Source organism: Vipera berus (assembly GCF_964194415.1).
Source record: "Vipera berus genome assembly, chromosome: 11".
NCBI lineage: Eukaryota > Metazoa > Chordata > Lepidosauria > Squamata > Viperidae > Vipera > Vipera berus.
Genome location: NC_138214.1, coordinates 20,241,167 through 20,313,255, shown reverse-complemented (window position 1 = coordinate 20,313,255; position 72,089 = coordinate 20,241,167). Strand labels below are relative to the sequence as shown.

General features: G+C 45.5%; 1 protein-coding gene across 1 annotated transcript; it reads right to left on the bottom strand.

The window, feature by feature from the left end:
• Positions 1-26,409: 26,409 nt before the first annotated feature.
• Positions 26,410-56,953, bottom strand: LOC308673132 (uncharacterized protein; the record flags this gene model as incomplete). Its single annotated transcript, XM_081336570.1, has 14 exons — positions 26,410-31,158; positions 32,087-32,204; positions 32,843-33,032; positions 33,780-33,889; positions 35,043-35,204; positions 36,051-36,226; positions 37,914-38,102; positions 40,146-40,212; positions 41,216-41,293; positions 42,413-42,497; positions 42,910-42,951; positions 49,201-49,350; positions 49,708-49,881; positions 56,874-56,953. 14 exons carry the CDS (start codon positions 56,951-56,953, stop codon positions 29,474-29,476), a joined length of 3,306 nt encoding a protein of 1,101 aa, XP_081192696.1. The 3' UTR covers positions 26,410-29,473.
• Between the last annotated feature and the right edge of the window lie 15,136 nt (positions 56,954-72,089).

Sequence of the window (72,089 nt, the reverse complement as noted above, 5' to 3'; positions counted from 1 at the left end):
CATCAATTATAGCGGAACGATTGAAACGATTTCTGAACGATTTCATACACGCAGACCAGAATGGTTTTCTCGCTAAGAGACACACTAAGCACAACATTAGAATAATATTAGATACGTTGGAGTACTATGAATTACATAGTGGACAACAGATGGCATTACTTTTTTTAGACACCCAAAAGGCATTTGATAATGTTAAATGGTCTTTTTTGCACCAACAACTTAGCTTCATGAATATGGGTGAAAAATTTATAAATATAATTAGGGCAATTTATGACAACCAGGAAGCAAAAATAATTATTAATGGGGAAGCATCTAGGAAGTTTCAAATTCAAAAGGGAACACGGCAAGGCTGCCCCTTATCACCATTGCTGTTTATATTGACACTTGAAGTATTAACGAGAATTATAAGAAACGACCCAAAGATAAAAGGATTAACCATTAAAAAGGAAACCTTTAAACTTCAAGCTTTCACGGACGATCTGGTTTTTATTATGGAGGATCCATGTCAGACGGGACCAAATCTATTGGAAGAACTATCTAAATATGGTGAGGTTGCCAGACTGCGAATAAATAGAAATAAGACCAAGATGATTGTTAAAAATATGACCAATAAACAAAAAGAAAATCTGGCTGGAATCATGGATATAGAAATAGTCAAGAAAATAAAATATCTAGGGATTAATATTACGGCTAGATGCACCTCACTCAAAAAAGATAATTATGATAATGTAGTGAATCAAATAAAAGGTCATCTGGAAAGATGGGGAAATCTAAAACTCTCATTATTGGGAAGAATCGCTGTCATTAAGATGAATATTCTGCCTAAAATCCTGTTTCTGTTTCAGAATATCCCAATACAACTCGATTCTAAATTTTTTCGAAATTTGAATAAATTATCATTAAATTTTGTTTGGCAGGGGAAAAAACCAAGAATTAAATTGAAATATTTACAGGACACGAAGGAAAATGGGGGTTTTGGATTGCCAGACTGGGAATTATATTACCATGCCGCGGCTCTGAGTTGGATTAGAGAATGGGTAATCTTGAGAAATAGAAGACTATTAACTTTAGAGGGTCACGATTTGCAATATGGCTGGCATGCTTTCCTATGGACGGAGAAACAAGGTCTTTTCTCACATTTTCAAAAACACCGGATCAGGCAAGCGTTACTTAATACCTGGAAAAAAATTAGATCTCACAACTACACTAAAGTACCGGTCTGGCTATCCACCCTTGAAGCGATTGTTTACCTAAATCTATTTGATTTGGGTAACATAATTTCATACAAGGATATTCTGAATGAGGAGGGGGAATTGAAACTTAGGAATGAACTAGAATTACAAGGTATAAAACTCGATTGGTGGGCCTACTTACAAATCCAATCAAGATTTAGGAAGGATAAAAATGAATGGGGGATATATACCTCTGAAACAGCATTGGATAAAATATTATTGGGACCAGACTCTAAACAAATAAGGAATTTATATAAATTGCTTTTGGGATATAAGCTGTTTGAAGAGCAAGTGAAGGATCCCATGTTGATCTGGGCTAACAATTTAGGACATAACATTGACTTAGGTACTTGGCAAACAATTTGGGACAGAAATAAAAGGATAACACTGGCCTCATCGTATAAAGAAAATTTATTTAAAATGTTTTATCGATGGCATCTTCCCCCAGCTCGTCTAGCAAAAATGTATACAACAGCATCTCCCAAATGTTGGAAGTGCTCTGAAGAGATAGGCACATACTTCCATACGTGGTGGTCTTGCAGTAAAACACAAAAATTTTGGAGAATGATTTGGATTTGGCTGAAAGAAATATTGAAACAAGATATTGAGTTTAGTCCAGAACTTTTCTTGTTGGGAATTACGAAAGAGAAATATCCTAAAGATGTGCTATATTTAACGATCCATATTATCACAGCAGCTAGAACAGGGGTGTCAAACTCAATTTCATTGAGGGCCGCATCAGCATTGCGGTTGCCCTCAGGGGGCCGGGTGGGTATGGCCTGGGTGGGCGTGGCCTACTGGGTGGGTGTGGCTAGAGTGCATATGGCCTACTGGGTGGGCATGGCCAGCTCTACATCATTCGCATCAAGGGTGCCTATGGGGGCCTGGGCAGGAGTGAGACAGATCTGAGGGTCTCTGGCAGAAGGAGGGTCTCTGGGCCAGGGCCAAGGCAGTGGGGGCCATTCCCTCACTGTTTCCAGGATGGCTTCGTGGGCCGCATGAAACCACTTCGCGGGCCGGATCTGGCCCCTGGGCCTTGTGTTTGACATGTCTGAGCTAGAATGTCATTTGCGCAAAAATGGAAAAAGAATGAGATCCCAGGAGAAAAAGAGGTTATTAGGAAAATTTGGGATTGCACAGAAATGGACAAACTAACTTTGGAACTAAAGAATAAAGATCAATCAGACTATTATAGAATTTGGAACAAATTGTATCTTTGGAGGGATAAAAAGAAAGGTCTTTAATAGGTTTTACAGACTAGCTCATTGTCTTAAATATTCTGTTATTTCACTGATTTGTAACTTAAGTGTATCTAAGTGTTTCTTTGATGTACATATATACATGTATATATATATATATTTGAACATTGTAGACAAAAAGGTTTGTCAGCCCGCTGGTACTGTGTCCAATGTTTTTAAATAATAAATTTAATTAAAAAAAAAAGAAGAGAACACAGTGGAGTGTTATCTTTTCTCTTATTATTCATAGATGATATTGCAATAATAACAAAAACTGAGTTAGAAGCACAAACTATCATTTCAAGATTGGAAAATAAATTCACAATTAGAAATCTTGGGAAAATTAGCCACTATTTGGGGTTAGATATTGTGAAAGAATGTGCATAAGATTGTAAGAGTTATATATTATTCTACCCAAAGGGGAGAATGTTAGGCATATGGTGTTAGCCTACAATGTTGGGTTGAAAATATATTAACCATAATGCTATGTCTTTAAGAAGTTAATTGGCCAATGGGTGTGTAAGTGTTCTCATGACCATAAGAGGAAGCTAGGAACGTAGCTTCTCTCTCTCTCTGAATTCACTGATCTCTACTATTACTGTTTTTGCTCTGCTGTTGGTTTACTACTGTTGTAAACCTGAACTGTGTATTGACCTCTGGACCGGTAAGAAGACTTTGTAGTTTGGATTACTCTTTGGACTGTTGCTATTGTTTATGACCTGGACTGTTTATTTTTGACTGTGCATTTTTGTTCTTACACCACCTCAAAGTAAAATACTTTTTGTTTTTAACAACTCAGTGTACTCTTACTGTGTGACTCTTGCTGCTCTCAGTACCCTTCCTTGTCTGTGCAACTCTTTGGTAGCACAAGGAGACCTCTGCACAACAAATTCCTTAACAGATGAGACCCCAATACTATATTTGTTTTTCTTCAATTTGAGGCCCGCATCGCGGAGCCTCTGCAAAACAGCTCTGAGCCTACTGGCCAACACTTCTGGGGATTCCTCGGCAATGAGAACATCATCAAAATAAGGGCAGACAATACCCTTAAGTGTGCGTTCCATAATCTCTTGGAAAATACCCAGTGCAACCTGACTCCAAACTGTAAGCATTTTTAATTTTAATTTTTTAATTTAATTTAATTTAATTTAATAATATTTATATACCGCCCTTCTCCCTGAGGACTCAGGGCGGTTCACAGGGCAAAAGTCAAATACAAAGTACAAACATTAAAAAAAGATTAAATAATTGCCCAAGTTAAAACAATTAATACAATAATAAAACCCCAAAAATAAAATTAAAAATACAAAAAAATAAAAACCCCACCAATCCCCATCAGGCTAGGCCGGCTTGTACAAACAAAAACGTCTTGAGATCGCGACGAAAGGAGCGAAGATCGGGCGCCATCCGGAGCTCTACCGGCAACTGATTCCACAGCTCCGGAGCGCCCACAGAGAAGGATCTCCCCCTGGGCGCCACCAATCGACATTCTCTGATCGGTGGCACCCTGAGGAGGCCCTCTCTGTGGGAACGCACAGGGCGCAGGGAGCTTGATGCCGGCAGCAGATGTTCCCTAAGGTACTCCGGCCCCATGCCATGAAGGGCTTTGAACACCATTACCAGTACCTTGAATCTCACCCGGAAGGCAACTGGCAACCAATGCAGCTCACGGAGCAAAGGTGTAACGTGGGAGTATCGGGAGACTCCCAGCACAACTCTCGCGGCTGCATTCTGTACCAGTTGGAGCTTCCGGGTGGTCCTCAAGGGCAGCCCCATGTAGAGAGCGTTGCAGTAGTCCAGACGAGAGGCCACGAGCGCATGAGTGACCGTGCATAAATCATCCCGGCTAAGATAGGGCCGCAACTGGCGCCTTTGACTTTGAATGCCCCTCTGTGAGTTACTATTGTTTTAGCCACAGCTGTGGCCTTGTCAACTGGCAATTGATGATATGCCTGAGCTAAATGAAGTTTAGCAAAAATGGTTCCCCCTTGCAAGGAGGCTAAAATATGGTTGACTACAGGAACCAGGTAAGCATGTTGATTAAGGGCCTTATTTAATGTGCATTTATAATCAGTGCAAATGCGAACTTCCCTGTTGGACTATAGGAGTTTCCCACTCCCCCCCATCAACAGGCTGTAATACGCCCTGTTCTACTAGCTTATCAATTTCGGAATTGATTTTGTGCTTTAGAGCAAAGGGGACCCTGCGAGGCTTAATCCTAATTGGCACAACGTTAGGATTTAACTTAAAAGAAATTGGCGGGCCAGTGTAAGTCCCCAGTGTTGAATCTAAAACATCCGCGAATTCTGCGCAAACAGTCATGAGGTCTGCAGTTTGTGTCCGGTTAATGCCTGTAATTTGAATGCCTAAAGCATCAAACCAATCAAGTCCAATAAGACTCGCTCTTTGGCTCTCTACTACTATTACAACCAGGTGCCCCAAAAACCCTTTAAATTTTACCAATAGTGTGGCTTCACCCTTAACTTTAACATGAACGTTCTGAAAATCCAATAAGATGATAATAATAATAACAATAATAATAACAACAACAATAATAATAATAATCATCATCATCATCATCATCATCATCATCATCATCATCATCATCATCATCATCATCATCATCATCTGGCCTGTCTCTCTGGGGGGCTCTGCAAACCACCACGATGTGGTCGGTCCTTCTGCAAGCTCTACACGTGGCCGAGCAAAATCTGCAATTGGCGCGAAGATGGTTGCCTCCGCACCCCTTACATCTAGGTAAGAGATCTGCCTTGTAATCGTTCTCTCGTTGGTGGTTGCTGCGGTTTTGCACGTTTGGTTGCCTTTGGAGCTTGTTGATTTCAGGTTCTTCATCTTCTGACAATTCTCCGATGCATTTGGTGACCTCAAGACCTCAACCTTTGAAGGTTTGGTAGGCTGAACTGACAGCACTGCATCCTTGGCAACTTCGTCGGACATGACCTTGTCCTGTGCCTTGAAGAATGTGAGATTGGGTTTAGCAAACAGTCTCTGCTGGAGGGTTCTGTCTCGAAGGCCACAGACGAGCCGGTCTCTTAGTCGTTCTTCTAAGTTCGAGAACTTGCAAAGGTGTGAGGTCTGCCTTAGGCCCACGATAAACTCTGAAGCTGTCTCTCTGGGTAGCTGCACTCTTTGGTCAAATTTAAAACGCCACACCATCTCTGACATCTTGGGCTGAAAATGCCTGGTCAGCTTCTTCTTAAGGTCTGCAAATGATACTGCTTTGATGGGTTTCAGTGCAAAAAGATTCTCTGCTAGGTCAAAAGTTGCTAGTCCACACACGCACAGCAACGTGGCGGCTTTTAGGCCTTCCTCTGCAATTTGGTTTGCTTGTAGATAGTTCTCCACTTGCGAGAGGTAAGATGGCCATTCTTCTGGATGCTTTACATTGAACTCTCTGAGTTTGCAGACCTTCGGCATCTTTTCTCAATTCCTGTGTTCTTGGATCCTGCTTCTTAGGCTCAGGGAATGCGTCCACTGAGCACGCGGCCGCTAGTGTGGCTTTACTAGCTGGCCAAGAGAGGGGGGGGAAATGCCTCTTCCCTCCAGCGTGGACTGCTGACCCCTTGTTGACTTCAGCCCTTTAAACAGCGAAGCAGGATCCCACCCTCGTCGCCACTGTTAAGTCATGGGCTCTGGTGAGCAGGAATGACGACACAAGACTGAGTACAGAGAAACTCATCCTTTTATTCTTGCTGGAACTGTACTTAAGCTTGGGCTGCACCAAGCCACAATATATAGCCTAGCCCTAAGGTGGCAGCCTATAGGTTTGAACCCGTGCTTGCCGCCTGGGGCTGACCAATTGCAGGACCGGAGACGGCCTGTCTGGGTTGCTGGAGAGCTCTCCAGCAACGCACGTGGTGTAATACCACAAGCCCAATACATAACAGTTGCCAAGACTGAACAACAATGCTTTAGCCAGCTGTAGCTGTAAGAGAACTTTGGCTCTAAGTGTCAGAGTTGACCTGGGTGACAATCCCCAGCCCAGAGACCTGTGGATGCCCTTTGAGGTGCTGGGAAAAGATGTTCAGTAGGCTTAAGGGATGAAGTGTGCTCCTTAAAATTTGTATTAAAAACATCAGATCATAGCCAACTGTCCTAAATGGCAAGCCAAAAGGGGAAAGAGTTAGGGTGAGATATGTTGCTCACATGCCAGAAGTGTCCATTATCTCAAAAAATTGTATGACTCTTTAAAGACCTTTGAGCAGGTTTAGACTTTGTGTAAGAATTAAAAATGAAATCAAGAGAGGTGGGAGTGTCCCTGATACCAAGAAAGGTCTCTAGGGATAGAGAACTTTGGTGCTTTGGATGCCAGAATCCCTATTCAGGTTGCTAGTCAAACTTCTGTGCTGATGAAAGAATCCATGAAGACATTGTCTGCCCTGGAAAATAAATTTTTGAATGGTATAATTTAGCCCTTATATAGAGTCATAGAATTATAGGGCTGGAAGGGGCCTTGGACTCCAACGCTACCCAAAGCAGGAGTCCTTATCCTTTTTTTAATAAACTAGATGTATCTAATGGCAGAAAGTGAAGAAGAACGAAAGAGCCTCTTGTTGCGGGTGAAGAAGGAGAGTGCAAAACTTGGGTTGAAACTAAACATCAAGAAAACCAAAATCATGGCATCTGGCCCTCTCAATTCCTGGCAAATAGATGGGGAAGAAATGGAGGTAGTGACAGATTTTATTTTCCTGGGCTCCAAGATCACTGCAGATGGGGACTGTAGCCAAGAAATTAAAAGACGCTTGCTCCTTGGGAGGAAAGCCATGGCAAATCTAGACAGCACACTAAAAAGCAGAGACATCACCCTGTCAACAAAAGTGCGTATAGTCAAGGCTATGGTTTTCCCAGTTGCAATGTATGGCAGTGAAAGCTGGACCATAAGAAAGGCTGAGCGCCAAAGAATTGAAGCCTTTGAACTATGGTGCTGGAGAAGACTCCTGCAAGTTCCTTGGACTGCAAGGCGATCAAACCGGTCAGTCCTAGAGGAGATCAACCCTGACTGCTCTTTAGAAGGCCAGATCCTGAAGCTAAAACTCAAATACTTTGGCCACCTAATGAGAAGGAAGGACTCACTGGAGAAGAGCCTAATGCTGGGAAAGATTGAGGGCAATAGAAGAAGGGGACGACAGAGAATGAGGTGGCTGGATGGAGTCACTGAAGCAGTAGGCGTGAGCTTAGATGGACTCCAGAAGATGGTAGAGGACAGGAAGGCCTGGAGGAACATTGTCCATAGGGTTGCAATGGGTCGGACACGACTTCGCAACTAACAACAACAACAACAGATGTATCTAGCTCCCATTCAATGTACAATTTAGCCTCTGGATCCCTTATCATCTTTGTTGCTCTTCTCTGCACTCTTTCTCAGTGTCTTTTTTGTATTGTGGTGAGCAGTACTGGACACAGTATTCCAAGTGTGGTCTTAAAGCAGTATAAAGCAGTGCTAACATTCCACATGATTTTGATTCTATTATACCTCTATTGATATAGCCCAGGACTACATTGACTTTTTTGGCAGCTGCAGCACAAGGCTGGATGAATTGCTGAATTACATGCTTCTTAGCCTTGCTGATTAAGGTTTCTGCTTTAAGGGATATGAATTGAGAAAAATGAGCCAGGATTTTGACAAATAAAACCATATTTCTTTTATTTAAATATTTACAACAATAGTTTAGAAATGTCATGAACGAAAGATGGCCTCTTTAAAGAGTTAATGTGCAAGAGGCTGTGGATGGTTTATAACTCGTCTTCCAATCACAACAGCTGACCAACTTGGGAAGAAGAAAAATGAATAAAAACAGATTTATAAGGATAAATAAGAGAAATGGAATGAGTTTTAATCAGCTTTTAAGAAAACAGAAGTTCTTCATATAACCCAAATTGCTACCTTCAAGGTTATTCAGCAGGGGTTTGGGGAGGGGCTGGTTGCTGAAAGCAACTTTTCCGCTTGAGAAGACAAGCTCTTGTGTTTTTGTTAACTGCGTAATTAAATCTTGGCAGAAGCCTTTTAGCCTTGGACGCTTTCCAGACTCTTCTTTTAATTAGGGGTTGCGAGAAGAGGGCTGGTTCAGAACAGTTTGCTTTCAGCCACCCACCCCTTAATACTACGATGGAGCAGCTTCTTGCCGAGAATGCCCAGCTCAACCAGCAACTCACCTTGCTGGCCACTCAGGTGGCACAACTGCAGGCTCAGGTACATGCTGCCCCCCCACCCAGGAGGAAATGTCAGTTAGCTATGCCGGATAAATTTGCTGGTAAACCAGAACTGTTTCCTGCCTTCCTGGGACAATGCCAGCTTTATATCAGCGTGAGAGCAGCTGATTTCCCCACTGACCGAGATAAGGTGGGATTCGTGTTGAGCCTTCTGTCGGGAGATGCAGCTCGTTGGGGCACGCCTCTGTTGGCACAGCCTAGCCCTTTGTTGGATAACTTTGGGGGGTTTTGTGACCATATGCGCCTCATGTACGAGGACCCGATTAAGGCGCAGACCGCCACCCGACGTCTGAAAGCTTTGAGGCAGGGTCAGCGCCCCCTACAGGCCTATATCAGCGATTTCCGGCTGCTTAGCCAGGATTCCGCCTGGAATGAGGCTGCGCTCGTGGATGCCTTTCAGGATGGCTTGTCAGAGGAGATGTTGGATGAGCTGGCCCGCGTGGACATTCCCTCAGATCTGAATGGGCTGATCCATCTTTGTCTGCGGATCGATGCCCGGCTGCAGCAGCGTAAGAGTCGCCGTGCCACCCCACAGACCCCTGCCGCCCCTGTTGTGCGTGAGCCCCCAGTCCAGAGGGAGGAGCCAATGGAGCTGGGTGCCGCCAGGTCCCGTCTATCGGTGTCGGAAATGGACAGACGACGATCGGAGGGGTTGTGTTTTTACTGTGGGGACCCTGGACATTTGGCTGCTTCTTGCCCAAAGAAGCGTCAGCGGGCGTCAGTGACCAAGCCTGCTCCGAGAAAGTCCCCTGCTTTGCTATCGGGAAACGGCCCGAGCCCGATCTAGACGGTGTGAAAGATCGGGCGACCCACAACGATCACGCCGAGCGACGCCGTTCCGACGGTGCCTGTGAACCTCCACGGCATTTGATTTTGGAGGCACGACTGATCCTTCCTGGCAAGCCAGAGGGGATTCCGGTCCATGCCTTAATTGACTCTGGGGCTACCACTAACTTTATGGATTCGGCCTTTGTGGCCAAATGGGCTGTTCCCCAGTGTCCGGTGGATCCGCCCATGCTTGTGGAGACCATCGATGGTCGAGTGCTCCTGTCCGGGCCTATCACGGCCGCCACGCAACCCGTGTGTATGGCCATCAGTACCCATGTGGAGGCCATTCAGTTTTACGTCACTTCGGATCTGCACTTCCCCGTGGTCTTGGGACTGGCGTGGCTCCGGGCGCATGATCCACAGATCTATTGGTCTCAGAACTTGGTCACCTTCCCAAGTTTGCAGTGCGTGGACCACACCCGCCATATCTGTGCCGGCCAGGTGGAGGGTTCCTCAGGGGTTTCCTTGCCTCCCGTACTGTCCGACTTTGCTGACGTGTTCAGCGAGTCAGAGGCGGACCAATTACCCCCGCACAGGCCCTACGACTGCTCCATTGACCTAGTCCCTGATGCGCCTCTCCCAGTGGGGCGTTTGTACTCCATGTCGGAGCCCGAGTTGGCCGCATTGCGGGACTTCCTGACAAAGAACTTGGCTCGTGGATTCATCCGGCCCTCGTCCTCGCCAGTGTCTGCGCCTGTGCTCTTCGTCAAAAAGAAGTCGGGCGAGTTACGGCTTTGCTGTGACTACCGGAAACTCAACGCTATCACGGTGCGTAACCGCTACCCGCTGCCCCTCATCCCCGAGCTCTTGGACCGACTCCGGGAGGCTAAGATCTTCACGAAACTGGACCTGCGTGGAGCTTACAACCTCGTCAGGGTTCGGCCGGGTGATGAGTGGAAGACAGCGTTTGGTACTCGCTATGGACATTTCGAGTACACGGTGATGCCGTTTGGCCTGACCAACGCCCCCGCTGTGTTTCAGCATTTTATGAATGACATCTTTCGGGATCTGTTGGACCAGTTTGTTGTGATTTACCTGGACGACATCCTGATTTACTCCCCGTCGCGTGAAGCGCATCATCAGCATCTCCGTCAGGTCCTGCAGCGCCTCCGGAAACATCGGCTGTTTGCCAAGTTGGAGAAGTGCCAGTTCTACCAGGTGACCATTGATTTCTTGGGCCACCGCATTTCTCCCGAGGGCATCGCCATGGATCCAAGTAAAGTTGAGTCGTTGCAGAGTTGGCAACCCCCGCGTCGCGTGAAGGATGTTCAGCGACTTCTTGGATTTGCCAACTACTATCGGACATTCATCCCTGGCTTTGCTGCCTTGACAGCCCCCCTCACCCGGCTCCTGCAGAAGAAGACTCGGTTCCAGTGGAACGCCCCCGAACAACAGGCGTTCCAAGCTTTGAAGGACGCCTTCATGAAGGAGCCCATCTTGAAGCATCCTGACCCGCAACGGCCGTTTGTCGTGGAGGCGGACGCCTCCGACATTGCCATTGGGGCCGTGTTACTCCAGGCAGCGACGCCCAACGGTACCCTTTTCCCTTGCGCGTATCACTCTCGGAAATTGAATCCCTCGGAGCGCAACTATACCATCTGGGAGAAGGAGCTGCTGGCCATCAAGGCGGCGTTCGAGGCTTGGAGGCATCATCTGGAGGGGGCGCGGCATCAAATCGAGGTCCGGACGGACCACAAGAATCTGGAAAGCCTGCAGACCGCTCGGAATTTGAACCAACGCCAGATCCGGTGGTCCCTCTTCTTTGCGAGGTTTGACTTTCGGGTGCGGTACATACCAAGCGGGCACAACCAGAGAGCGGATGCTCTGTCCAGGAAGCCCGAGTACACCCGAGTGGAAGACAAGCTTCCGCCCAGGACAGTGATCCCCGTCGAGTCTTTTGCTGCGGTACGGGAGCCGGTGGATATACGGGCTCGGATCCGGGAGGCGCAGCAGCAGGAGGCGTGGGTGGCTCAGCGGAAGGAAGAGGTGGGGCCAGATTCGCCTTGGTCGGTCACGGATGGACTCCTGTATTATCGTGACCGGCTCTATGTTCCAGGAGGGCCACTCAGGGGACTCGTCCTCAGCCAATGTCATGATAACCCGGCTGCGGGGCATTTTGGCCTGTTCAAGACTCTGAACCTGGTCTCCCGTACTTTCTGGTGGCCCCGAGTCCGACACGATGTCCAGTCTTATGTCACCTCCTGCGTCCCATGCAGGCAGGCCAAGTCAGCGACAGGGGCCCCGCCTGGTTTACTGCAGCCTTTGCCAACGTCCAAGAGACCCTGGGGGGCTGTGTCCATGGACTTTCTGACGGATCTACCCCCATCCTCCGGCTTCACGACAGTGTTTGTGGTGGTGGACATGTTGACCAAGATGGCGCACTTCATCCCCTGTCGCGGCTTACCGTCAGCTCGCGCCACTAGTCGCATGTTCATCCAACAGGTGTTCCGGCTGCACGGCCTTCCCGACAGGGTCGTCTCCGATAGGGGGGCCCAGTTTACAGCCCGCTTCTGGCAGGAGTTGATGCGGGCGTTGGACATTAAGGTTTGCCTCTCGTCCGCGCATCATCCTCAGACCGACGGGGGTACCGAGAAGGTCATCGGCATCTTAGAGCAGTATCTGCGCTGCTATGTTAACCTGCAGCAGGACAACTGGGTGGACTATTTGGCCATAGCCGAGTTTGCCTTTAATAACTCGCAACACACCTCCACGCAGATGACACCGTTCTTGGCCAACGTGGGTTATCACCCCAGGTTCTTCCCTCTTTCTCCCGTGGACTCACCGGAGCCAGCAGCGAACGAATTCATGGCGGAGTTACAGGCGATCCATCGGTTGGTGCGACGGCAGCTGGAGAAGGCCAAGGCCGACTACAAGAGGTTCGCCGATCGGTCGAGAAGGGATACGCCTCCACTATCGGTGGGGGATCGGGTCTGGCTGTCCACCAGGAACCTACCATCCACTCGGCCGGCGAGGAAGCTGGACCACCGTTACCTTGGACCGTTCCCAGTCGAGGCCGTCATCAACCCGGTCGCCTATCGTTTAACTCTGCCACGTTCCCTGCGCGTGCACCCCGTCTTCCATCGGTCCTTGTTGGTCCCCGAACAACCGGCCTGTCCACTTCGCCAAGCGGAACCTCCCCCATCAGGAACTCGTGATGGAGGCAGCACCCCCGAGTACGAGGTCGCCAGCATCAGGGATTCCCGCTGGCTGAAAGGTCGCTTCCAGTACCTGATCGAGTGGAAAGGGTACGGGCCGGAGGACTTCACATGGGAAGACGCGACCGCCGTTCATGCCCCTGCGTTGGTGACTGCTTTTCACGAACAGTTCCCATCCCGACCGCATCCGGATCGGCAGACCCGAGGGAAGGGCCCTGCGGTGCGGGATAGTGTTGTGACTCAGGGCCAGCCTGTGGGTCCGACAGCCGGGTCCGATGTATCGGAGGACTCAGATGTGGGGGAGGAGGGAAACGAACCGGCTGATGATGATTTGGAGGCTTTGCAGAGTCCTCAGCCGGGGACCTCTTCTCAGCTGTGTGAGCCCGAGAGTGCGGAGGATGATGACCCACAGCTGGCCCTGTTCAAGGACGCCCGACGCAGGAGGCAGATGAGCAGGGACAAACAAAGAAAGACTATGGGACTCCTCGGGAGGAGGCACAGGGAGACCACGCCCTGAGCTCTCTATAAAAGAAGTGTTTGGGGAGGGGCTGGTTGCTGAAAGCAACTTTTCCGCTTGAGAAGACAAGCTCTTGTGTTTTTGTTAACTGCGTAATTAAATCTTGGCAGAAGCCTTTTAGCCTTGGACGCTTTCCAGACTCTTCTTTTAATTAGGGGTTGCGAGAAGAGGGCTGGTTCAGAACAAAATGTTCAGCCCCTTATAGGCCTCAACATAATGCATTTGTTGAGAGACGTGGGCAAACGTTACAAGCCATGATTAGAACCATGTTAAAAGATTCTGGCTTAACAGATAGACTGTGGGGGGAGGCAGCAAAATGTGCAAACCATGTTCTGAATATAGTTGTTAATACTTCTACTGGTAAAATACCATACACAATATGGCATGGTAGAAGACCAAACCTTGATTACCTGCACACGTTTGGCACCCCAGCTTGGGTCCACATTCCTGCACAACTCAGGAGTAAAGGCCAACATAGGGCTAGGCAATTATACTTCGTAGGTTACGAAGCTAATCACAGATCCTATCGTTTCTGGGAACGAGGCACAACTAATGTATATAACAGTTCTAGTGCAAAATTCCTTGAGCATGTTGGTTGGGATAGGTTAGAGCAAGAAACTGTTAATACTGATCCTCTAGTGTTTGAGGACTCCCATGATAACGTAACTAGTAATGATAATACATCTCCTGTAAATATAAAAGATGAAAAGGAGATAGGGGAGATAAAAGATGAATCAGAGTCAGAGAAAGAAAAGGAGTCAGAAATTCAAAGCCCTGTAATTCCTTGGCGTTCAACGCGTATCAGACATCCACCTGATCACTATGAAGCTAGTATATGTCAAGTTAGTTCAGTACCTTCTAACTATGATGAAATCAGGATGTATCCTGAAAAGGAACAGGCATCATGGAAAGCTGCAATGAACAGGGAGTTGAAGTCTTTGCAGGATCTTAAGGTTTATGAGAAAGCAAAACTGCCACCTGGTGAGCAAGGTATAGGTTGCAAGTGGATATATAAAATAAAGAAGGGTGTAGATGGGACTGTAACCCATAAGGCACGTTTGGTTGCACAAGGTTTTGCCCAAACTACTGAGGATTATGACGAGGTGTTTGCACCCAGTCTGAGGGCAACTACTTTAAGAGCAGCTTTAGTATGGGCGGCTAAAAACCAATATATGGTTAACCATGTAGATGTTGAAACTGCATATCTACATACTCCATTGCAACATACTATTTATTTAAGAATACCACCAGGATTGACTAATGATAGAGACCATGATTGTTGGGAGTTAAAGAAAAGCCTCTATGGATTGAAACAATCAGGCTATGAGTGGAACAAATGTATAGTTAAAGAGTTGATTGCAATAGGTTTTGTAGCCAGTAATGCTGATCCTTGTTTGTTTAGAAGAGAACACAGTGGGGGGGGGCGGAGCCAGCTGTCAGAGCGGGCGGCTGTGTGAACGGAGTTCTCTCCACGCACAACCTCTCACCCAGTGTTCGCGGGGGCTTTTCGGAGCTTCAGGAGGTCCTGTAGGGACATCCGAAGTTGCAGGCAGCCCGGAGAACCTTCATGAGCGGCGGTTCGTGTTGGAGATCCGGAGAAAGTCTGATGCGAGCGAACCGGGGAGAAGGAGGCCAGTAATGGCCGACATGAAGATCTGACAGAGGGACGGAGCTAGCACGTAAGCAGCGGGACAACGGTAGAGCGGAGCTGACGGAGAGTATATCCGAATATCTAATAGGAAGCGCTTGAGAAAGAGGTACTGGTTTGAAGTGGGTGCCTCACGGAGAGGGAATAAGCGGCGATAGAAGTCTCGAGGGAGGCGTTTGGCAAAAACAGCAAGAAAAAGAAATTCGAAGATTATATGACTGCATACTAGCTGGAGATAAACTACAACAGGTCAAAGTCTGATCTTGGAGCCTTAGAGACTGAACTCTGGATTGTCGGGCGTAGAAAGCGATCAGCTTGGTTTATCCTGGTCTATCCTGGTAAATTTTGAACTTTTGAACTTTTGAAACTTTTGAAATTTTACTCTACTTGTCACGGGCGGCCATTTGACATAGCAATTTAGTAATTGGAGGTTTGTTTAGTGGGACACCTACTGGTCTTTGACAGTAGAGGAAGACGGAAAAGGTGTCAACTTCTGCGCCGGAAACGGGGCAAAAAAAAAAAAAAAGAACGTGACTTTGAATATATCCAGACATGTATATTATAGAATTCTATTATATAAATTGCTTAGTTGGTGGTAACTGTTTTATATACTTTTTGTCATAGAGTTAAAAGGTTTATATAAGACTCAGGGTATTACATATTGATAAAACGCGTGTTACAACCGGGAAAACATGACAAGTATTTCGGGAGCAACTAAGCCTAGCGCCAGCAAAAAGGCGGCAACACAGGGACAAGGGATGGCTTCAAGTCCCTCCAATCAGAAATCTATAGAGGATATGCTGCAAAGGGAAAGATCTAACTCAAATTCTTTTAAAGATCTACATGCCCTTTTGCAAAACTTACACGAGGTAATGGCCAAAAACCATGAGGAGATGAAGAGAGAAATAGGCCAAATAAGAAACGACACTGGTGAATTAAAGGGGAAAATCCAAGCGATAGATGATAAATTTGAAGGGATTCAACAACAATTAGTCAAAAATGAACAAAGACTTCAAGATATGGAAGCTAGAATGGAAAAAGAGGAAAAGAGAGTAGATGATTTAAATGAAACACTTCTTCAGGCTAATAAGGAGTTAGAGACAACAGTCATTTTTCTGGAAGCAGAAAAGGCTGCTCATTATCTACGCTTCCAAAATGTTCAAGAAAAAAGAGGGGAAGATTTGTTGGTCATGATGGCAGAACTGATGGCAAAGGCACTCGGTGTAGGGAAGGAGGAAATGCTGGCGGAAATTGATGAAACATACAGGGTTCAAACTAATTATGCGAGAAGGCACAACCTCCCAAAAGAAGTACATGTAAGGCTAGTTAAAAAATCAATTCGGGATGAGCTTCTGCATAGATCTAGAGAGGAACCATTAGAATTTCGGGGCCAACCAATTACCATCCTTAAACAGATACCTAAAAGGATGAGGGATCTGAGACGTGGCTATCAATTCTTAACATCTAAATTAATTAGGGAAAATGTAAACTTTAGATGGCTAACCCCAGAGGGTATCCTAGTTACGTGGCAGGACAGAAGGCATAGACTGGACACGATAGAGAAGGCAGAAGATTTTTACAAACTCCACTTCCATAGCCAAGAGGAAGTAGATTTAGAAGATCAAGATGGAAGGGAAGTAAGAGAAAGAGATACAATACAAGTGGCAATGGATGGGAAGGTCTTAGCAACAGAGGATAGAAGGAACAAATCTGGAGAGTTAACAGAGAAACATGGAGCCAGAGACAAGGAAGAGAGAGAGCCCCGAATCACGAGATCCACAAAAACCAGAAATAAGCAAGATGAAGGGAGGCGAGTGTAGTATTATGTCTGTGAATATTAATGGACTGAATTCGCCAGTGAAAAGGCGGAAATTTTTTAATAGGCTTATTCACCAACAATTGGATATCGTGGCAATACAAGAAGTCCATATAAAGGAACAACAAAAATATTTGTTAGTACAACCAAAAATAGGGAACCTATTCGTTTCCTTAGACCGACACAAGAAAAAGAGAGGAGTGGCATTATATGTAAACCCAAAATTGATAGCAAAACAAATCTATAACGATAAAGAGGGTAGAATACTGATAGTCGAGGTTGTAATAAATCACAGGAAGGTCATGATGGTAGTGATATATGCCCCAAATCATAACCAAGAACAATTTTTTAAAACACTTCACAATAAGATATGTAGCATTGATTATGAGGAGATCTGTTTAATAGGAGACTTTAACGCTATCCTAGATATAAATTTGGATTATATGGGTAAGACGCTTAGGAAAAAGAAGAGAAGAACCCTACCGAGATCTTTTCTCAACTTGGCTAATGACCTAAATATCCAAGATGTCTGGAGGGAAAGAAATTGTAAGGCTAGACAATATACATATTACTCCAATCGACATAACTCATGGTCTAGAATAGACATGGTATGGATGACGAAAGAAATTAGTTCTGAAATAGACGAGGTGCATATAGCGACAGGTACTTGGGCAGATCACAATCCTATTAAACTTAACTGGAAAGGTTCCAAAAAAATACCCAGATGGACGCTACAAAGAGCAATTTTAAAAGAAGACGAATTCAAATCTAAGATGGAGAGAGAACTAAGTTTTTTCTTTAAGGAAAATAAAGCTATAGACACCTCAGTACAAAACAATTGGGATACAGGCAAGGCAATGATGAGAGGGGTAGCGAGGGCATACATGGTATACAAAAACAAGGGGAAAAGACAACAACGGGAAAGATTAGAAGGGGAATATAAGAGTTTAGAAGTTATACTCCAACAAGATCCACAAAAAGAGAATATCAAGCAATCTATGGATCTGATTAAACACAAGCTTAATATTTTAGACAAAGAGAAATTAGCACAACAACTGAGAAACACGAAACAAAATTTTTTTGAAAATGCAAATAAACCGGGCCGTTGGCTTGCATATAAATTGAAAAAACAAAAGAAAAAAACTGGATTCGCGAACTACGAGATGAGGAAGGGAGAATATTCCACCAGGAAGAAAAAAAAATCATAGCCCAGGAATTTTATGAGCGTTTATACAAAGAAGATAGCCAGGCAAGTGTGGAGAAAATGGAGGAATATTTTCAAAAAGCCAAACTACCCAAGGTCACAGAAGATACCAGAAATATACTAAACGAGGAAATTCGGCTATCTGAGGTGATAAAAGCTATCAATGCACAAAAGAACAATAAAGCATCGGGCCCTGACGGTCTCCCGTCAGAAATATATAAAGAACTACAAAATATCTTAGCACAACCCCTAGTGGAGGTATTTAACGCAGTATTAAAAGGCGCAAGAACGCCTAAATCTTGGTCGGAGGCAAACATAACCCTTATCCCGAAAGATAATACGGACCATACATTAATCCAAAATTATAGACCCATATCACTTCTTAATTCGGACTATAAGATATTTACATCAATTATAGCGGAACGATTGAAACGATTTCTGAACGATTTCATACACGCAGACCAGAATGGTTTTCTCGCTAAGAGACACACTAAGCACAACATTAGAATAATATTAGATACGTTGGAGTACTATGAATTACATAGTGGACAACAGATGGCATTACTTTTTTTAGACACCCAAAAGGCATTTGATAATGTTAAATGGTCTTTTTTGCACCAACAACTTAGCTTCATGAATATGGGTGAAAAATTTATAAATATAATTAGGGCAATTTATGACAACCAGGAAGCAAAAATAATTATTAATGGGGAAGCATCTAGGAAGTTTCAAATTCAAAAGGGAACACGGCAAGGCTGCCCCTTATCACCATTGCTGTTTATATTGACACTTGAAGTATTAACGAGAATTATAAGAAACGACCCAAAGATAAAAGGATTAACCATTAAAAAGGAAACCTTTAAACTTCAAGCTTTCACGGACGATCTGGTTTTTATTATGGAGGATCCATGTCAGACGGGACCAAATCTATTGGAAGAACTATCTAAATATGGTGAGGTTGCCAGACTGCGAATAAATAGAAATAAGACCAAGATGATTGTTAAAAATATGACCAATAAACAAAAAGAAAATCTGGCTGGAATCATGGATATAGAAATAGTCAAGAAAATAAAATATCTAGGGATTAATATTACGGCTAGATGCACCTCACTCAAAAAAGATAATTATGATAATGTAGTGAATCAAATAAAAGGTCATCTGGAAAGATGGGGAAATCTAAAACTCTCATTATTGGGAAGAATCGCTGTCATTAAGATGAATATTCTGCCTAAAATCCTGTTTCTGTTTCAGAATATCCCAATACAACTCGATTCTAAATTTTTTCGAAATTTGAATAAATTATCATTAAATTTTGTTTGGCAGGGGAAAAAACCAAGAATTAAATTGAAATATTTACAGGACACGAAGGAAAATGGGGGTTTTGGATTGCCAGACTGGGAATTATATTACCATGCCGCGGCTCTGAGTTGGATTAGAGAATGGGTAATCTTGAGAAATAGAAGACTATTAACTTTAGAGGGTCACGATTTGCAATATGGCTGGCATGCTTTCCTATGGACGGAGAAACAAGGTCTTTTCTCACATTTTCAAAAACACCGGATCAGGCAAGCGTTACTTAATACCTGGAAAAAAATTAGATCTCACAACTACACTAAAGTACCGGTCTGGCTATCCACCCTTGAAGCGATTGTTTACCTAAATCTATTTGATTTGGGTAACATAATTTCATACAAGGATATTCTGAATGAGGAGGGGGAATTGAAACTTAGGAATGAACTAGAATTACAAGGTATAAAACTCGATTGGTGGGCCTACTTACAAATCCAATCAAGATTTAGGAAGGATAAAAATGAATGGGGGATATATACCTCTGAAACAGCATTGGATAAAATATTATTGGGACCAGACTCTAAACAAATAAGGAATTTATATAAATTGCTTTTGGGATATAAGCTGTTTGAAGAGCAAGTGAAGGATCCCATGTTGATCTGGGCTAACAATTTAGGACATAACATTGACTTAGGTACTTGGCAAACAATTTGGGACAGAAATAAAAGGATAACACTGGCCTCATCGTATAAAGAAAATTTATTTAAAATGTTTTATCGATGGCATCTTCCCCCAGCTCGTCTAGCAAAAATGTATACAACAGCATCTCCCAAATGTTGGAAGTGCTCTGAAGAGATAGGCACATACTTCCATACGTGGTGGTCTTGCAGTAAAACACAAAAATTTTGGAGAATGATTTGGATTTGGCTGAAAGAAATATTGAAACAAGATATTGAGTTTAGTCCAGAACTTTTCTTGTTGGGAATTACGAAAGAGAAATATCCTAAAGATGTGCTATATTTAACGATCCATATTATCACAGCAGCTAGAACAGGGGTGTCAAACTCAATTTCATTGAGGGCCGCATCAGCATTGCGGTTGCCCTCAGGGGGCCGGGTGGGTATGGCCTGGGTGGGCGTGGCCTACTGGGTGGGTGTGGCTAGAGTGCATATGGCCTACTGGGTGGGCATGGCCAGCTCTACATCATTCGCATCAAGGGTGCCTATGGGGGCCTGGGCAGGAGTGAGACAGATCTGAGGGTCTCTGGCAGAAGGAGGGTCTCTGGGCCAGGGCCAAGGCAGTGGGGGCCATTCCCTCACTGTTTCCAGGATGGCTTCGTGGGCCGCATGAAACCACTTCGCGGGCCGGATCTGGCCCCTGGGCCTTGTGTTTGACATGTCTGAGCTAGAATGTCATTTGCGCAAAAATGGAAAAAGAATGAGATCCCAGGAGAAAAAGAGGTTATTAGGAAAATTTGGGATTGCACAGAAATGGACAAACTAACTTTGGAACTAAAGAATAAAGATCAATCAGACTATTATAGAATTTGGAACAAATTGTATCTTTGGAGGGATAAAAAGAAAGGTCTTTAATAGGTTTTACAGACTAGCTCATTGTCTTAAATATTCTGTTATTTCACTGATTTGTAACTTAAGTGTATCTAAGTGTTTCTTTGATGTACATATATACATGTATATATATATATATTTGAACATTGTAGACAAAAAGGTTTGTCAGCCCGCTGGTACTGTGTCCAATGTTTTTAAATAATAAATTTAATTAAAAAAAAAAAAGAAGAGAACACAGTGGAGTGTTATCTTTTCTCTTATTATTCATAGATGATATTGCAATAATAACAAAAACTGAGTTAGAAGCACAAACTATCATTTCAAGATTGGAAAATAAATTCACAATTAGAAATCTTGGGAAAATTAGCCACTATTTGGGGTTAGATATTGTGAAAGAATGTGCATAAGATTGTAAGAGTTATATATTATTCTACCCAAAGGGGAGAATGTTAGGCATATGGTGTTAGCCTACAATGTTGGGTTGAAAATATATTAACCATAATGCTATGTCTTTAAGAAGTTAATTGGCCAATGGGTGTGTAAGTGTTCTCATGACCATAAGAGGAAGCTAGGAACGTAGCTTCTCTCTCTCTCTGAATTCACTGATCTCTACTATTACTGTTTTTGCTCTGCTGTTGGTTTACTACTGTTGTAAACCTGAACTGTGTATTGACCTCTGGACCGGTAAGAAGACTTTGTAGTTTGGATTACTCTTTGGACTGTTGCTATTGTTTATGACCTGGACTGTTTATTTTTGACTGTGCATTTTTGTTCTTACACCACCTCAAAGTAAAATACTTTTTGTTTTTAACAACTCAGTGTACTCTTACTGTGTGACTCTTGCTGCTCTCAGTACCCTTCCTTGTCTGTGCAACTCTTTGGTAGCACAAGGAGACCTCTGCACAACAAATTCCTTAACAGATGAGACCCCAATACTATATTTGTTTTTCTTCAATTTGAGGCCCGCATCGCGGAGCCTCTGCAAAACAGCTCTGAGCCTACTGGCCAACACTTCTGGGGATTCCTCGGCAATGAGAACATCATCAAAATAAGGGCAGACAATACCCTTAAGTGTGCGTTCCATAATCTCTTGGAAAATACCCAGTGCAACCTGACTCCAAACTGTAAGCATTTTTAATTTTAATTTTTTAATTTAATTTAATTTAATTTAATAATATTTATATACCGCCCTTCTCCCTGAGGACTCAGGGCGGTTCACAGGGCAAAAGTCAAATACAAAGTACAAACATTAAAAAAAGATTAAATAATTGCCCAAGTTAAAACAATTAATACAATAATAAAACCCCAAAAATAAAATTAAAAATACAAAAAAATAAAAACCCCACCAATCCCCATCAGGCTAGGCCGGCTTGTACAAACAAAAACGTCTTGAGATCGCGACGAAAGGAGCGAAGATCGGGCGCCATCCGGAGCTCTACCGGCAACTGATTCCACAGCTCCGGAGCGCCCACAGAGAAGGATCTCCCCCTGGGCGCCACCAATCGACATTCTCTGATCGGTGGCACCCTGAGGAGGCCCTCTCTGTGGGAACGCACAGGGCGCAGGGAGCTTGATGCCGGCAGCAGATGTTCCCTAAGGTACTCCGGCCCCATGCCATGAAGGGCTTTGAACACCATTACCAGTACCTTGAATCTCACCCGGAAGGCAACTGGCAACCAATGCAGCTCACGGAGCAAAGGTGTAACGTGGGAGTATCGGGAGACTCCCAGCACAACTCTCGCGGCTGCATTCTGTACCAGTTGGAGCTTCCGGGTGGTCCTCAAGGGCAGCCCCATGTAGAGAGCGTTGCAGTAGTCCAGACGAGAGGCCACGAGCGCATGAGTGACCGTGCATAAATCATCCCGGCTAAGATAGGGCCGCAACTGGCGCCTTTGACTTTGAATGCCCCTCTGTGAGTTACTATTGTTTTAGCCACAGCTGTGGCCTTGTCAACTGGCAATTGATGATATGCCTGAGCTAAATGAAGTTTAGCAAAAATGGTTCCCCCTTGCAAGGAGGCTAAAATATGGTTGACTACAGGAACCAGGTAAGCATGTTGATTAAGGGCCTTATTTAATGTGCATTTATAATCAGTGCAAATGCGAACTTCCCTGTTGGACTATAGGAGTTTCCCACTCCCCCCCATCAACAGGCTGTAATACGCCCTGTTCTACTAGCTTATCAATTTCGGAATTGATTTTGTGCTTTAGAGCAAAGGGGACCCTGCGAGGCTTAATCCTAATTGGCACAACGTTAGGATTTAACTTAAAAGAAATTGGCGGGCCAGTGTAAGTCCCCAGTGTTGAATCTAAAACATCCGCGAATTCTGCGCAAACAGTCATGAGGTCTGCAGTTTGTGTCCGGTTAATGCCTGTAATTTGAATGCCTAAAGCATCAAACCAATCAAGTCCAATAAGACTCGCTCTTTGGCTCTCTACTACTATTACAACCAGGTGCCCCAAAAACCCTTTAAATTTTACCAATAGTGTGGCTTCACCCTTAACTTTAACATGAACGTTCTGAAAATCCAATAAGATGATAATAATAATAACAATAATAATAACAACAACAATAATAATAATAATCATCATCATCATCATCATCATCATCATCATCATCATCATCATCATCATCATCTGGCCTGTCTCTCTGGGGGGCTCTGCAAACCACCACGATGTGGTCGGTCCTTCTGCAAGCTCTACACGTGGCCGAGCAAAATCTGCAATTGGCGCGAAGATGGTTGCCTCCGCACCCCTTACATCTAGGTAAGAGATCTGCCTTGTAATCGTTCTCTCGTTGGTGGTTGCTGCGGTTTTGCACGTTTGGTTGCCTTTGGAGCTTGTTGATTTCAGGTTCTTCATCTTCTGACAATTCTCCGATGCATTTGGTGACCTCAAGACCTCAACCTTTGAAGGTTTGGTAGGCTGAACTGACAGCACTGCATCCTTGGCAACTTCGTCGGACATGACCTTGTCCTGTGCCTTGAAGAATGTGAGATTGGGTTTAGCAAACAGTCTCTGCTGGAGGGTTCTGTCTCGAAGGCCACAGACGAGCCGGTCTCTTAGTCGTTCTTCTAAGTTCGAGAACTTGCAAAGGTGTGAGGTCTGCCTTAGGCCCACGATAAACTCTGAAGCTGTCTCTCTGGGTAGCTGCACTCTTTGGTCAAATTTAAAACGCCACACCATCTCTGACATCTTGGGCTGAAAATGCCTGGTCAGCTTCTTCTTAAGGTCTGCAAATGATACTGCTTTGATGGGTTTCAGTGCAAAAAGATTCTCTGCTAGGTCAAAAGTTGCTAGTCCACACACGCACAGCAACGTGGCGGCTTTTAGGCCTTCCTCTGCAATTTGGTTTGCTTGTAGATAGTTCTCCACTTGCGAGAGGTAAGATGGCCATTCTTCTGGATGCTTTACATTGAACTCTCTGAGTTTGCAGACCTTCGGCATCTTTTCTCAATTCCTGTGTTCTTGGATCCTGCTTCTTAGGCTCAGGGAATGCGTCCACTGAGCACACGGCCGCTAGTGTGGCTTTACTAGCTGGCCAAGAGAGGGGGGGGGAAATGCCTCTTCCCTCCAGCGTGAACTGCTGACCCCTTGTTGACTTCAGCCCTTTAAACAGCGAAGCAGGATCCCACCCTCGTCGCCACTGTTAAGTCATGGGCTCTGGTGAGCAGGAATGACGACACAAGACTGAGAAACTCATCCTTTTATTCTTGCTGGAACTGTACTTAAGCTTGGGCTGCACCAAGCCACAATATATAGCCTAGCCCTAAGGTGGCAGCCTATAGGTTTGAACCCGTGCTTGCCGCCTGGGGCTGACCAATTGCAGGACCGGAGACGGCCTGTCTGGGTTGCTGGAGAGCTCTCCAGCAACGCACGTGGTGTAATACCACAAGCCCAATACATAACAGTTGCCAAGACTGAACAACAATGCTTTAGCCAGCTGTAGCTGTAAGAGAACTTTGGCTCTAAGTGTCAGAGTTGACCTGGGTGACAATCCCCAGCCCAGAGACCTGTGGATGCCCTTTGAGGTGCTGGGAAAAGATGTTCAGTAGGCTTAAGGGATGAAGTGTGCTCCTTAAAATTTGTATTAAAAACATCAGATCATAGCCAACTGTCCTAAATGGCAAGCCAAAAGGGGAAAGAGTTAGGGTGAGATATGTTGCTCACATGCCAGAAGTGTCCATTATCTCAAAAAATTGTATGACTCTTTAAAGACCTTTGAGCAGGTTTAGACTTTGTGTAAGAATTAAAAATGAAATCAAGAGAGGTGGGAGTGTCCCTGATACCAAGAAAGGTCTCTAGGGATAGAGAACTTTGGTGCTTTGGATGCCAGAATCCCTATTCAGGTTGCTAGTCAAACTTCTGTGCTGATGAAAGAATCCATGAAGACATTGTCTGCCCTGGAAAATAAATTTTTGAATGGTATAATTTAGCCCTTATATAGAGTCATAGAATTATAGGGCTGGAAGGGGCCTTGGACTCCAACGCTACCCAAAGCAGGAGTCCTTATCCTTTTTTTAATAAACTAGATGTATCTAATGGCAGAAAGTGAAGAAGAACGAAAGAGCCTCTTGTTGCGGGTGAAGAAGGAGAGTGCAAAACTTGGGTTGAAACTAAACATCAAGAAAACCAAAATCATGGCATCTGGCCCTCTCAATTCCTGGCAAATAGATGGGGAAGAAATGGAGGTAGTGACAGATTTTATTTTCCTGGGCTCCAAGATCACTGCAGATGGGGACTGTAGCCAAGAAATTAAAAGACGCTTGCTCCTTGGGAGGAAAGCCATGGCAAATCTAGACAGCACACTAAAAAGCAGAGACATCACCCTGTCAACAAAAGTGCGTATAGTCAAGGCTATGGTTTTCCCAGTTGCAATGTATGGCAGTGAAAGCTGGACCATAAGAAAGGCTGAGCGCCAAAGAATTGAAGCCTTTGAACTATGGTGCTGGAGAAGACTCCTGCAAGTTCCTTGGACTGCAAGGCGATCAAACCGGTCAGTCCTAGAGGAGATCAACCCTGACTGCTCTTTAGAAGGCCAGATCCTGAAGCTAAAACTCAAATACTTTGGCCACCTAATGAGAAGGAAGGACTCACTGGAGAAGAGCCTAATGCTGGGAAAGATTGAGGGCAATAGAAGAAGGGGACGACAGAGAATGAGGTGGCTGGATGGAGTCACTGAAGCAGTAGGCGTGAGCTTAGATGGACTCCAGAAGATGGTAGAGGACAGGAAGGCCTGGAGGAACATTGTCCATAGGGTTGCAATGGGTCGGACACGACTTCGCAACTAACAACAACAACAACAGATGTATCTAGCTCCCATTCAATGTACAATTTAGCCTCTGGATCCCTTATCATCTTTGTTGCTCTTCTCTGCACTCTTTCTCAGTGTCTTTTTTGTATTGTGGTGAGCAGTACTGGACACAGTATTCCAAGTGTGGTCTTAAAGCAGTATAAAGCAGTGCTAACATTCCACATGATTTTGATTCTATTATACCTCTATTGATATAGCCCAGGACTACATTGACTTTTTTGGCAGCTGCAGCACAAGGCTGGATGAATTGCTGAATTACATGCTTCTTAGCCTTGCTGATTAAGGTTTCTGCTTTAAGGGATATGAATTGAGAAAAATGAGCCAGGATTTTGACAAATAAAACCATATTTCTTTTATTTAAATATTTACAACAATAGTTTAGAAATGTCATGAACGAAAGATGGCCTCTTTAAAGAGTTAATGTGCAAGAGGCTGTGGATGGTTTATAACTCGTCTTCCAATCACAACAGCTGACCAACTTGGGAAGAAGAAAAATGAATAAAAACAGATTTATAAGGATAAATAAGAGAAATGGAATGAGTTTTAATCAGCTTTTAAGAAAACAGAAGTTCTTCATATAACCCAAATTGCTACCTTCAAGGTTATTCAGCAGGGGTTAAAAAGAAAATCAAGATGGTGGTTGTGCCTGAATGATCAAAGCCTTTTTTACATGTGTTGCAGGTGTAACACACATAAAAAAGGAGTGAGGTTTGACTGTGTGATCGCAGCAGCCATCTCAACTTCTTTGGGGCACCTCATGCTGTGGAACATCTCCCCACCCAACCTGGCTTGCAAATGAAAGATATTTAAGATTGTTGTTGTTGTTGTCATTTAAGATTAGTCCACAACTATTAGGGGCAAATAAAACTGCCTTTATTTTTTTTTGAAATGAGAGTTTTGCCACAATCCAATTACTTTTGCTACATAATCTTTATTTGTGTGTGTGTGTGTATGTGTTGTGTGAATATCAAGACCATTGACTGCCTTGCATTTCTCTCAGCAACAGGACAGAAGCAGTTTGTTCCTGCTGGATGGATATATATATACACATACATAATGCCTTCCCCTCAATCTTAAATAATTCCCAGAAAATCTTAATCCACAATCTTTCCACTTTTCTCTGTTTCTGCAATCTCTACTTCCATCCTCTCCTTCTACCAACTTCAATGCTTTTTCTTTCTTTCTTTCGACCCACACTCTTTCCCACTGGCCAGAGGTATCTTTTCCTTTCCACAGATCATGGTCACCTTTCTGTAAACGGGCCCTCCACCCCCTGAATTCCTGCCTTTGGAATTCTAGGTCCCAACATCTCTGGATGGATGGACTGCCTGCAAATTAAGCTAACAGTAACCTGGAAATAGTAATGTGTGGAAAGTGAACTCCTTCGGGTGAGGAGCAACACAAATGCTCAGGCAATCTCTGCTGAATAGCTGAGGGCACCAAGGCATGCTGTTGGAGGAAGAAAAGCATGGGGCTCAAAGGAGGGGACTCCTTCTGATGCCAAGAGTATTGTGAGAAACGTGCTTCCTGTTTAATGAAGAACCACATTTCTTTGGAAGTAGTGCAGGAGAAGGGCAACAGAAGTCAATGAATGGTGTTTGAAAGGACTCATGAACTTCTGCTAACCTGGCATCTCCTGGGACACATGAGCAGATCTTCCAGTGTGGAAAATAGTCAGTTGTCCACTGCCTCAATTTTACTTGTCCAACATACCTCTTACCTTGTCACATACTCACACACTTGTCCAATATGTCACACTAGGGGGTCAAAAAGGTCAAGATGGTGGCCACAATGTGTGGTGAAAGCCCACCTTGCTTTTCCTCACAACAGGGCTTTGTTTGCATAGTCATGATTAACAGCTTGACTTTTTTGACCCCATTCCCGTAGCTATCCCAGTCTACATTGTGCAAAACTAAAACATTCTCAGTTTTAACAGTGTGATAAAGACTTCCATCTACATCTTCATTGCTGAATGACAACAACCCAGAATCTCAAAAATCCCACTGTGTCAACTGCTGACAACTGCACTTTTCTTCTGCCTTCATAAGGTTGTAGGAGAAGCAAAGATGCCTTACACCCCAAGGCAGGAAGAACAATTTCACATAACTCTTCAACAGGATGGGGAAGTTTGATAAGACTGCCAGAATGCATGGTGGGGAAACTGCCATTCTTTGCAAATGAAAGAAGAGTTTCCTGACATTTTTCTTACCCCCATCTTTGGTGGAGTTTGAGATTTTCCACACTTGGGCTGCATCTGGAGTCTGCCTTTCTTCATCTCAAGAGTTCATGCCAGGCTTTGCCAATGCTAGAACAGCAGACATAAGTCACACACACACAGGTATGTGCATGCACACACAGATCCAGGGACAAGGCTGAAACTTCAAGCAAAGGCAGAGGATGAAAACATAAACTGGGAAGAAGAAAAAGATTGGAATAGCAGCTAAAACTTTTGGATTTCCAAGTGATGCATCATGTTAGGTAGATGACTATGGCCTAATTGGTTGGGTTGGCAATATATATAAACTATGATTGTATTGTTGTAATAGAAACTGTATTGTATCACTTTAAATGTGTGATGATTGGCCAACGCTGTTTTTCCAATGGCCATAAGAGGGAGCTAGAGACATAGCTTCTTTCTCTGTGTTATTCTCTCTGTTACATTTGCTGTTACTTGCTGATTATTGTGGTTTGTGGGTTTGTTACTGTTTGCTGAACCTGAAGAATTGTGTTTTGACTTACAGACTGGTAAGAAGACTCTGTATTGGATAATCTTTGGACTATTGTTATTTGCTATCATCTCTTTACTCGTGTATGGCCTGGACTGATTTTTTTCAACTGTGCTATTGTATTATTCCACAAGTAAAACTTTTTTTACACACCTCAGTGTATCTGTGTGGTTGCTGCATAAACTTGACTACTCTTGGTAACCGCTTTTTCTATGCAAGCTCTCTTTAGCTCAAGAGGTACTCTGCACATCCTTATCACATTCAAAAAACAAACTATTGTTAATGAAGTATAACAGCTTTGTGGCATTTTTCAATGTGTTTTCAAAAATGCAAAACAAAATTGTGAAAACTTTAGAAGGGTAAAATTATTAGTTCATTATTAGGTTTGGTGTGACTTTTGAATCAAACTGAACAATTTTGTGTGTGTTTTTTTTTCCTTCTTCCTTCCTTCCTGCTCATCTCTCCATGATGTAAAGCTGGAAAATATTCAACTACTTCAGCTACAAGAAATACACTGGAAATTGTGCTAGACAAATGCTGCCTCAGATGAACATAATTCCTGTTCAGGAAAAAGACTAGCTTAGAAAAAAAGGTCCTGCTGTTTGAAGGTCCTGCATGTGGGCCAGCTGAGGCAGCTGTGAGATTCTTCCCATCCCTTATTTTACAGAAGACCTTCATGCTCCCTCCCTCCTGCCAGGTGTGGGCCCTTAAACGAAGGTCTCCTCTGCAAACATTAAACTGTTGTGCTCCTCAGTTGGGACACTGGGGCAGGACTGACTTCTAAGCCACTCAACTTTGCTCCGGATCAGTTCCTTCTCCACCATTTCTGTTCCTGATTGGGCAAAGTCTTTGGGATTGTCCTGGCTGAAGTATTCCCGGACTGTGTGGCAAATGGAAGCTGGGAGAAAGAAGTGGAAAGTGCCATTGCTCTCCTGGCTGAGCTTCCCTTCTGGATGTGTCGGCAGCTGCCCTGGGTCTTCTGCCAGAGGAGCCCCTTGCAAAATCTTCTCCTGTGATGACTGCCCCACAGATCCTTGGTGGTACCTCCTTGAAACAGAATGGAGTACCAAAGGAGTGTTTTGTCCATAAAAGACTGTCTGGGGTATGTGAACTTGTACAGTTTGTAGGCTCTTGGAAGTGGCTTCACTGCTACTATGTTTTCCATCCAAGCTGGTACCCTTCTTGCTCATAGTTGCAATTGCTTCCTCTGGCACCACTGGGGAATCATTTGGACTTCGCTCTTTGGCGGACATGTACACTGTTATCTTGGTGCGCTTCCAACTCTCTTGACTGTGAAGAGCAGATTCTGCACATTTGACCTCTAAATGCTTTGCAGATTTCTCCCTCTGTACATACTGGTTCACTGGAGCAGAGCCTTCAGGAAAATGGTGCCTGTGGTTAGGGTCTTCAGAACCGTGTCTTCCAAGAACCAGAGAGGGCATCTCAGTGAACTGAGACTCCTTCTGGTTTTTGTCCAAGCTGCCCTCATTTCCTAGATTCCCAGTCACATTAAGGGGCATGAAAACCTGCCCTGCACCTCTGCTGTGGTTTTTCTCTTTATCCTCCACTTGCCTATCAGTGCAAGAGTCCATATTGCTAGGGCCTAAGGGCAAAGGAGGAGTAAAGGGTTTGTGCCATTCTTTCAAAGACCTCTTAGGTATTTTGGGGGACAAAGCATGGAGCCTGGTGGAAGTACCAAACATGAATGGCAGGGTCGAGACATCCATGGGGCTGAAGGCAGAGGACTCAGAGCAGTAGGAGAATGCACTGTCTAGGGAGCTTAATGAGGAAGCTGAGGGAGAAGTGGTGATGGAAGACAGGCTGGAGAAGCTGGACCAGTTGGACAAGTTTGTCTGCTGAGTGCTGATCTTTTTTGCCATGTTGCTGCACAGAGGTGATTTGCAGAAGCTTTGCCTTGCTCTGCTCAGCCCAGGGCTCAAACCTTCATCAATAAGCTTCTGACTCTCCAGCTGCAACTGCTTGAGCCTATGGATGTAATCACCATGGGTATGCATGATGGTGGCATCACAACTGGATTGCCGGGCCACTGGCTCATGGTCCTGGGCAGGAAACTGAGAACTCAGGCAAACACTGGGCTCTGAGGAGCATCGGTTCCTTGCAGGGCTGAGTGAACTAATGGATCCAAGAGAGCAGAAGGAAGTTTCTTCTTCGAGGCGGTCATAACTGTCAGTACTTGCATTCTTCCTGGCTTTATTCTGGTAACAAGCTGTGATTTCACTGAACAAATCCCAGTCTTCTTGTTCCTCACTGAGAATCAGCCCTCCAGATGGGCTGAACAGGCCATCATCTCCTTCAAGCCCATAATGTTGTTGGGCTCTTTCTTGGTAAATGGTTGCATATTCCATCTCATCTGAGGAATCGTTGTGCTGAACTGCAGAGGGAAGAAAGAATATTGAAGGACAGAAGATAGAACCTATGGGAGCATTTGTTGCCTAAGCCTGAAAAATGCCCCTCCCCCACCACCCCAATTATCTTTGACATTGTGTGGAGAGTAAATTACTAAGAAGCGCATTTCTAGAAATTTATTTTAAAAGGAGTTTTCACAGGTAGGATGGCCTAAAAACATTTCCAATGGTGTGACTGCATCTTGTTCAGAAGCAGATACAAATTCAGCAATAAAAGATGCAACCCTGTCAGAAAGTGGCCATTTCCTCTTGGGTCCTTTTCTTGTCCTGGTCCTTGCAGAGTTACGGCCAGATGAGGAGGCCTTTAATGATATGATAATCTGATTTAATAAATCTTTCCCCCTGTTTCTGATTGGTTGATGCTTAATAAGAACAATTTCTGAGTCATCTCTTGATGGATTTAGAGTGCTGCTTATGGATATGCCTGATTTTAATTTTGAATACTATTTTTAGGGTCGGCCATCTGCAGTTTCTCTTCAACTAAAAAGCTTTTGATGAGGGTATGTAATAAGGAAGAACCAGGTTCTGAGAATCTGAGACATTTGAAAGACTCTTGTTTGGAGTTGTCCTTCTCTCTCTCTCTCTCTCTCTCTCTCTCTCTCTCTCTCTCTCTCTCTCTCTCTCTCTCTGTCTGTCTGTGTGTGTGTGTGGCAAATGTCAAGATGATAGCTGCAAGCTCATGGTTGAAGCCCCACCCTCTTTCCACATGTACTGAATATGCAGTGCACATGAAAAGAGGACAACGTTGCAATCATGCAGTTGTAGTGCCTTTCTTGATTTTTTTAAAATTCCCTCTGCAGTTGGCCCTGTCCTTGCTAATGCTGTTAAATGTGGCCCACATCTTTGTATCCCTGGAAAAGATAAAATAAATTAATACTCTAGCAACAATCTTACCTAGTAAGTCATCCACACTTTGGGACTTTTTCTTTTCTGGCCTTTGGAACAGGGAAGCAATGTCCCCTCCAAAAATTTCAGCGGAGTTTTCAATTAGGAATTGCACCAACATGGCCACCTACCAAAAGGAACAGTCCCAGGTCAGAATGGGAGAAACAGCCTTGGGTGTCATACTGGGAGCCCTGAAGAAGACAAAGGCCCGAGTTGCATAGCAGGCTAAGCCAGGATGTTTGGTCAATTTTTGCTTCTCTAACAATCCATGTTTATGCAGGTTGAATGTAAATGGGAAGCAGGACATAACAGAATAACAGACTTGGAGGGGAACTTGGAGGTCTTCTAGTCCAACCCACTGCTCAAGTATCAAGGCTAGACTGACTCCAGGCTTGCCCAGACTGCTGAGATCCAGATGAGCTGAACTCCCACTCCCTTTATTTCCAGCCGTTCCCACTGATGGCCAGGGGGGTCTGAAGTATGTGGGGGGGGGCGCAGAGCCCAGCCTGCCTGGGCTGCAGGTTGGGGAAGTCAGGTTTTCATCATGTGATTTTTCTATCTCGGGCTGTGTGGCAAAGAGCCAAAGCACATTGTCAGCTCTGAGATACACTGAAGTTGTTTAAATGCAGAGTGGCCTTCAATAAGCAGAGCTATGGATGAGGGAAGACATATTAGCAGAGAGGAAAAGCTGTTGTCCTTTGGGATTGAGTGACTCTTGGGAAGAGCAGATTTGGGAAAAGATGAGATCACCCCAAGAGAGGTCACCTTCTTGGTTGACTTGCTCTCCTCCTCAGGTCCAGTGGGACTGGGAAGCCACAGCATATTCGGGGCGATGCAAAGAGCCAGGTTGAAGGCATTCATCTGATTCTCCACCGCATTCCGCTCAATATGGTGCAAGACCCCAAACAGGTGTCTGAGCAAAAGGAGATTGGCCTCCGGAAGTTGCTTCACTAAGCTGTCCAAAGAAAAGAGACCAAGGTGAACCCTCTGGAAATCATGGGTGCTCAGTGTGCAGATCCCCACAGGCACAGAGACTCCTCAAGTGAACTGCTTTAGTGGTGGGACTTCAGCAGAGGTCCTCCCCTGCCTGGAAGTCTTCAGCAGAAACTGGACTTCTGGGTGAGAATTCCAAGAACTGGATGCCAAGAGGAGAACTCAGGAAGGCCTATCCCTCCTGCTGGTGGAGAGTAAAAGCCACCACTCTGTGAACAAGAAGAGAGTTCCTACACAGTGGCAGGTTCTTTTCTCCCTTCAGCAACTGATTATCTGAACTGACTGATGTTTGCAGCCTCCATGTGGAAATGTGTCAAGAACATTGAGCTATAGAAAAGTGAAATGCACAGACTATGGGGAGGCCTCGTTAGGTTCATGACTTCACAGGGAAGTGGAATCTCTGGTTGCTGAACCCCAGCTCTTAGCAGCCCTGGCCAGCCTGAAGATGCTGAGGGACACTGAAGTCATCATTCAGAGGCATTGCCAGCTCACAGGCTGCCAAAGGTTATGCATGATATGGCCTCCCTGACCACCTTGCCCAAGCAGTGGAATACACATGCTCTGAACAACTCCATGCACGTGATGCCCTGAGCATGTGAAAGTGGTAACAACCCAGCTTCATACAGGAGTCCATTCCCCATGATATGTGGCTGATTTGGGCCTGAGGTCATGGGCGAAGCCAAAGATGATGAGAGAAAGTGCCACCCACCTCTGGATAGCTTCAATCTTGTGTGCTCCACTTTCCTTCTCCATGGCTTCCATCCATAGATTATGCATGTCTGAGGATAGAACACTGTCAGGTATGTTTCGCAGAAAGTCCTAAATTTAAATACACACATGCAGAGTAGTTTAGTCAGTCACACAATCAGCAAGTTAGCTTTGAGTTTTCTTTGAAAGCACTTTTATCGATTCAGCCCTCAGGAATCAGCCATTTGGCCTCAGGATTCTGAGGTCACAATCTGAGGGTGGCAAAAATGGTCTTGAGAGTCACATGTGGATGATGAGTTTCCATCTTCTTCCCATCTTCCATAAGGCAGTTTGGTACAGCCACCAAACAGGACTCCAACAGAGAGTTAAGACTGCAAAAAAAAACCAATTGCAACCAGACCTGTATATTGTGTGGGTCAGGAGGAGGGCTGAGAAAATATCTACAGACCCACCCCCCCACATCCTGGACATCAACTGTTTCAGCTTCTACTCTCAGGATGCTGCTAAAGGGCATTGCATGCCAAAACTGCTGGACACAGGGACAGTTTCTTCCCTCATGCTATCATTCTGCTGAATACCTAATTCTTACAATGCTGTCTAATGTCTATGTGTATTTACCCATGTAGCATTATTTATCCTTCTTATTACCTTCTTTACTGTTCCCTCTTATTGGTATTACTACTACTACTACTACTACTACTACTACTACTATTACTATTATTATTATTATTATTATTATTATTATTATTATTATTATTATTATTATTATTATTATTATTATTATTATTATTATTATTATTATTATTATTATTGAGCTTCTGCACTGGAGATAAATTTCTTGTGTGTTTAATCAGCTTTGGCCAAATAAAGTATTTGACAAAGGTATCTCTCCCTCCCCATATTAGAGCAGAAACTGATTTTTTGAAGAATGGAGCTCTCATACCTCTAATTGCTCTGCCCATCATCTTCTGCTTCGCCCTTCTTTGCTGAGAGAAAATAATCTTTTTTGAGCTGTGCAAACTCATCAGCTCATGTGCCAGGTGGGTACCAACAAGGCAGCTGTTGGACCACTGTTCGTTTCTGCTGCAGGCAGCATCTTTCACATGGCCTTGGTTCCTGGAAGGCTGAAGCACAAGACCCTTGGGCTACATTGGACTTGGTACATCCAAACTTTGCTGAAATTCTTTCCCTAGGAATTATGGAAACCAGCTTTCCATGAACTCTGAATTCTCACATGACGGCCCACTATGGTGGCCCACTTTACCGTAATGATTGCTGCTGCCACGAAGACAGATTCACCATCCACTTGGACATCATCCCCTGAGTTGAGCTTGTCTTTCAGCTCCTTGCAATTCTTGGCATTGGCGGAGCGCCTGAAAATGCCCCGAGTGGAAGGACCTTCGTGGTAGAGCAGATACAAAATGTCCTGCAGGTGATGAAGGCAAAGATCACACCATCACTGTAATATTTCTCAAAAAAATTGGGCTGTGCTGGTGGGGGAATTCTTAAAGTGGTTGAGATTGAGAAACTCTGCTCTAAGGTTTTATCTAAGAAATCCAGTTAATGAAAACAGGCAAAAGCAAGAGCCATTTGCTTTTTCCAGAGGGTGGGAAGTAGATTAGATGCAACTCTTAGCATCCCCTCCCCTGGAGTGTCTTTGGTTGAGCTTTGGTCTACACTCATGTGAATCTCAGGAGTGAAGCCCCGTCCATGCTTGGACTTCAGGGAGAACACTGGTCTCCCCACACCCCAGGATTAGAGTGCCAACGTGTTTCCCTCCACAGTGGCAAATGGATAAAACTGTATGCCATTAAAGAGACAGATGAACTTGGTTGTGTTGGAGTTTTCATAAAAATATAGGTAAAGGTACAGGTTCCCCCGCACATGTGTGCTTGTCGTTTCCGACTCTAGGGGCCGGTGCTCATCTCCATTTCAAAGCCGAAGAGCCAGCGCTTGTCCGAGGACGTCTCCGTTGTCATGTGGCCGGCATGACTAGATGCCAAAGGCACACAGAATGCTGTTACCTTCCCACTGTAGTGGTCCCTATTTTTCTACTTGCATTTTTATGTGCTTTCGAACTGCTAAGTTGGCAGAAGCTGGGATGAGTAACAGGTGCTCACTCTGTTATGCGGCACTCGGGATTCAACCCGCCAAACTGCCGACCTTCTGATCGACAAGCTCAGCGTCCTAACCCACTGAGCCACCACATCCCATAAAAACATACCCCCTTCAAATTCAAACTCTGATAGATAAGCCAAGAAGAACATCTCACCATGATGGGCTTGGGAAGAGTTCCTTCAGTACAGACTGATGTTAACGACAAGCCAAAGAGTTTTCGGGGGTTGTTTGGGGACTGAGAGGCAAGACTGCCCATTGGCGTGCTGACACTTCGCCGAAGAGCCCAGTCGATCAGAGACTTCTTGCGCTTGAAATGTTTCTGCAAAGGGGCTGAGAGCACAAAGGGACATGGGTGCAAGTGGTCAAATGGCCCTTGCATTTCAGGACAGGTCCTGGTCAAGAAGACCGGTGGTCACAAAGGAACAACTGAAAGCAATTAAAAGTGGCTCACAAAGAGCTGAATGATGGACTTCTTGCCTGATGAATGTGATGTATTACTGAATTTCTATCCTATTTATTATCCCATTTTCATCTCTGCTAGGTCAAGGCAGTGTACATGGGGATTACCTCTCATTTTCTATCTACAGTAACAACCCTGCCTGCTGGGTTGAACTGAGAAAGAGCAACTGTTCAAAATTCTCCAGAAATGTCCATCTCAGATTTTCTATAGTCCCAGCTAGCATCTTCACCACAGGAGTATCCTGCAGTCTTTTATTTAATTGGATTTCATTCCATCCACCTTCCCAAGCATGCTTTTTAATCAAGATAAGGATAACAAAGAACTCACAATCAGATTCCAAGCCTAAGCCAACCCTAGCAGGACAGTAAGGGGGTTGAACTTGATTGGAAAAATGTCCCTGAGCCAAGAAATCCTCAGATTTCCCTATACCTGATTCCTTGATGATCATTTTGTTGTGCCCTCCCTGCTCCACCCCACCCCAGAGAAAGAAATGGGGTTTGCTGATTTGGCACTAGAAGAGGAGGATAATTGGAGGCTCAGTGCTGAAGCACTTGGATGGCCTTCACAAACAACAATCAGAACCTCAATTTTCCCCAGGATTTGGCCTACTGGAGAAGACCTACTTCTGCTTAATAGGGCAGGGGTGGTGACATCTTCCTCAGCCTGATTAGAACACAGTCACAGTAAATATTAAGTCAGCCTGTGTGGCCAAAGACGCTCACAAGTTGCCAAACATGGCACTAATGGCCAGGCAGCCTCTGCAAAGTGTTGGGGCAGTCCAGCTCTCCAGATCTATGGGGCTGCTTGGATGGCTTTCCCAGGTTGTCCTTGAGGACACAGCCATGGCTTCCAGTGGAATGCTGGCAAAAGGAAGAGAATCTTGCACCCATGTTGAGAAAATGGCCTTAAAGTGACAGTGGGAGTGTGCTGAGCAAGGGTGTTTCACCCTGTGGCTCTGAATCTTTACATAGCCCTGGGCAACATTATAACAAGAGACCTCAAGCTTCCTCCCAGCAAGTGACATTGTCAGAAACCATATTGTTTAAGGGGGCTCTTTCTCTTTCTTCTATTATTCTGGGTTCTGCCATACATCTGGAAGGGAGGGGGGAAGATACTTGTTTCTTTCTATTGCTACAATGTAACTCTTTCGCTGTCTCTGAATACTTGTTCTTTGAACTGTCTCCCCTTGATCTCAGCTTGAAACGGGGTGGGAGAAAGGAATGCACCTCCAGCCATCTGGCTTATCTCCTGTTTCAGAAGGGGAGGTACGAAGACCCAACAAACATTGCTACAAGCCTGAGGCAGATGGCATTATCAGCTCTTTCCCACAATGCACTTAACACCTGGGGATTGGCCCATTTGAATTGACCGGATGAATTATTGGGGTGGGGTTTGCCTGGGACTCTTTTAACCTATTGATCTGAGCAGGAAATCCTCAGATCCTGTCTATTATGCCTGCTATCAGCTTCTCCTAATAAAAGTTCCTTTTGGAAGAAACTTCTTCCATGAGTTCTGCTTTCTTAGGATGAGGTTTTCAAGTGGACTCTGACATTTTACCTCTCCGCAACTGCACCGGAGCCTGGGGTTTGGGCTTCAGGATGAACTGGCACTGCCGGTCATTGGGCAGCTGGTCCAGCAGTGAAGTTTCATACTCATCAGGAAGCAGCACGCCATTGCCAGGGCCTTGCAACTGGTCCACGGAGCCTCGGAGGCAACTCATGATAATGCTGAAGGGATGCTCATGTCCTATGGCAACAACAGACTGGTTGCATCATGTACTGAAGACAAAGAGGCCTGGCGAAGTTTAAGTTTGGGAAATAAAAAGCAGCAAAGAATTGACCGACTGGGATTCTAGTCTATATGAATAAAGGAGGCTGAGCCTAGACATTACCCTCCTCCCCTATGTCCAGTGCCCAGGGGAAGGATATCTAACCGATCATCCCAGGAAGGCCCACTGCAGTCACTGGTCAAATCAAGTCGGAATAACCCTTGGTCCTCAGAGGTCTGATTTTATCATTGGCTTGACCCCATTCACTTTAAACTGCTATCAGCTGAATTATCCCATCCTGAATTGCACAGGGGACTCTCTGACTTCTGCTGAGTATGTATATCTGCAGAATGTCAGGTGGCCCAAGCCAGTTGTGGTCCAGATGTTGAACAAGGAAATGAGATGAGGCTGAAGCTAAAGGGGAAAAAATAATAATAATCTTTCCTTGACAGCAGGACTTTCCTGATAAGGATGTGTGGCTGCAGAGCAAACAATTGTTTGCGTGACAACTAGATGAAGTCCCATCATTCCCTTGCAAAAAACCCTCCACCACTGATCCACTTCTGAGAAGCTTCCCCATATGTTCTGACTTTAAGAAAGGAGAAATATTCATGTACACAACTGTTGAAGGAAAGGGCAGTGCAAAGAGGGGCAATTGCTGCCAACCACCCAACAACTGGAATATACAAAACCACATTTTTTTTCTTGCCACAATCCTCTGGGCTTCAGTCCAGAGGAGAGCATAGAAATGCCAACGCAGCCCCTGGTGCCCATCCCATTCCCTACCACAGTAGTTCTCAACCAGTAGTCCATGGACCCCTAGGGGTCTGCAATGTCATCATAGGGGTCTGCGATGGGATGTGGAAATTGAAATGTAAGAGGGGTAAATATTAAAGAGCATGATATCCTCTAATGTTTTTGTTATACCTTTATTGGACTGTAATGGTCTCAGTGCTGGGCTTCTTCCACCCAACGGGAGAAAGGGCTCAGCAGGGGTAATGCATGTAAAAAAGGAGCAGGAGCTTGACTGTGCAGTCACGGCACCATCCTGAATTTCGTTTAACTCCCCATCTCTTTGAGGATACCCCTGGGGCTTAGTTCTTACTGTACAATATGGAACAGAATTTGCCTGTGACAATGAAGCGAATTCCTGGGAACCCCAGTCAGGCATTCTAAAGAAAGGCATAGGAGGCCACTGGACAGCTCATGGTGGCTGGGCATGACTGTGAAGGGCAGTTACCCACCAGAATAACCCTTCCTGTGTAGACCCCACCTCAAGGCTTCCACCCATCCCAAACCCTGCACTATTTGAGTTCCAGTTCATGAGATTCCTTTGGGTCCACAACAAGGGCTCCCACTGCAGGCAGCTGTGATGGGCTCATTGGTTGGCTGCACCACAGGGACTACTTCGAAGGGAAAGGCCCAAATTGGTCTGTAGAAACCACATTGCTTTTTTGACAATAAAGATCTTCTCACCTGTTTTGGCTCCAGAGGTCATAGTCCCAATTATAGTCCTTTGGCAGTTATGAAACAGTCTTTAGGAATTCTGAGAAAGAATCCTATGGAACAGGTCATTTCCCTCTTGGCCTGTCTTCCATTTCAAAAGGAAAAGTTTTTGGACTTCTTCTCACTTAGCTGTCAATCCAGACTAAGGCTCATGGTTGCATTAGATACATGAAGAAGTAACCCCAGGTGTTGTTATACCATCAGGATCATATGTCTGCCCTCCTGGCTTGGATTGATTGATTGATAGGAGGTGGTTCAAAAACATCTGAAGGGCCACATATTTTCTAACCCTTGTCTATAACCAATAGTACTCTGTGTGTGTTTGTGTGTGTGTGTGTGATTTTGATTGTACTAAGAAGTCTTTTTGGCTAGAAGAATACAGATAAGATCTTTTGAAAGCATTGTGGATTTAGGTAACTCTACCCCAGCTCAGCTAAGGTGAACCACCAATACCAGCTGAAGTTGCAAATATTCTCCACACTCCCATCTCCATTCAAGAAAGGAAGAGTTCTTACCAATCAGAGGGTATGCAGGATTGTCCCTTCCTGAAATAACCCACAGGTGATAGTCACTTGATCTACCCTGTGAATGGAAAGATAGAAGGCTAGTGAAGATCAAGCTGTAGAAGCAGTAGAGCAATTGAATGCAAAACAATATAAGAATAAACAGGCCAGGCTTGGAAGGAGGGAGGAAGGGAATCAGGAAACCCAGGGTTATAAATCGCATGGAAAACAGCCGAGTGCTGACCTTGGAAGGAAGGGAAAAATGCAGGAAAGGAAGAGACAAAGAGTCAGGAAGATACAAGTAAAAAAAAAAATCCACCAGTGTGTTGCACTACACCACCTCATTTATGCAAAGGGTTACAGAGCGAGCACAACTGGATCAGTGAACCATTCTTTAATTTTACACAAACATACACATACTCACACTCTTATAACCCAGCAAAAACATCAGTAAATATAGCTTGCAACTCCGTCCTCTCATAGTTGTGAAAAGGACAATTTGGAAAAGGCTTTTGGGACAGCAGCTCTGCCCTTTCTGATCCTCCTGGTAAAATTCATCTCAAGGGCTGTGTATCTAGGTCACGCTGATGTATGAGTAATCCATGAGTGCACTACTCATTCTAACATGCAAATAGTTCATCTGTTTGCATGACAAGAGACTTCCTTACAGTGGCCCTCTCAAGAATTTCCCAGCTGTCCTCAAAGAGAACATTTGACCCGTCACTGGCTCAACTGAGCCAGGCCAAAAATGGTCACATGGGACAATACGTGCATAATTGCTTGTGCACAGGTTACCTTAATATGATATGTTATGATTTATGTGGGACAACCATCTGTTTCTTTGTGAAGTATCCAGCCCCTAGGGATTTTGCAAAGTGCATTTTAATGAAGATACTTCAATACTTTCTCTACTTCAGCTGACTTTCTTTGTGGGGTAAATATGAACCCAAATGGACAGATCCAACTGGTCATCTGGATCTGTGGACGCTCTCTTTCTCTCTCTCTAAAGAAAAACGGGAGCAATTCCTCTCCTCACCAATATCACTGAACCATTTTTGACAGGAAGTTACACTTATACTTACAGGAACCCCCAACTGTTCTGTGGTTTTTTTGATAATATTGTCAGCAGTTTCCATGTTGGAGATGCTTAATGCGGTGTTCTGAACAAAACAAATAAACATTGTAATAATTCCTATTTCTTTCTGAAAAAGAATATTTTAATGAATTAATATTATCATATGAAACATATTTACAGCAATATTCTTTAACGTATAAGATCACTAATTTGTCACATTATGATATTCCAGTTCCAAATTCCAAAGGACTTGTAGATTAGCAATATCCATCTTGAAGAATCCCTTGGCTTTCTACAGCAATAAAAAGGAGCTTTAGACTCTGTAATCTGGAAGCTTCAGAAATGGCTAATACAGCATATGCATTTTTTTAAAAACAAGATTTTATTTGAATATATAGCCATTCTGAAATATCGATTGATTGATTAAATATTATGTGCCATCAAGCCAACACTGACTCTGGCAACCAACTCCAGGATGATCTATGCCCAATGTGGCTCCTCAGATCATCCAGCCATTGCCACTCGAATCAACTCTGTCCACCTTGATGTTGCATGTCCTCTTTTCTCTTTCCTTCCAACTTTCCCTGCATCAAAGCTTTCTCTAGAGAGCTAGATCTTTGCAGATGTGCTCAAAGTAGGATGACTTGAGCCTGGGCACTTGTGCCACAAGTGAGAACCCTGATAATCCATGTGCCTCTTTCTTGGCTATGCACAGTACTCTTGGGAGTCTTCTCCAACACCAACATTCAAAAATGTCAGTCCTCTTCTTCGAAGTTCGACTTTCGCTTCAATGGAGCACCACAGAGATTATCACTGCTTGCCAAAGTCTGAACCTTGTTGCTATGGCCATATTCAAACTCTTCCTGCAGTTGTAGAATGATTTTGAAGATGGCATTAACAAAAACTTGGTATTAACATTTTTCTTCTGCCCAAGTACTTAAACAAACAAACAAAAAAGGCCAACACATTTATCTGTGATTCTAAAGTCTCATTCTTGATATGGAAGCAGGGGTTGAATTTAAATTCCCTTATTTTTTAAAATATATTTAACACTTTAATGATGGAAAGACAATTACATTTTGGCTAAAGGAAGTTCTCCATCTATTGATATTATTTTGGAGGCTTGGATCCCCTCCCTCATTCATTAGTTTAAGCTGCAGTTTCTCTTTCAGCTTTTAACAACAACAATTTCTTTATTACTCACAGAAGAGCTTTTCTCCCTGTCCATCACCAAAATCTGCATGGGAAAACTTTTGGGGTACTCAGTCTGCTTCATTTCATAGATGTGCCTGTAATTCAAATATGGATGGTGAGTTCAGAAATGTGCTTCACAGAATAATTGTATTAAGTAAAATAGAAAAAAGCTATTTGAAGTCCTCTGAAGAATTCTACTATTCCTCTGCCTGGGAACTCCCACACAGATTCCATTGGGATGCCATTAGGTGAAGATGAGGATTGGCCCAGAATGGACTAAAATGGGGAAGGCCACTATGGGAGGTGGGTGGGATAGAAGGAGCAAGTATGTCATAAAATGAAGCTGGTGTTCCCCATTTTTTACAATCTAGGTATCCTTTTATCTCTAGGATGTTAAAATAGGGAGCACAAATAAAGGCAGGGCATCTCATTCTTGGTACACTGGCAGGGCCTTCCTTCAGGATGCAGTAACACAGAGCAGAAAAGAAGGAAGAACACATCTTATACCAGAGCAGCATGGACAGCCATCTTTCCTTCACTTCTGAAGAGCTGGAAAGAAAGAAAAAACATTGAGGCAGGACAATATCACATAGCTTTTGTGAACTTTACTATATTAACCTGCAAAGCCCCTAATCTTAGGTGTGAGATGGCTCTTGGTTCTACTTCTGTCAAGGAGGAAATACTTAGAATAGAATAGAGCTGGAAGGTGACGGATATGATCCCTGTTGCCCAAGAGGTGAGTGCCGTGGTAGGAAATGCCAAGAACTACCCATCTCTTATCCCCCCATTGCCAGAGTCCCAGCACGACCACTGGAGCCCATGCCACTTTACCCATCCCCCAACCAGCTGTGATACCAGCCCTGTGTCCCAGCCAAGTTTGTTGCCACGGCCTTGGGATGCCAGTTCCAGAGTCCAGCCAAGAGAAGTCCAGATAGTGGTTCGACCACATCCCCAGGACCAGCAAGTCACTCAAGCCCTGAAAGCTGCCCAAGCCCAGCAGAAGGTACAGGAGGCTCCACCGAGGTTCGAGCCGCCTCCCATCAAGCCCATCTTTGATGGGGATCCCAAGAAGCTGACCTTGTTCTTAAACCAGGTGTGGGATCATTTTGATTGCTACGCTTATGCCTATCTGGATGGGGCTATGATGGTGAATGCTGTGGTGGCAAATTTAGAAGGGTGAACGAGCTCCTGAATTGCATGACATTAATCTATTCATGGAGCAACTGAGGCAGTGGTGAGATTCAGCCAGTTCATACCACTTTGGCAGAATCGGTAGCTAATTTTTTGTTGCCCAGGCCCAGAATGGACTTTCGGAAGCGGCATCCACACAGAGAACTGGTTGTTGACATATTTGAATCCCATCACTGAACTGAGGAGTCAGTTTGAAGACAAATCCCGAGTCCTACTGGCTGAGAAAGAAATCCACCACCTGAAGCAAAGAGGTCGCCCCACAAGGGAGTACATCTGTGAGTTCAGGAGGGTTGCTAACCGGCTGAGGCAGTTGCCTGAGCGGTCACTGATCAACTACTTCAAATGGATTAGATTATGCTTGCTTCAAGCCTGCATCATTCGAGGTATTCCTAACCTATTGCATGAGTGGTACCGTATGGCAGTGATGCTGGACATCAAGCTGGACTGTCCCTGAAAATCAAGCACCACTGAACTCAAGCCGCCATGTGTCCAAGAAAAACACCTCTATGGCCCAAGCCTCTGCAGCCACTAACATCTCCCAAGCACCAGCCAGGGCTCCTATCAAATGCTACTGGTGTGATCAGGTGGGTCACCATGGTGTGGAATGCCCAGCTCCTCACCCTCAACCCAGGAGCATGCCAATTGCTGCCACGAAACCATGAAGAGCTCCTAGAGGGGGAAGAGAGAAAAACAACTGGGCACATCAAGACCTGGGTGTTGAAACCTCCCCTCCCACCAAGCTCAAAACCAACCCCCAATCTGAGCCACAGCAAATGCCAGCACCATACAACAATGGCAAGGAAGATGAGGAGGACCCCATGGTGAGTCAGCCCATTCCCTCTTTTGCCATTCCCGCCAGGCTGGTAGTGCCCCAAATAGGGGCTCACACGAATTTTAACATCTTAATAGACCCAGGATGCACCCAGTGCTTAACTTACCTACCATACTCAAACTGGGTATCTGAGCCAAGCTATCACCCCTGCCCATGAGGGTTGAGCAGGCACCTCATCGGAGGTGCCCCAGCCATGCATCTAACTGAATCTGTGCATTTGGAAATGGGTCGGCATTGGAAAATCATCTGTTTTGTGGTGGTTACGAATATGACCGAAGCAGTAATTTTGGGGCTAGCATGGCTCGATAAATGGTGCCCTAACATCTGGTGGGAGGAGGGAATGCAGAAGACTGGGGACAGGACTCCTCCCACCTGCCACTGACAATAAAACAAAGACACTGGCCATCAGCAAGATTCGAGGGGAGCCCCGCGAGACCCTAAAGACTGTAGCTGAAAAACTGCTGGGGATTCAACTGGTCCCCACAGAATACTGTGATTTGGCGGAAGCATTTAGTGAGAAGGAATGTGGCATCCTGCTCCCCCACACCAGGCCATGGACTCTGCTATTGAAATTCTGCCCAGTGCCAAGCTCCCAAAACCAAAAATGCACTCTATGACAGGGCTTCTCAACCAGTGGTATGGGTACCACCTGTGGTACATTGGTACCTGGCAGGTGGTATGCAACCATCCTAGAAAAGTGGTAATGGGGGAGGGGAATGAGCTGAACCGGCAGTAGCACAAGCCTGAGCGAGAGATGACTGGAGCTGCAGGGCTGTCAGGGCTCAGCGGAAGCGCCAGGATCAGTGCCAGGATCCAGCTGGAGCTCAGCACTGATCCCGGCACTTCTGCTGAGCCCAGAAGAAGCACCAATCAGCTGGAATGTTGCAGCATCTCCAGGGTGTTGTGATTTACATTCAGATGCTTGGCAACTGATTCATATTTATGACGGTCACAGTGTCCCAGGGTCATGTGCAGTGACCAAAACCTGCTGCATTCACCCAGCAGATGGGGGGAATAAAAACCAAACAACCCCCCCCACCCCACCCCCGCTGCCAATCCTCAACAGAAATCCTCACAACAATGAAAACCTCGGACAGGAGGAAGAGTGCCGCTGGGTGGGCAGGCTGGTGTCTTGCTCGGCTGTGGCTTGTGGGGCACTTTTTTCAGTGCCATTGTTACTTCGAACAGTCACTAAGCAACCTGTTGTAAGTCAAGGACTAACTGTACTTCAGCACTTTTTTCCTTTTTTTTATTGAAAAGTTTTACAGTACATTTTATTCATTAAAAAAAAACAAAAAAAAAACCCTCCCAACCCCCTCCCCTCTTCCCAACCCTCCCCAACACCTCCCTCCCTCCCCCTCCCCCCTCCCCGACTTCCCAGAGCTAAATACAAGGTATAAAAGTAGAAACAATCATAATCTACCATATGCAAACAACAATAAACTATTAAATCTATCGCACTTTAACTCTTATAAAATAACTACAAGCAATATAAATATCACCTCAATACTTATTCAAATGCTAAATGAAACTTTTTAGTCCCATATTTATTCTGGATGTAATCAATCCATTTTTTCCACTCCACAATATATCTCTGTTGCGAATGGTCTTTCAGATATTTCCTTTTTTTTTTTTGATCAAGTGTTTAACACCTTGCTAGGTGACTGGTGGTACTCGGATGTTGCCATATCCTAAAAGTGGTAGAATGGGTGGAAAGATTGAGAAGCCCTGAGCTGGATGACATGAGAGATGTGTGCAAATGAAGACAGGCCAGGAGAGCAGGCCAGAGGGAGGTAATGGGGTGGCTCCAAGGGAGGGGGAGAAGGCATTGAGAAGCCATGCCTTGAGGACTGAATTACAAAAAGGGAATGTGTGGGCAGTGCTGGTTGCTGAAGGCAACCATTGCAAAGTACTGCTATTGCCGGTGAATAATTCTCTGTTTTGCATTGTGTTTCATGTGGACAATTTTCTCAATTTGGTTTGTGTTTTGTTGCCTTTGTTTTTGGACCACTTGGCAGGTTTGTTACCAATATTGTTTTCTTCTGAGTCTCCAGCCTACTTCTCAAAAGGGATTTTGTCCTTGTGCATTTAACAAGGACGAACATAGGCTGGGACAGAACACTGTATTCAAAACTGTCAAAGTGTGAATTTCACAAAACATGCCTTGACTATCTGGGCTATCAGATTTCGAATGAGGAGGTAGAGATGCCAAAGTTAAAACAGTACTGGAATGGCAACCCCCACGAACCCACAAGCAGCTTCAAAGTTTTCTTGGGTTTGCTAACTTTTATTGTCAATTTATTCCCTATTTTGCAAAGATAGCCATGCCAATCACCAATTTACTCAAAACAGGAAAAGGAGGGGGGAAAACTCCAGGCTTGTCAGTCATTGCAGTGGTCATTAGAGTGCCCAGCAGTGTGTGAAAAACTAAAGAGACTCTTTGCAGCTGAATCAGTTCTTAAGTACCCTGACCCTGGACAACAATTCATCATTCAAGCTGATGCAAGCAGCGTGGCTGTGGAGGGCATTCTCTTACAAAAAAAATCACAAAGGGGAGCCTTTGACCTCAGAATCCAGAATCCAGGTATTGCAATGGAGTCATAATGCTAAGCAAGTGGGTCACTTTAGATTTTTAAAAACAATGTATCTGCTGTGGAGGCAATTCTGGTGGCCAAAAATTGAAAAAGGACATTGAGAGTTATGTTAAGAATTGTGCCACTTGTGCTACCACAAAGAGGCATCCTGGAAAACCACCAGGGTTATTGCAACAAGTTGCCAATCCCTCTCAACCTTGGGAGGAGATAGCAATGGATTTTATAGTGGAATTACCTGAGGAGATCTTCTAATCCAGCCCCCTGCTCAAGCAAGAGGTCCTATACCATCTCAGTCAGATCGATCGATTGATTGATTGATTATATTGTCTATATTGATGATTGTCTAGTCTCTTTAAAAACTTCCAACGATGCACTGCCCACGATTTCTGGGGGTAAGCTTTTCCATTGGTTAATTGTCCTCACTGTCAGGAAGTTGCTTCTCTCTTTGATCAGCTTCCAACCATTGTTTCTTGTCCTTCCCTTTGGTGCTCTGGTGAACAACCTGTCCCCCTCTGCATTTTGGCTTTAACTGTTACTTTCTTTCTCCCTCCTCCCTTTTTGGCAGGCAACTTCAGCAACGTCGGGGAAACGGTGCCCATTTCAAGCTTTGCATAAACCAATGTTGCCACAAAAGCAAGGCCAGAGCCTCAGTGTTTGGGTCCAGAGTCCTCCAAATCAGCAGTTGCAACACTGCAGACTCCCTTCTGTGATGGTCCTTGGCTGCCAAGTCAGTGCAACACCATGCTGGTTACAGCTGAGAACAGGAAGCTGCATGCCTGTTTTTCCAGCTCTGGAGTGGGAGCATCAGCCCAGGGCTTCTCTCAATCTGTGTATGTGGAGACACTCACACCACTCAATTAATGCGTGAAGGAATCTTTGCAGAGTACAAATTCCTTCTGCATTTATGTCATCGACTTGGACTGGATAAACACAATTAACTCATTGAAAAACCCACTTGCTTTGTCCGTCGTAAGGATTACGCGAGACAGCTGGCTCAAAGTAACACTTTATTCGTGAGGAACCGGGCAGGGAACAGAATCACAGCACCTCTATTTATACCCCAGCTGGCAGGCTGGCGACCAATCCGAGCCGTGCCGGTTTCCCGCTGTCAGCGCGGACCAATCGGCGGTGGTGAGCTCTGACAGCCTTGAGCTGTCAAGCTGTATCGCGCCTGTGCAGTTCCCTGCGTTTTTGACAGCTGAGAACTGTCAAGCGGTTGCGCTTGCACGGTGGCTACCGGCAGCTTTTGACAGCTGTCAAAAGCTGCCGTTGTGCTCGGTTGGTTTTACCTCATAACTATTTACATGTAATACCTAACCGTTAACCATAACATATTAATACACAACACCACTGGCTGAAGACATAATATCTACCAGAATCTTCAATAAAAATGCAGATAAAAATTGGATTTGGGAAAATCTGGTGTGATCAAAGATCTGAGAGATTTCAAAGGAAGTTACTCCATGATGTGGTTGTTTTATCTGAATATCAGTGCATCATAATTTTATAACTATAATCTTAATCAGGACTTTTAGTAGTTTTTGTTTACTGTCCTGATTCCTGATTGTAACTTGTTTTGTGAGACAATAGTGATATGTGATAAATAATCCATGATCTTATTGATTTGTGCCTTGACAGAAGGCACAAATGAAAAATCTCTGTGTTGTCCTAGGATCTGAGCAGGGTCTTCTCCAGTGGGCTGTGTTAGAAGTTTTAAGGAAAGATTTGTAGAGACAATCAAACACATTCTCATTCTGCCTCTCAAGGCAGCAGAAGCAACCATAGGAAAAGAGCAGCCACTGTTATGTCCAGCCTTGTGCTGTCCGGGGTGTTAGACCTCTCTTCTTGGCCAATAGGATGAGGGTGAAGTTTGGAAGCACCACCGTTAAGGGTGGCTGCCAGAGGGAGATGCCATGAATTTTACCCACAGTTATTTTTCTCAATTGCTCTTGAAACTGCTTCTGTTTACCTACATGGGTAAGCACCCCTCACTGTGATTGGAGTTGTTTGGGTGAGGATTGTGTGTATGGAATGCCCCCCTTCCCCTCACATCTCCTCAGTTGCAACTTTGCCCTTGTCACAACCTAGAAGGCACCACTTGTTGATGAGGGCAGAGCAGACTGGTTGAGTTCATCTCTTGCCATGGTGGTCCCTTCAAAGAAATGGGTTTATGGACATTACCTGAAAGTGATGACATAATTTACAGTTGGCCAGCCAATCACAAAAGATGTATCTGCGCTCATTTTCTTCTCTGACACTTCACTAAGGCAGGATCCAGTCCATACTTCACTCAGAGGAACTTTTTTCTTCAGTTTCAAGCTGGAAGAGGACCTGCATGTCAAGCCAGAGACACCCCTCTTAAGCATATTTGCAGAATTCAGAAATCCCAGCTAGGGTCCCTGATTTGTCTCCTCCTACACATAACCAAGAACTCTTCCACAGAGTCACAGACACACTCACTCACCTAAAGTGACATGCTTATTAAACAGCTCACACTCAAGACCCTGGGTTCAGAGTTCCATGCCATGATTTCCTTTCTGAAATAAAACCTAATTGGCTTGATTTGCCTTAACTCATGGTTACAAATCAGAAGGCAGGGTTCACACCAAGGTTTAATGTTGTATGAACCCAATGTTAGCTAATAGTAAAGAGCATTAGCTGGTGCATCAAATGGGCATTCACACTTACTTGGATTTGGCAACAATTAGCATGTTGCTGAAGAGGAACAAATGCCTCTCTTGGGTTTGCAAGCCCAGAGAAAGCTGGACACGCTCATCCAAGATGAAGATGGAATTTGGGTTGCTAAACGCTCCAGCTGGTAATCCACTATCTCTGTGTGAGGATGACAAAATAATTTCCCTGCTGGAAAAGAGAGCAGAAAATGAATTGGGATGATAGTAATACTTTTGCAGTTTTGCAGTCCAGTTTTATCTTCAGCGAGTACTATTATTTTCAAGGAAATATTAAGATCTTTCTCTTGACTACAATTGCATGATGAAGCCCCATTGAACCAAGTAGACCTTTTTATTCTTCCTCCAAACCTGCCCTTCACTGCTCTTAAATTCATTTGCCCATTTCTCCTCTTGTTGTAGGGGAAGTTACATCGTGTGTATAACAACCTCATGTCTTCTTCTGGATAGGCATGTCATGTCATCCACTATTTCTTTATTTCTTTATCTATTTATCTATTTATACTTATAATTCAGATTGCTATGGCTGCCCAACTCACAGTGACACGGGGTGGGGGGTGGGCAGCTTGCTGTCTAAAAACAAACACCATGTAATCTACATGAAGCCAACAATTACATATTTTCACAGGGCAAAGAGCTTCAGTGTATAAAACAATTTGGAGAGATATTTTTAAAGTAAAATATTTATTTCTTTAAGAAATTAAACTAAAATATGATGTTCAAATGATTGGACATTTAATACAGTTGTTACTTCATTTATCCTCATTTGCTAGAAAAATGCTTTGCTTTCATCTGGCATTCTGTTACCAGATCATGGCAAATGAGAGGCCCACAGCTTTCTTTTTCTCTTTCCCCTTCTCTGTCCCCCAATCCTTTCCACAAATCACAGGTGTTTCCAGGGAATCTTGAGACTGGCCTAATTTGCCTCATTGATTGAGAATTATGGAGGCTGAAGGATTGTAGGTATGTGGAGTGAAATAAAGCTGCCTGAATCTGCTTGGTCCTTCATGGCCCCTGCTTGTCTCTCCCTTCCCCCTTGGTCAAATCTCCATCAAGTTCCAAAGCTAAGATCTGCCTCTCTTTGACCCCATGAAGACGATGTGCCTCTCCAGAAGAGAGGAGAGGAGGCCAAAATACAGTGCCAGAAGGGGCAGTTCACCATCACCACTGCAGTTCTCTACTTCAGTATGGAAGTTTGGAGGCAAATATATTCAATATCGCAGTTCTGTTTTCTCCAGGATGGGCCCCAGTTACACAGAATATAAACCCTGAAGTCCTTAGCCTTCCCCATCTCGGTTGGGGAACCTGGGGAGCTGAAGAGTGAAGGTTAGGCAGAGCTGCCACCACCACTGTTTTCCCCTGTTTGTGTGTGTGTGTGCGTGTGTGTGTGTGTGTGTGTGCATGTCTGTGTATGGGAGGGGGACTAACTGCAAGAAATGACAAACTTGAGGACAGGGAAGGAATGAGCTAGGGGGCTTGAAGTCTTCTGAAAGAGGACAGTATAAAAAAGAGATTCAAAGGAACCCCACCTTGATTTTGATTAAGGTCAGAAGGGGCAGAGAGAAACCGACAAGCAGTCAGGATTGTGCTACAATGCCCCACAATAAGAGAGAGAATTGCTGGGATCTGTGCTGTGCCTGTTTCTTGCCTTGCCTTGCCCAGAAGGGCTGAAGGGAAGTTTAAGTATGAGGCTTCATCAGTTGCCTTTTGCTTCCTGGCGCCTTTGAAGGGCCTCCAAATAACGCCAAGGATTTGGGTCTCCTGCTTGAGAAATTAGGGGAAAGCCTGAAAGCATAACACCTTTTTTCACATAATTGGCAATTCAGGTATTTCTTTAAGTTACCTGAAATCTGTGCAAGCTGTTTCCCCAAACCAGGGTGCTAAGCGTAGCCTTAAATGAAAAGTGCTCTTAAAGATTGTTTGGTTCTAAATGAACATCATCTGAATTTTTAACTTGGCTTAAAGCAATATTTATTTCAGTAAAATACTGTCAGAAAAGATTATTTATGAGGGCATTTTTGGAAACAGACACAATAAGTGTATGTTCTTTGTTTATCCATCATCTTTTTGTGGCTAGAAGGGAAATCTCTGGATGATGTGATGGTCATTCGTCATTGGAAGAGGAAATGAGTTGGGCATGTAGAGTTGAAATGCAAAAGGCAGCAGTGACTGAGTGGTCTTTGTGCCAAGCTCAAAGAAACCAAGAAAGCCTCCAGGGATCAGTACAAATCCAAGTTTAAACTAGCAAAGAAATGTCACAAATAAGCATGAACTGACAATCAGGCAATAGTGGGAGGATTTCAGCTTTTCTCTTTGCCAAATATTTTTAATGCTCGATGATTCTACTGAGCCAGCCCTGCCTGACACTTTAACCATTCAAGCTGCATAATTAACATTAAGGTGCAATCTTGTGATAATTTTTATGCTACTGGGGTATCTTCAATTTGGATACCCATAATGGCTCAGTGCCAGTGTAACATCTGAAGTAGACTGCATATTCTGACAGTGAAGGTTGTCAGATGTCTTGAGAGGCTTGCAAGATTGCAGGAATGCAAAATATGCATCCCAGTTGTGGAGACAAAAATGTTTTTGCATTGCCCTCCACAGTTCTTCAAATACAACTACAGGATAAAATCAGATTGTCTTCACTTCTACAGACCTTGAAGTGTTAAAAGGTTGCCTGGATATATACTTCAGGCTGAAATTGGGCTGGGAAAAATAAAAGTTGCCTTAAGCTCTATTACTGGGAAGCAGAATGAGGCAAACCTTCCTGTCAATGGGAAAGAGAGTTCACTAAGCATTGTGGAATCATAGGGTTGGAAGGGACCTTGGAGGTCTTCTAGTTCACCCCCCTACCCTTCTTATACCATCCTAGACAAATGATTTCCAATCTTTTCTTGAAAACCTCCAGTGATAGAGCATCCACAACTTCAGAAGGCAAATATTTCCACTGATTAATTGCTCCCACCACTAGGAAATTTCTCCTTACTTCTAAGTTGGATTTCTCTTTAATGAGTTTCTACTCATTACTTCTTGCACTGACCTCAAGTGCTTTGGAGAATCGGTCTACCCCCTCTTCTCTGTGATAGCCTTTCAAATATGGGAAGATGGTTATTGTGTCACTGCTAATGCTTATTTTCATTAGGTTAGGCACACCTAGTTCCCTGGTTCATCATACAGTTTAGCTGCCAGTCTCCTAATCATGTTTCTTGCTCTTCTCTGCACTTTTTCTAGAACCTCAACTTCTTTTTTTTCTATCATGTTGATCAGAATTGGATGCAATATGTCAACTGTGGCCTCACTAGTGCAGTATAGAGCAATACTATTACAACTTCTTGTGATCTTAAAACTATCTTTCTGTTAATGCAGCCTAGGACCGTGTTGGCTTTTTTGACAGTTGCAGAACACTGTAGCTCCTAATAGTGGTCCACTAGGACATTTAGATCCCTTACACAGTTACTGCTGTTGAGCCAGGTATCCACTCTTCTGTACGTGTGCATTTGGTTTTTCATGCCTAAGTGCAGGACTTTACTTTTCTCACCACTGAACTGCATGTTGTTGGATAGGACCCAATGCTCAGGTCTGTTGAGATCCTTTTGAACTTTGAGTCTGTCTTCCAAAATGTTAGAAAATCCCCTCAGCTTGGTGTCATCTGTTTCCACCAATTTTGAATGCACATGTCAAAATGGCTAAAGGCCTTGACGTTCCACCACATCTTACCCACTATGGAAACATCTAAAGAATTTCAGAGGAAGAAGCACACCCCAAACAGTGGGGGTACGCCTCTTCCTTCAGAGCTCTTCTAGCAACCTTTGTAGGACTTTACAGTAATAAATTTGGAGTGGACTGTAATTTCTGAGGCTGCTTCAGATGTCAACAGAAACAGTGATTCATACTCCTAGGAGTCATTTGAATAGGATCAATGCACCTTCTGAGCCAGAGAGGAAATGCCTGTGGCTCTTTTTTCTAAGTTGCGTAGACCTGGGGCTCCGCAGGAGGAAGGGCAGCTCATTTCTACTTCCTCTCTCTGTGTGGATTCTATGGATGGCACCTTCCCACTGGCTCTATTTCATCGAAATGGATTCTATTTTCAACATGACTTGGAAGATGACCTGATTTTACTAGGAATCTGAGAGGTTGGTGGAGTAAAGGTCACTGTGGCCCGTTCAATGGACTGCTACAAGGAACAAGGCATTTCAAGGCAGTTCAATCTGCTGGCTAAATCAGTCGAATTAATTCTTCTCAGGCCTCACAATGAAGTTATTTCTTTTTATTTCTTAATGAGGACTGGAAATATTGGAAAACCTGATCTGTACTTCATTCAGTAGCTCCTTTTTAAAATATACCCTTTTCTAAAATTGTGCCACTTTTCTTGAAGACCAAAAGTTGCAAAGTTTAGTCCTCTCCTGCTGGTAACAAGTTGTTTTCTAAACTGATCTCATTTGGCCAAATACCTGTCTTTGTTTTAATGAAATGCCCTGATTCTCTTTGATGTAAAATGTAAGACCCACGAGAATGAAGTTTCCAAGTATACAGAGACTGCCCTAAAATATTGGCCAGTGCTATTGATTGAAGGAGGGGAGTGGGGTTAGTTTGCAGCGGTCCAAAATCAGGAGTCAACTGCACTTTTCCCAACTAACAAATAGTATTATGAGGCAAATGTTTTGTGAGCTGCAACTTCATAACATTGTGGTGTTATGAAGCACATAAACTTTCCATGAGCATTAAGAGTTTTAAGAACTACTTTACTGAAAGGCAGAAACTTTTGTGGGTTAATGACAGGGGACTGAAAAAGGAGGAGAAGCAGGTGTGAGTGATTCTCTCTATTCAGTTTTTATAACTCAGTCCAGTTGACTTTAACCTCTCTGCAGACAAAGGATTTTTTCCCATCTGGGAGAATTTTCTGTGTGCTGAGAGGAGAGCTGTTTTTCTTGGCAAACTCACTGAAGTGCTTTGCTACTGCTTTTCTCTGGAGTGAGCTGCTTTTTTTTTACTTCTTAATGCAGGATTTCCTGGTGGTACCCCATTTAAATATTAATATGATCCAAATTTGCTGATCCTTTTTTGATATCTGTCAGGTTCAGCTACATGTTGTAGATATTATGCAGACATAAAGTTCTGGAACCTATGCAGGGTACAGATGCATAGGTGAGGATCCCTCACTGGCTCAGAACTACAGCAGGAAGAATGTTTGCCCCTCAATGATTCACCCGGCCTTCAATTTCTATTCTGTTGAAAATATAGATGTTGCAATGTTATCAACATTGGTTGGGAGGGAAATTTTTTATTTATTTATTTATTTAGTGGATTTATATGGCTGCCCACCTCACAAAACATAGCTCTGGGCAACATTCAAACATAAATGAAACAGAAAACAGAAAAGCAGAGAAACCCAAGATTGTACCAGGTCAACCATGACTTGATATCCCATCCCCTCCATGGATCACAATTTGCTATTTATGAAGCCACCACTTTCTAGGCCCAGTATTGAAAGCCCAAGATTATATAGGACAACCCCAAATATTGTGAGTAGTCCAACACTATTTAGTTTTTAAGAAGAGACTGGACAACTATTTGTCTGAAATGGTATAGGGTTTCCTGTCTGAGCAGGGGTTTGGACTAGAACAGGGCTTTTCAACCAGTGGTACGGGTACCACCTGTGGTACATTGGCACCTGGCAGGTGGTACGCAACCATCCTACAGAAGTGGTAATGGGGGAGGGGAATGAACTGAACCAGTGGCAGCACCGCACAAGCATGAGCGAAAGATGGCTGTCAGGGCTCAGGGAAAGCGCCAGGATCAGTGCTTCTTCGGGGATGTCAGGGTTCAGTGGAAGCACCAGGATCAGCGCTGGGCTCCAGCTGGAGCTCGGTACTGATCCTGGAGCCCAGAAGAAGCACCAATCAGCTGGAATGTTGCAGCATCTCCAGGGTCTTGTGATTTACGTTCAGATGCTTGGCAACTGATTCATATTTATGACAGTCAGTGTCCCAGGGTCATGTGAAGTGACCAAAACCTGCTGCAACCACCCAGCAGATGGTGGGAATAAAAACCAAACACTCCCCACCCCACCCCCCGCTGCCAATCCTCAACAGAAATGCTCACAACAATGAATACCTCGGACAGGAGGAAGAGCACTGCCGGGCAGGCAGGCAGGTGTCTTGCTCGGCTGTGGTGTGGGGGGCACTTTTTCAGTGCTATTGTAACTTCAAACAGTCACTAAGCGAACTGTTGTAAGTCGAGGACTACCTGTACTTCATCACTATTTTCCTTTTTTTTTTTGGTCATCAAGTTTTTGACACCTTGCTAGGCGACTGGTGGTACTCGGATGTTGCCTGAAGTGGCTGACAGACCACTCAGAGACAGCAGGCTAACATTAACTGGTTTATTAGGGAATCGGACAAACAGGTGTTCGGGGTTCGTACTTTTATAGCCGGCTGCCGGCCGGCTAGTCCAATCAGCGGCCGTTCTTCTCCCGCCAGGATTCCGGGGCCAATCCGCTGTCAGCTGTGTTTGACAGCTCCTTTGTCCGCGTGGCTGGGCGGTTCCGCGTTGTGTTGACAGCCGAGAGCTGTCAACTGGCTGCGCCTGCGCTTTCGCTGGGGAGGGTTTGACAGCTATCAAAACTCCCGCGTGTTCGGCTGTCATGGTGTTTACCTCACAACTAAATATAACTGTTTAACTCATAACGATAACGATCTTACATATAATACATTGCCATATCCTAAAAGTGGTACAATGGGTGAAAAGGTTGAAAAGCCCTGGACTAGAAGATCTCCAAGGTCCCTTCCAACTATTATTATTATTATTATTATTATTATTATTATTATTATTATTATTATTATTATTATTATTATTATTATTATTATTATTATTATTATTATTATTATTATTATTACCCCTGACTTCTGTTCCCCCAGACCTCGGGTGGGCTGGCTGAAACAGCCTTGACAGAGTTCAAAACCCACCCCTCCAAACTCCTCTTTCCCCCAATTGCAATCAATAAATCTTTATTATGGCCATCAACCAGCCCAACTGCAAGATTAAGGGAAGAACCCCCTACCTATGACAGACCTCCACCCTTCTGTTTCCCTTGCCACCCCCCAGATGTCATAGGACAATAAAGCCATGTTCTAGGAAAAGGTTTGCATCCATGTCTCTTACCTGGAACAATATTTTGATTTGCTAAGTGCTTTGCTGAAGACAGCTGAAGTTGAACGTCTTCTTTGAACGATGGGTTTCATTTTCTGTGGGAGAAAAGGACAGGGTGGGTGAGTAAGCTGTCATGGTGCAGGATAAGCTACATCAATGTTTCTCAACCTTGGCAACTTTAAGATATGTGGACTTAAACTCCCAGAATTCCTCAGCCAGCTTTTGGAGCTATGCTAAAAGGAAAAGAATATGACAGAGAGTAATTCCAAGTGGGTGGTGAAGAGGAGATGGCTCAATTTAAAAACTTAATGCTTGGAATGCTGTGTTGCTAGAGAGAAGATCCAACTTCAGGTGGAGGTGCTACTTGTTGTATGTGCAGTGACTTTGTTCCTGTTGGGGAAAGTGATCAAGCCAAAGAACCATCACTACAGGCTACACAAAGACAAGTGAATAAAGAGTAGATAGCATACAATGAAAGACTGAGGGAAGGAACCAGGTCAGATTGCATGAGGGTGGGCTTGGTGGACACCAAACTGTTCCCTGGGTAGGGTCCTTGAGAGGGTCCAGGAAACAAACCTGTGAAGAAGACCAAATAGGTCTTCTTGGAACAGCAAAGCACCATTTCACTGACAAGCCACAAACTGGCACCTCTCTTCCCCACCCTGGTGCCCTCTGACTGAACTTCAGCTCCCCTGTATGTAGGTGGTTCAGCTCATGTACTCACAGAAACAGGGCATCCTGGTTTGACTAGAATCAGAATAACAGAGTTGGAAGGGCCCTTGTAGGCCATCTAATACACACACACACACACACACACACACACACCACTCAAGCAGGAGAACCTACACCATTTCTGAGAGATGGCAATCCAGTCACTTTGTTGAGGGAAAAGTCTTCATCATGGTTCATTCCAAGCCAGGAATAAACAACATGGTGATTGCTTTAGAAAGAAAGTTGCAGTTTATTAAAGAGGAGAGCCAGACAGGAAGATGGCTCTGGAAGAAAAGAGAGAGAAAGCATCTGTAGGGAGTGAGTTTTTATACCCTCTGGGGCTTTTGTTTGGAGTTGTTTCCTGTTCCTATTTGAGGCTTTGTATTTCCTGTGTCATGTATTCTGACCTGAGTCTGGGTGTGCCCTTTTGCATCTGTTAGTTAATCCTATTATGTTCTGTCTTAGAGTTTGGGTGGGGTATGTAGATTTTAGGTGTTTTTGTCTTTTTAAGCTTCTAGCTGGGGGCCTCCAACCTTCCTGGATTATTTACATCTGCATTTCTACAGAGCTGGTTTCTGTTTGGGGGAGGGAGATTTGGGGCTATTAAAAAAACTGGGCATGCTTTTCTGCCTCTTTAAGATCCTTTGAGGAAATATATTTTTCTGCCCTTTTAATATTTCCTTTTCTGAGGGGCTGACTTCCCACATCTTGAAAGCTTCCATTGATGAAGCTCCCACAACTTCTGAAGGCAGCCTGTTCCATTGGTTGATTGTTCTCACTGACAGAAAATTTCTCCTTGTCTCTAGGTTGAATCTCTCCTTGATCAGCTTCCATTCATTATTCCTCATCTGGCCTTCAGGTGCTTTGGAAAATAGGTTGACCTCCTCCTCTCTGTGACAGCCCCTCAATATTGGAACACTGCTATCATGTCTCCCCTGGTCCTTCTCTTCACTAGTCTAGCCATGCCCAGTTCCTGTAGCCGTTCTTCATATTTTTTAGCCTCCTGATCGCCAGCTCACCTCTTTGTTCTCCGCTAGTTGGTTTTGCTGCCCACAGTTGGTTCGCCTCTCTGCTCGCCTCATTCACTTCGATGAGCCTCCACTCTCTTGGGTAGGCCTCTCTGGTGCATCTGGGCCTCTCTCAGCAGGCAAGTTTGCTGTAGGCCGCTTCTCTTGCTGGTGTTTCCCTCCTAATTTCTCCAGTCTTTTTTCTTTTTCTATGACTTATCTTTCCCTCTCCACTTCTCGTACCATTTTGTCTTAGTTTAATAGCAACTTTGCTCCCTGCGATGTAACCATGCTTCATCTGTGGCCACCATTTCGAATCATAAGACTAGCATCTTACAAAACCAGAGGCAGAAAAAAAAATCTGCAGAAACCCACATCCTCACTTAAAGTGGAAATGCCATCCATGGGAATCAGAAAACATAGATAATCATGGGCAGAAACATTTGGAAAGGATCCAAACAGAAAAAACAGAATAACAGAGTTGGAAAGGACTTTGGAGGTCTTCTACTCAATCCCCCTGCTCAAGCAGGAAACCCTAACCATTTCAGACAAATGGTTATTCTTAAAAGCCTCCAGTGTTGGAACAGAACAGAACAGAATAATAGAAAAGAACCTTGGAAGTCTTCTAGTCCAGCCCCCTGCTTAAGCAGGAGAACCTATACCATGTCAGACAGGTGAATGTCCAGTCTCCTCTTGAAAATCTCCAGTGATGGAGTGCCCACGATCTCTGGGGGTAAGCTGTTCCACTGTCCTCACTGTCAGGAAGTTTCTCCTTAATTCCAGGTTGCTTCTGTCCTTGATTAGCTTCCATCCATTGTTTCTTGTCCTGCTTTGGTGCTTTGGAAAATAGGTTCACTCCTTCTTTGTGGCAGCCCCTCAAATATTGGAACACTGTTATCATTTCACCACTATTCCTTCTTTTCACTAATCTAAACATACCCAATTCCTGCAACCGATCTTCATATCTTTTAGCCTCCAGTCCCCTAATCATCTTTGCTGCTTTTCTCTGCACTCTTTCCAGAGTCTCAACATCTTTTTTATATTGTGAGGACCAAAACTGGATGTAGTATTCTAAGTGTGGTCTTACTAAGGCTTTATAAAGCGGTACTAACTTTTCACATGATTGAATCCCTTTGATAATCCAGCCTAGGATTGCATTGGTTTTTTTGGGCTGCAGAACCACACTGCTGGCTCATATTTAAATGATTGTCCACTAGGACTCCAAGATCCTTCTTGCAGTTGCTGCTATTGAGCCAAGTTTCACCCAAGTTTCACATTTGGTTTTTCTTGTCTAAGTGTAAAACCTTATGTAGGAAGAAAAGTCTTCATCATCCAAGCAGGGAATAAACATGGCAACTGCTTTGGGAAGAAGGTTGTAGTTTATTGCAGAGGAAAGCCAGACAGAAAGATGGATCCAACAGAAAAAAGGGACTGACCACATGTGGGTAGTGAGTTTTTATACCCCCTGGACTCTATTGTTTGGAGTTATTTCCTGTTTCAAGCTTTGTATTTCCTTTGTCACGTATTCTGTCCTGAGACTAGGTGTGCCTCTCTAGGATTCTTGATGGTTGTGGGTATGTCCTATTATGTCCCATGGGGCTGTGGCTGATGTTGACTCTAGAGATCTTTCTTCCTAATCCCAGTTTCCTGACAAGATTATCACCTCTGCATTCCTGCAGACTTGGTTTCTGCTTGGGACAGAGAGACCTGGGGGCAGGGTTGGTTTCTGCTTTTAAAATCCTTTAGGGAAATATATTCTGCCCTTTTAATATTTCCTTCTCTGGGGAGCTGACTTCCCACACTTACTTTTCTCTACATTGAATTTTATTTTGTTAGATAGGGCCCAGTGTTCAAGTCTGTCTAGATCCATCTGGATGTTGGCTATTTCTGCCAACTTAGCATCATCTGTGTCAGAAACCACTTCAATCCACATCTTAAGAAAGAAGAACTCTTGACGACAAGGTTGTCCAAGCAGGAACTTTTACTAAGACATAGATGATAGACAGGATCTGAGGAATCCCCTCACAGATCGATATTTTTAAAGTGTCCCCAAGCAAACTCCACACCTCAGTTCATTCGGTCAATTCTGGATAGGCCAAGTTCCTCGTGGGAAGAGGAGAAACATCAGTCCATTCGTAGCAGAATCATTCCCACCCCCTCACATTCCATCTGGAGAAACCAGAGGGTTTCATTCCACCCCCCTTTCTTAGTTGCCTGTAAGATGAGGGGGAAAATGCCTCTCATTGAACTAATTGTGATGGATAGCAGGCAGGTGAAATAAACAAAAGATTACATTTGAGGAAGGAAGCAAAAGCAATAAAAACCCATGCTTGTTCCCTCTCCTCCTTGGGAATGGCAGAATCCAGGGGTGTGTGTGTTGAGATTTGGGTTTGCACAGAAAAGACAGTTAGAAATGAAATATAAATGGATTTTGACATCCTGCAAATTTGATAAGTTCTCCTTTCCCCTCATCTAAATTATTGATGAAGAAATGGAAGAGTCCTGGGCCTAAAACAGAACCTTGGGGTACCCTGCTGCTTACTTCCCTCCATGTAGATGTGGTTTCATTGAGGACTATGTGTTGAGTGCGGTTGGCCAGAGACAGAGAAAGGAGGCACACTATGGGAAAACGGGGCAGGGAGACAGGAAACCAAATGCCATGAAGGGCTAGGCCAGGATGATGCCAAAGAGAGCTACAACTTGAATTTAGAACCTGTGATCGTTTTCTCTGGTGCTAGAAAGACCCTGGCTGTGAGGAAGATCTGATGGAATGAAGAGAATCTTTGGCTCCCAGACAAGTGATTCCATGTGACCCTTTGGGTGAGCAGCTGCACGTAGGAGCTGCCTGCTCGTGGCTCTCCACCATTAATTAAGGCCCCTTCATTCAGCTCAGTGTCAAAATATCCATTTCCATCTGTAATTCCCACCTCACTTCAGCACCAGTTTCAATGGGGGTCATAAGCAGAAAGGGAAAGAGCAGAATAGCTGTGCCAACAGTTTGCAGGCCTGGACAAGGGTGTGGGAGGAAGGCCTGCTGTGAAGTGTGGATGGCAACTGACCACACTTTCTTTTCTTCCTTACTTGACATTTCCATGCACAGAATCATTTTGGGTTGACATCTGTGATGCTTCCCCCTAATTTACAAGTTCTCAGCTTTCTGTAATTGCTTTCTGGTAAGCTGATTCCTCAACTACCACATTCAGTGATTTAATTAGTAGACCACAATGAAAACTGCAGTGTTTACATTCCCAGACAGAAGAATACACATCTTGTATTCTTTATTTATTTATTGTATTCTTTATTTCTGCATTGAGGGCACTATATAAAGCCCTCTCATTTTTTCTATTTTCAAATTGTGCTATGGTAATAAAACCCATCCAGCAAGCTGGGGGAAAAAAGTCAATTTTTCTATCCAGTTGTGCAGCTTAGTCCCAGTGATACGCTACCCAGCTGGAATTATCAACTGGACATTGGCTGAATTGGAACACCTAGACCGGAAAACACGTAAACTTTTGAACATGCACCATGCTCTACATCCACGAAGTGACATCGACAGATTGTACCTGCCAAGAAGAATAAGGGGCAGAGGGCTACTGCAAATCCACCAAACTGTAGAAGAAGAAAAACAAAGTTTGAATGACTATGTGAATCAAAGAACAGAAAAATTGCTGCAGGCTGTGAAAACAGAGAGCATTATCAAAATAACAGAAACAAAGGCAGAATATAAGGAAAAACGGCTGGATGATAGATTAAATAGATGGAAAACCAAAGCTTTGCATGGACAACATTTGAAAAACATTGAAGGAAAATGTGATAACAACTTGACATGGGCATAGCTTAAGATGGGAACCACCAAGAAAGAAACAGAAGGCTTAATACTGGCTGCTCAAGAACAAGCACTACAAACTAATGCCATGAAAGCAAAGATACAAAAATCTACTGACAATCCAAATTGCCAACTTTGCAACAACAAAGCTGAAACTGTTTCACATTTAATATGTGAGTGCAGCAAAATCGCGCAAACTTTTTACTTTTACTTTACTTTTATTAAATTTGTATACTGCCCTTCTCCCGAAGGACTCAGGGCGGTGAACAGGGCATATATAAATAACAAATACAAAATTAAAAAGGAATTAAACAAGTGCCCAGTTAAAAAATACAATAACAATAAAAGACCCATTGAAAACCCTAACGTTCCCCATCAGGCCAGACCAGCTAGTTCAAATAAGTGGGTCTTCAGACCGCGCCGGAAGGAGCAAAGGTCCGATGCCATCCGGAGCTCAACCGGCAGTTGGTTCCATAGCGCCGGAGCGCCCACAGAGAAGGCCCTCCCCCTGGGGGCCGCCAGTCGACATTCCCTGACCGGAGGCACCCTGAGGAGGCCCTCTCTGTGGGAACGCACAGGGCGGAGGGGAGTTGACGCCGGCAGCAGGTGGTCCTTGAGGTACCCCGGACCCATGCCATGTAAGGACTTGAAGATCATAACCAAAACCTCGAATCTCACCCGGAAGACAACCGGTAACCAATGTAGCTCGCGGAGCAAAGGTGTAACATGGGAGTACCGGGAAACTCCCAAGACAACTCTCGCGGCCGCATTCTGTACCAGTTGAAGCCTCCGGGTGGTCTTCAAGGGAAGCCCCATGTAAAGAGCATTGCAGTAGTCCAGGCGAGAGGTCACGAGCGCATGAGTGACCGTACACAGGGCATCCCGGTCCAGATAGGGCCGCAACTGCTGCACCAGGCGAACCTGGGCGAAAGCCCCCCTAGTCACGGCTACTATATGGTCTTCCAGAGTAAGCCGTGAATCTAGGAGGACTCCCAGGTTGCGAGCCCTATCCACGGGGGGTAAGGACTCACCCCCCCATAAGAAGAGGTGGAATATTTTGAATGTCCTGGGATGCCGGAATGCACAGCCACTCAGTCTTGTCAGGGTTGAGCTGAAGTCCCCATCCAGGCCCGAACCGCCTCCAGGCAACGGGACATCACATCGAGGGCATCACTGGGGTGGTTTGGGGTCGAAATGAAAAGTTGGGTATCATCAGCATACTGATGATACCCAACTCCAAAACCACGAATGATCTCACCCAGCGGTTTCATGTAGATGTTGAACAGGAGAGGCGAGAGGAACTCCCTGAGGAACTCCACAAACGAGAGTCCTAGGGGTCGACCTCTGCCCCCCAGCCAACACCAACTGCGAGCGTCCCAGGAGATAGGAGGAGAACCACTGAAGAACTGTGCCTCCCACTCCCAATCCCCTGAGACGCCGCAGCAGGATACCATGGTCGATGGTATCGAAAGCCGCTGAGAGGTCTAATAGGACAAGGACAGAGGAATGTCCTCTGTCCCGGGCCCTCCAGAGATCATTCACCAGAGCGACCAATGCCGTCTCCGTGCTGTACCCGGGCCTGAAACCCGATTGGAACGGGTCTAGATAATCCGCTTCATCCAGGACCAGGGGAAGCTGATGCGCCACCACACTCTCAACAACCTTCGCAAGAAAGTGAAGGTTGGAGACCGGATGAAAGTTATTCAACACAGCTGGGTCCAGAGCAGGCTTCTTGAGGAGAGGTCTCACCACCGCCTTCTTCAAGACAGCGGGGAAATTACCCTCACTCAAAGAAGCAGATATAACCGCCTGGAACCAGCCTCGTGTCCTCTCCCAAGCTGCATAAACCAGCCAAGAAGGGCACGGGTCCAATAAACATGTGGTGGAGCTCAGCCTCCCCATAATCCTGTCCACTTACTCAGGGGTCACAGAATCAAACTCCTCCCAGATAACATCGACAAGACCGCCCGTGTCCTGATCGTCAGACTCTGCCCAGTTGGAATCCAGACCGGTCCGAATCCGAGCGATTTTATCCAGCAGATGTTGACCAAACTCCTCGGCACGACCCTGCAAGGGTTCCTCCCTCACCTCCTGATTAAGGAGGGAGCGAGTCACCCTAAACAGGGCGGCCGGGCGATTATCTGCGGACGCGATGAGGGCAGAGAAGTAATTACTCCTCGCCGCCCTCATCGCTGCGAGATAAGACCTAATAAAGGTTCTTAGTCGCAACCGGTCGGATTCGGATCGGCTGGACCTCCAACAGAGACTCACACCCGACTATCTGAGGAACGGTGGTCTCCCGCGGACATAAGGTCTCCCTAATAGCTACCGCCACACCCACACCCCTACCTTGAGCTCGGGGCCGGTGTAGCACCTGGAAACCTGGTGGGCAGAGATCAACCAAAGGGACCCCACCCTCTGGGCCCAACCAAGTCTCCGTGATGCAAGCCAGGTCCGCATGCTCACCCTCAACTAAATCCCGAACAAGAGGAGCTTTATTAACCACGGACCTGGCATTCAGGTACACCAGCCGGAGCTCAGGAGGCTGCACATCCTCGCTCCCGGGACCTCGGGGAAGAAACAGAGGGTTGGAGCGCCTCACCGCTTGCAAGTAGCGGAGACGACCCCCCCTGGTAATGATACAGCCCTCTGTTTATGCACCTGCTGCCATTTCCCAGCGTCGTGGGAATCGGTAATCCCACGACCCGCTCCAGAGCCCCGGAGGCAACCACACCCCGCTCTCCCCCCGCGCGGTCAGACCCAGGCCTGGCCTGAGCCACGGTTGATTGACCACCCCCCATAGCCAAACAACTCCCACCCACTCCCACCCCTCTCCCTAACCCCATAAAAAATTTTGCTAAAAAGTTAACCAGGGGCCTCCTATTAAATTTATATTGAAGGCCCCTGCCCCTGCCCAGCCATCTCTCAGGGTCCCAACAATTGGGCCCTTCATCAAGATTGGAGGTATTAAAAAAGGCGGGTCGCACCCAGGAGAGGGGGCACCCCTGAGGGCGAACAAGTCTGTGCTGGTATATCGATGCATATAAGTCCGGAGAGTCCAGGAAAGGCAGTCCCATAGTTGGTAATTTCAGTAGGAGGATCGAAACAAAGGGAATGGATATCTGGACCCTCACCCAACTTCACTGCCACTCAGTTGGGTGTCCCCAGAAACAGGCCACCCCCCGTCCTCTCACCCCCCGTCCTCTCACTGATTACAAAGCTAGACATGAACGAGTTGCTAAACTAATCCACTGGGCATTGTGTAAAAAACACAACTTGCCTGTGTCCGAAAAGTCATGGGAACATAGGGTAGAAAAAGTTGTGGAGAATGAGAGGGTGAAGATCTTGTGGGACTTCCGAATAGAGACAGATCACCATTTGGAACACAACACGCCAGTTATCACAGTTGTAGAGAACCGAAGCATACAGCTGATTGATACTGCTGTACCAGATGCCAGAGTCGAAGAAAAAGAACTGGAAAAAATTACAAAATACCACGACCTGGCCATCGAAACTGCACAATTATGGATGAAGTGTGTAACAGTGATACCCATTGTCATTGGGGCACTACGTCCAAAAACTTTACAAAACTTTACAAGAAATTGCAACTTCCTGCAATAACTCCAGCAAAGCTACAAAAAACTGTGCTACTCGGAACATCTTACATTTTAAGGAGATACCTGGTTGATACCTAGGATGCTGGCAGCAGCCCATGTCAACCATTAGTGCCAGTCAATATGAGTGTTCAGTTGACTGAGTTTATTTATTTATTTATTTATTTGATTTATATACCGCCCTTCTCCTGAAGGACTCAGGGCGGTGTACAGGGCAATAAAATAAGAATACATTAGTTAAATAATTTTAAAACCCAAATCCATCAGGCCAGGCCGGCTTGTTCGAATAGATAAGTTTTTAGATCACGCCGGAAGGAGCGAAGGTTGGGGGCCATCCGGAGTTCAGCTGGTAAGCGGTTCCAAAGGATTGGTGCACCCACAGAGAATGCTCTCCCCCTGGGGGTCACCAGCCGACATTCTCTGACCGGTGGTACCCTGAGGAGGCCCTCTCTGTGGGAACGTACAGGACGGAGGGACATTGACGCCGGCAGTAGGTGCTCCCGTAGGTAATCCAGACCCATGCCATGTAGGGCTTTGTATGTCATCACCAGCACCTTGAATTTCACTCGGAAGGCAACTGGAAGCCAGTGCAGCTCACGGAGCAGAGGTGTAATATGGGAGTATCGGGAGACCCCCAAAAGAACTCGTGCAGCTGCACTCTGTACCAGCTGAAGCTTCCGAGTGGTTCTCAAGGGCAGCCCCATGTAAAGAGCATTGCAGTAGTCTAGACGAGAGGTCACAAGTGCATGGGTGACTGTACGCAAGGCATCCAGGTCCAGATAGGGTCGCAACTGGCGCACCAGACGAACCTGGGCGAAGGCCCCTCTAGTCACAGCTCCTATATGATCTTCTAAGGAGAGCTGTGAATCTAAGAGGACACCCAGATTGCGAGCCTTATCTACGGGGGTTAATAACTCGCCCCCAATATTAAGAGATGGAATAATCTGAATTTCCTGACATGCCGGTATGTACAGCCATTCAGTCTTGTCTGGGTTGAGTTGAAGCCTGTTCCTCCCCATCCAGACCGGACCGCTTCCAGGCAACGGGACATCACGTCGAGGGCATCACTGGGGTGGTTTGGGGTCGAGATGAAAAGCTGGGTGTCATCAGCATACTGATGATATCCCACTCCAAAACCACGGATGATCTCACCTAGCGGCTTCATATAGATGTTAAACAGGAGAGGTGAGAGGACCGACCCCTGAGGAACTCCATAAATGAGAGGTCTCGGGGTCGATCTCTGCCCACCCGCCAACACCCACTGTGAATGTTCCAGAAGGTAGGAGGAGAACCACTGAAGAACAGTGCCTCCCACTCCCAGGTTTCATGTTTTATGAATAAAAGTTTAATAATAATAATAATAATAATAATAATAATAATAATAATAATAATAATAATAATAATAATAATAATAATAATAATAATAATAATAATACAAATCACTAGTCTACAAGGACAGATTATTTATCTAGGGTCTGTAATCTGTGTGTCAGAATCCATTTATATCACATTTCATAATTGTATAGGTAGAACAATGTGCTTATTCTGGGGATTCTGCCATCTCTCTGAGGGGGGGGAGAGGATGGTTACTTAAAGCGATCTTCAAACAACAGGGAACGTTTGAACTGGGGGAGGGAGGGGGACAGACAGATCTGGATTGCATCTTCATTTACAAGTGAAAAGGAAAGCAATAACCATAAAACCAAGGAGAGTTCCCTTTCCCATGGAAGGGCCTGACACCTAAGTACTGATGAGAGCCTGACCAAATGGATGAGGGGAGGGGCTGAAATGGGAATGCTTTATATAGGATTGAAATGTAACTTTGTTAGATTCCGTCTTGTATTGCCAAAATCGATTCCATCCTAGTAAACATTTTCCTTTTGGACTAAACTTGCATCCAAGAGTTCTTATTTCCTAAGATGTGGATTGAGGTGGGTCCTGACAGTAGACGGAATCTGCTTTAAGAGTCAACCTGGAAGGGAAAACCTTACCGGGGGACTTTGCAACAAATACAATGTCTGGCGATGATGCAAGAGAGGAGGGAAGCCCCATGGAGGGGGAGTCTTCCCCCCAAATGGAATCCCAGAGACGATGGGAAGCTGAAGCGGCATATTCCCCCGGGGAAGAAGCGGTGGAGCAGTACGACCGAAAACCCCGATGGTCGATGGGCGTTGGAAGGAAAAGTGAGTGGGAAAAGGCTTCGGGAGAAGCGACCCTGAGGCAGAGTAACTGTTGTGACTCAGGGCCAGCCTGTGGGTCCGACAGCCGGGTCCGATGTATCGGAGGACTCAGATGTGGGGGAGGAGGGAAACGAACCGGCTGATGATGATTTGGAGGCTTTGCAGAGTCCTCAGCCGGGGACCTCTTCTCAGCTGTGTGAGCCCGAGAGTGCGGAGGATGATGACCCACAGCTGGCCCTGTTCAAGGACGCCCGACGTAGGAGGCAGACGAGCAGGGACAAACAAAGAAAGACTATGGGACTCCTCGGGAGGAGGCACAGGGAGACCACGCCCTGAGCTCTCTATAAAAGAAGTGTTTGGGGAGGGGCTGGTTGCTGAAAGCAACTTTTCCGCTTGAGAAGACAAGCTCTTGTGTTTTTGTTAACTGCGTAATTAAATCTTGGCAGAAGCCTTTTAGCCTTGGACGCTTTCCAGACTCTTCTCTTAATTAGGGGTTGCGAGAAGAGGGCTGGTTCAGAACAGTTTGCTTTCAGCCACCCACCTCTTAATACTACGATGGAGCAGCTTTTTGCCGAGAATGCCCAGCTCAACCAGCAACTCACCTTGCTGGCCACTCAGGTGGCACAACTGCAGGCTCAGGTACATGCTGCCCCCCCACCCAGGAGGAAATGTCAGTTAGCTATGCCGGATAAATTTGCTGGTAAACCAGAACTGTTTCCTGCCTTCCTGGGACAATGCCAGCTTTATATCAGCGTGAGAGCAGCTGATTTCCCCACTGACCGAGATAAGGTGGGATTCGTGTTGAGCCTTCTGTCGGGAGATGCAGCTCGTTGGGGCACGCCTCTGTTGGCACAGCCTAGCCCTTTGTTGGATAACTTTGGGGGGTTTTGTGACCATATGCGCCTCATGTACGAGGACCCGATTAAGGCGCAGACCGCCACCCGACGTCTGAAAGCTTTGAGGCAGGGTCAGCGCCCCCTACAGGCCTATATCAGCAATTTCCGGCTGCTTAGCCAGGATTCCGCCTGGAATGAGGCTGCGCTCGTGGATGCCTTTCAGGATGGCTTGTCAGAGGAGATGTTGGATGAGCTGGCCCGCGTGGACATTCCCTCAGATCTGAATGGGCTGATCCATCTTTGTCTGCGGATCGATGCCCGGCTGCAGCAGCGTAAGAGTCGCCGTGCCACCCCACAGACCCCTGCCGCCCCTGTTGTGCGTGAGCCCCCAGTCCAGAGGGAGGAGCCAATGGAGCTGGGTGCCGCCAGGTCCCGTCTATCGGTGACGGAAATGGACAGACGACGATCGGAGGGGTTGTGTTTTTACTGTGGGGACCCTGGACATTTGGCTGCTTCTTGCCCAAAGAAGCGTCAGCGGGCGTCAGTGGCCTGTTGTGACTCAGGGCCAGCCGGTGGGTCCGACAGCCGGGTCCGATGTATCGGAGGACTCAGATGTGGGGGAGGAGGGAAACGAACCGGCTGATGATGATTTGGAGGCTTTGCAGAGTCCTCAGCCGGGGACCTCTTCTCAGCTGTGTGAGCCCGAGAGTGCGGAGGATGATGACCCACAGCTGGCCCTGTTCAAGGACGCCCGACGTAGGAGGCAGACGAGCAGGGACAAACAAAGAAAGACTATGGGACTCCTCGGGAGGAGGCACAGGGAGACCACGCCCTGAGCTCTCTATAAAAGAAGTGTTTGGGGAGGGGCTAGTTGCTGAAAGCAACTTTTTCGTTTGAGAAGACAAGCTCTTGTGTTTTGTTATCTGCGTCATTAAACCTTGGCAGAAGCCTTTTAGCCTTGGACGCTTTCCAGACTCGTCTCTTAATTAGGGGTTGGGAGAAGAGGGCTGGTTCAGAACATGACCAAGCCAGCTCCGAGAAAGTCCCCTGCTTTGCTATCGGGAAACGGTCCGAGCCCGATCTAGACGGTGTGAAAGATCGGGCGACCCACAACGATCACGCCGAGCGACGCCGTTCCGACGGTGCCTGTGAACCTCCACGGCATTTGATTTTGGAGGCACGACTGATCCTTCCTGGCAAGCCAGAGGGGATTCCGGTCCATGCCTTAATTGACTCTGGGGCTACCACTAACTTTATGGATTCGGCCTTTGTGGCCAAATGGGCTGTTCCCCAGTGTCCGGTGGATCCGCCCATGCTTGTGGAGACCATCGATGGTCGAGTGCTCCTGTCCGGGCCTATCACGGCCGCCACGCAACCCGTGTGTATGGCCATCAGTACCCATGTGGAGGCCATTCAGTTTTACGTCACTTCGGATCTGCACTTCCCCGTGGTCTTGGGACTGGCGTGGCTCCGGGCGCATGATCCACAGATCTATTGGTCTCAGAACTTGGTCACCTTCCCAAGTTTGCAGTGCGTGGACCACACCCGCCATATCTGTGCCGGCCAGGTGGAGGGTTCCTCAGGGGTTTCCTTGCCTCCCGTACTGTCCGACTTTGCTGACGTGTTCAGCGAGTCAGAGGCGGACCAATTACCCCCGCACAGGCCCTACGACTGCTCCATTGACCTAGTCCCTGATGCGCCACTCCCAGTGGGGCGTTTGTACTCCATGTCGGAGCCCGAGTTGGCCGCATTGCGGGACTTCCTGACAAAGAACTTGGCTCGTGGATTCATCCGGCCCTCGTCCTCGCCAGTGTCTGCGCCCGTGCTCTTCGTCAAAAAGAAGTCGGGCGAGTTACGGCTTTGCTGTGACTACCGGAAACTCAACGCTATCACGGTGCGTAACCGCTACCCGCTGCCCCTCATCCCCGAGCTCTTGGACCGACTCCGGGAGGCTAAGATCTTCACGAAACTGGACCTGCGTGGAGCTTACAACCTCGTCAGGGTTCGGCCGGGTGATGAGTGGAAGACAGCGTTTGGTACTCGCTATGGACATTTCGAGTACACGGTGATGCCGTTTGGCCTGACCAACGCCCCCGCTGTGTTTCAGCATTTTATGAATGACATCTTTCGGGATCTGTTGGACCAGTTTGTTGTGATTTACCTGGACGACATCCTGATTTACTCCCCGTCGCGTGAAGCGCATCATCAGCATCTCCGTCAGGTCCTGCAGCGCCTCCGGAAACATCGGCTGTTTGCCAAGTTGGAGAAGTGCCAGTTCTACCAGGTGACCATTGATTTCTTGGGCCACCGCATTTCTCCTGAGGGCATCGCCATGGATCCAAGTAAAGTTGAGTCGTTGCAGAGTTGGCAACCCCCGCGTCGCGTGAAGGATGTTCAGCGACTTCTTGGATTTGCCAACTACTATCGGACATTCATCCCTGGCTTTGCTGCCTTGACAGCCCCCCTCACCCGGCTCCTGCAGAAGAAGACTCGGTTCCAGTGGAACGCCCCCGAACAACAGGCGTTCCAAGCTTTGAAGGACGCCTTCATGAAGGAGCCCATCTTGAAGCATCCTGACCCGCAACGGCCGTTTGTCGTGGAGGCGGACGCCTCCGACATTGCCATTGGGGCCGTGTTACTCCAGGCAGCGACGCCCAACGGTACCCTTTTCCCTTGCGCGTATCACTCTCGGAAATTGAATCCCTCGGAGCGCAACTATACCATCTGGGAGAAGGAGCTGCTGGCCATCAAGGCGGCGTTCGAGGCTTGGAGGCATCATCTGGAGGGGGCGCGGCATCAAATCGAGGTCCGGACGGACCACAAGAATCTGGAAAGCCTGCAGACCGCTCGGAATTTGAACCAACGCCAGATCCGGTGGTCCCTCTTCTTTGCGAGGTTTGACTTTCGGGTGCGGTACATACCAAGCGGGCACAACCAGAGAGCGGATGCTCTGTCCAGGAAGCCCGAGTACACCCGAGTGGAAGACAAGCTTCCGCCCAGGACAGTGATCCCCGTCGAGTCTTTTGCTGCGGTACGGGAGCCGGTGGATATACG